This window comes from Serinus canaria, chromosome 4A (genome assembly GCF_022539315.1).
Source record: "Serinus canaria isolate serCan28SL12 chromosome 4A, serCan2020, whole genome shotgun sequence".
Classification (NCBI taxonomy): domain Eukaryota; kingdom Metazoa; phylum Chordata; class Aves; order Passeriformes; family Fringillidae; genus Serinus; species Serinus canaria.
In genome coordinates this window covers 17,105,571-17,171,394 of record NC_066318.1, presented here as the reverse complement: position 1 = coordinate 17,171,394, position 65,824 = coordinate 17,105,571, and the positions used below count along the sequence as shown (strand labels likewise).

General features: G+C 45.9%; 2 protein-coding genes across 5 annotated transcripts; one reads left to right on the top strand and one right to left on the bottom strand.

Moving 5' to 3' along the window:
* Positions 1 to 5,946: 5,946 nt before the first annotated feature.
* UPRT (uracil phosphoribosyltransferase homolog) lies at positions 5,947 to 20,302 on the top strand. Its single transcript, XM_050974385.1, has 7 exons — positions 5,947 to 6,251; positions 11,906 to 11,948; positions 15,584 to 15,653; positions 16,695 to 16,757; positions 17,693 to 17,854; positions 19,087 to 19,185; positions 19,909 to 20,302. Exons 1-7 carry the CDS (start codon positions 5,962 to 5,964, stop codon positions 20,013 to 20,015), a joined length of 834 nt encoding a protein of 277 aa, XP_050830342.1. The 5' UTR covers positions 5,947 to 5,961; the 3' UTR covers positions 20,016 to 20,302.
* Positions 20,303 to 21,154: 852 nt separating this feature from the next.
* Positions 21,155 to 41,492, bottom strand: ZDHHC15 (zinc finger DHHC-type palmitoyltransferase 15). 4 transcript variants are annotated; one of them, XM_030228764.2, is made up of 12 exons: positions 41,351 to 41,492; positions 38,467 to 38,493; positions 36,274 to 36,368; positions 35,499 to 35,619; positions 34,411 to 34,480; positions 34,007 to 34,039; positions 32,812 to 32,932; positions 31,539 to 31,671; positions 30,248 to 30,374; positions 29,575 to 29,684; positions 28,346 to 28,428; positions 21,155 to 27,341 (listed from the first exon to the last, which is right to left on the bottom strand). In XM_030228764.2, exons 1-11 carry the CDS (start codon positions 41,490 to 41,492, stop codon positions 28,385 to 28,387), a joined length of 1,023 nt encoding a protein of 340 aa, XP_030084624.2. In that variant the 3' UTR covers positions 21,155 to 27,341; positions 28,346 to 28,384. The 4 variants fall into 4 exon arrangements, 3 of the variants coding, with proteins under 3 accessions (XP_030084624.2, XP_050830340.1, XP_050830341.1); XM_050974383.1 differs by having other exon boundaries at positions 28,346 to 28,437; positions 35,499 to 35,712; positions 41,351 to 41,487; XM_050974384.1 differs by having other exon boundaries at positions 35,499 to 35,712; positions 41,351 to 41,487.
* Positions 41,493 to 65,824: the final 24,332 nt, after the last annotated feature.

Below are 65,824 nucleotides of genomic sequence, written 5' to 3'. Positions count from 1 at the left end.
AGAGAAAGGGTCTGCTCTCAGTCTTGCCATGGCCCCCTGATGGGGACAGGAACACCCCCTGCCCAGCTGGGAATTAACCAGGCCCTTCTAAGCCGGAATGAATGAAGGGCTTTCATGCCCTTCTCAGAAGCCTTTCTGTTCTGATTGTGCAGATAAAAGCCTTCTCTTTGAGGCACTGTACTGTTGGAATATGGGTGTCCTGAGCACAAACTGCACAGTTGCAAGCATGGCTTGTGTTGGTCAGCAGCTCTGTCAGTACTTCATGCAGAGTGCTCCTTCCAAGCCGCTGCTAGCACTCCCACACTTTGTCCTGATGCAGCTGGACACTGTCATCACTTCAGACAAAAAGAGGTGCTCGAGTTGGCACACAGTCTCTCTGGATTTTGGGTCCCCCACAGAGCAGCTGCCCAGGCAGTTTTCTTGCCCGGGGCACAGAAAAGCCCTGGCTCCAGCACCAGGAGGGAGCTCAGGCTGGAGGGGAAGGTGCGGATGGCACGTGGGATGATCCACCTCCATACAGACCTAATCCTGTATTGCACACCTTTCCCAGGGTTAAGTTCTGAGCTACCTCAGAGGCCTCCTCCAGCCCACACAGCTCAGCTATAGTTCCTTTGAGCCAGAATAATGCAGCAATAGTACAGTTCCTAATTAAACACCCACTTAGGAAGATAGAGCTCTGCCATGGATTACATTTCCAGTGGCCTATATACTCCCATGTGATCGGCATGCAGAGCTGTCAGAAGGCTGTAACACTGTGTGCCATTTCTAATCACACAAAGATTTCTTCAAAGCTACCAGAGCTTGACTGCTGATGCTCTTGCCTTAAGGGAAAGTTGTAAGCTCATTTGCAGGGGAGAAAGACAGACAGACAGACAGAAAGGAAGAGGACAATTGGCTTAAAGTCGATTTTTAATGAGGCAGGATTTCTCTAGTCTGCACTTTGATACGCAACTTTGCTCCTGACCAGGATCCACTTCAAACGACAGAGGCGACATTTCTCTGGCACTAATCTAATTCTTCATCATAATTGCATTTGGCAGAGCTGGGTCTGAACAGTGCCGCCCCGTGGCATCCTTCAGAGGGATAAACAGGAATTCTGGGCTCCTGGCTTCCATACATCTGCTTCCTCCCCTATGCTCTGCTCTACATGGAAGTTTGACCAGGAGAAATGGGATAATCACAGCTCTGTCTGGGATGGCCTGGACAGACAGGCTGCCCAGCATGGCAGCATCTTTGGAGTGATTTCAAATGTTTCTGGAATTTTCTCACATGAACTGTCTCAATGGTTTCATGCACAGTGTTTGTGTGCACATTGGGTGCTTTCTGAGCCAATCCAACATGCAGCACAGGCTCTCAGCCCTGTGAAATGTGTCTAGTGTTTTGACCACGTCCAGCTCTTTGGACACGTGCTACATGGGACATCCTGCGCAGGGATAACAGCAGCCTGCACTGTGGTGTCACAGGATCTCACAGCTCCAACGCCTCTAACAGAGACTTACAAATCCCTCAGCAAATGTTTCTTGTCAAACCACACAACCCCTGCATCATCTCAGCCTTGCCATTATTAAACAATGTACCATTTTATTTTTTCCAAATGTAATACATTTGATATGAATGTTCTCCCTGCAAATTTTACTTTAGTTGTTCTTTTTTCTTTAATAACTCCCCCACACTACTGGCTTTATTTCCTCCTGCTAATATTTCAGTCTCATTTCCAGTTCTGATCTTCTCTTTCTACTTTTGATACCACTTTATTTATGTGACCCCAGATTACTGATACCTGCACAAGGCACTGCTCAAAGCCGAAGAGACCCTCAGGGTGAAAAGAGCCCACATTCCTGTAGAAGTAACAACCTCGATCCCAGAGTGACTGAACTGGGAGAACAGAGCTCATGATAGAGACACAGAAAGCCAACAGAGGAGTTTTATGAACTTACACTGTTTAAAGTAGCTCACCACAAAATAAATATCTATTTCTCTGCAGATTTAGCTGTGGAAGCAGAGGATCTCTGGAGACAGACAAATCAATGCCTGCTCCAGAGCTGGCACTCTGGAAAGATGTCAGAAGCAGCTCAGTTGAAGAAATAGAAGCTCCAGTAATGGAAATAACTCACCACAAAGGAGATTTGTGAATAGAATCCTAAAAGATATTTAATCTGGCCTTTTTCCAGGAGCAGTATAGACAACAAACCAGGGCTGGAGACCAAGGTCAGTGTACTAAATGAGAACATGTTAGTTTTTTGGCTAGAAAAGTTTACAGAAGCAGCTCAGCAACACAAATACAACACCCATCTTGTAGAGGTGAAATAATATTTTATTTACAGTTTCTTGAAGTTCTTAGCTTCTTTCTCATGAATGGTGCTTAATATGATTCTAGCACTGTAATGAATTTAACTTCTAGCAATAAGTACTTACATCTTCTAGAAGTAAGATTTATAATTAATAACATTCCTGTAAAATGGAAAGAATCAACACTGAATTCCAGATAATCAGTATGCCAAAGGGAGGCTGAAACCTCTTTCTGTATGGTAACATTGACAGTTCCAGCTGTGACAGGGATCAGCCTAAAAGAAAGTCCCCCAGGGCTATGGGAATCCAAATCAACTCAGGAGTCAGGTTAGAGGAAAAGAAAAGCATCAATATTCAAACATCTTTTAGAATCAATGGTATTGGAAAGGTATGAACACAAAGAGGGGAATGCTTCAAGGAATTATATGAAGCAAGAGGAAAAATTAATGAGAACAAAGTAATGCAAAGAAAATAAAAATAGAAAAAGAGGACAAGATTAAGGGCAGATAGAAGCCCTTTTTCAGAGGTGTAAAATAATTTTGGCAAGTAGAATGCATGCTGAAAGGCACAGTGCTCTTTTGGAGACAGCAACTGTTGCACTTATTTCTAGAAAAATATGAACTATTAATCCTTAGACCCTGCATTTAAGAACTGAGCGGCTGCACACACATTGGAAATGCAGTGTGAATTATATCTCACAGCCAATTAAATAAGTAGCATAAAAGAGCTGTATTTTAAAATATGTTTGATTGTGTTACAAAAATGACATGCCCATTTGTTTTCACTGAAAATGTGGTTAGGCATTGGAAGGAGTCCCTCAGGACAGTGGTGAAGTTACCATCCCTTGAAGTGCTCAAGAAACAACTGAATGGGGCACATCAGCCCAGCACAGAGCAGAGGCATCCAGCCTTGCCCAGGCCATGAATTTACTGCCTGTGAGAAGATCAAACCTGCAGTGAATCCACAGCAGTTTGTGACTCTGTGATGTCCTGATCCCTCTGCCTCCTCCAGGTTTTGTTCCAACCTGTGCTCTGGCTCACTGCAAATACACCAGGCCATGCTTGAGACTTTTTGGCTGTTCCTGGTTGCTTTTCTTCTTCCCTTTTTCCCCTTTGTCCCCTGCTAATCCAGCCACCTCCCCTGAAGTGGCCGAGGTTGTTATTCCTGCCAAGGGAACGAAGGCACACAGAGCCTTCTGTCCACAGAGCGCTCGCCTTGGCCCAGGCACAAATGGGAGCTTTCCTTCCCTCCTGCTCAGAAGGCACCACCAAGGAGGTGTTTGGCCATGGAAACTGGTAAGAGAAATGCACCATTTCAAGGAAGATTTACAATCTAAAGTTGAGATGTTGAAAGGAAGGTGGGAGAAAGGAAGGAATAGGCAGGGACAGATTTGGGGGGCTCAGAGCCCGTGAGCAGCACAGCTTAATGGGGCCAGGGGAGCCTCAGAGGCTGTGACCCTGCTGGAACTGCCTGACTTGAATAAGGAGCTTTTTAGCCTTGTGAGGCAGGGTTGGGTGTCTTTGGGGTGTTTGGTGGAGCAAGGAGCCTGCCAAGGAATGGAGAAGGCTGGAAACTCCTCTGGGACCCTCCTCACCTTCGGTCCTTCCACAGCTCTGCCAGGCACGCTGGAAATTTGTGTTTCCCCTCAAGGTCAGCGACTGCCTTGAGCATCTGCTGGGTATGTCTGGACCATGGGGGCAAAGAGAAGGTGTGGAGTGAACATCAGCTCTGCTCCTGCAGCTGCTCTGAGACAGAGCTCTGGGGGGGGGGGATGCAAACAGCCAGGAATGCAGGGGGAGTCTGTCTGCAGCCGGGGGCTCAGCCTGCACTGCTGGATTGGGTGGGTTGGGACGGTTTTCTGACAAAGCTGTAAGGCTTGACAGGTGTGCCAGAGAGGAAAGGAGAAATTCAGTGTGTGCAGCTCATGATTCCAGCTCATTTCTTCTCCAGGAATGGCTTTGGGCTCAGTCAGAAGGACTCACTGTTTGCAGGCTCAGTGTTATTTCCCACAGCACACTGTTGCTTTTGAGTCGCACACCAGGATCTGGGAAGAAAAGAGGAGGAGAGAGGGTGAGTCCCTGCCTTCCTTTTCTCAATTAGTTTCTCTTTTTTAAAGGTACTTTTTGGAAAAGAAAGCCTTTTTTATATATATTACTGCTACACATCTATATGCCTCTCTCATTTTAGACATTCTGTGCAGAAAGCTGCATGGAATAATTGAGCTTGACACCTTTCAGAATTCCTGCCACTACGTTTCTTAAACTCCTCCTTTTATTTCTTAAAAAAAAGGGAAGATTTAAGAATTCAGAAACAACACAAACATTTCCCTACCTGAACCTTCCTGGTGATCAAAATTGTAGAGGATTTTCCAAAGCTGAGTTCTGACACAAACAGCCACTGGGTTTTTTGTACATCCCCGTGTTCCTTTCTGCAGTTGCCCTGTGCGTGGAGAATTCTAACGAGCTGTGGGGTTAACTGGGCTGGGTGTAACCAAACAGGCAGGGGTGAGGTGGCTCCTGAGGTTTGCAAAGGAATAAAGTAGCACAGAACTCCCAGCTCTGATTGCCTTGGCAGACAAGAGTCAGCCAGGAGGAACAGCTGCTGCCTCTGTGACCCATTTACCTGTGGTGCCAACCTTAAACCAATGCCAAAGATCTGAACTGTGCTTCTCCTGGGCCCTCAGGAAGGGTTGGAGGGAAAAGCAGAGCCATCAGCTCTGTTCCCTCTCGGCCACTAAGGGGAGCTGCTGTTGGCAAATTCGGTTGTGTGATCCAGGGGTTTCAAACCCCCCAAACTGGTTCGTGCTCTTTGTGTTTCAACCACTGTGTGCTGCACCAATGCTGATTTCAACTTTGCTTTTGTCCTCCAGGGTGAATAACTGCATTGGATTTTCTAACTACAAATTCTTTCTACTGTTCTTAGCCTATTCTTTGTTGTATTGCTTGTATATTGCTGCAACAGTCTTCAAGTATTTCATTAAGTATTGGACAGTAAGTCATGAAATCCGGTTCCTTTTTCATCTCCTGTCAGTCTCGTGGGCTTCAGTGACTCTCGGTGCTCTGTTGATCTCAGGCAGTGGAGGGGCTGCATTTTCCTGGGAGGTGTTTCCTGGGCCCTTTGGGAGTCCACCTCCTGTTAGAGGTCCAAAATGCACAGAGCAAGCAGCCTTCAGGAATTTCAGTCAGTAGATTAATTTCTGGCAGAAGGATCTATCCCTTCCCTGTCCCAGTGTTTGTATGGGTGTCCCTTGGAAAGTTTGGCATTGATGTGTAAGGTCCTGGCAATGGTTTGTACATATTTGCTGAAAAGAAAAAAAGGGGTCCAAAAACCTTGTTCATTTTCTAACCCCCACTGGCCTCCTTTCTCAATTTAAAAACAGTGACCCAAAGGAGGCTTTTATTCAGTTCCCGGGGACCCTCCGAGAGCGCGCAGTGTGGGCAGGGCCGGGGCAGGGCCGGGGCAGGGCCGGGGCAGGGCCGGGGCAGGGCCGGGGCAGGGCCGGGGCAGGGCCGGGGCAGGGCCGGCGTAGGACGTGCCCCCCCGGTGCCGGTCCCGCCCCCGCGCTGCGCTCCCGCCGCGGGCCTGAGCGGCGGCGCCGGCCGCCAATGGAGCGCGGGCGGCGGGCGTGCCTCCCCCGCCCCGGCGGCGCGCACGGGGGCGCGGCCCCGGCGCATGGAGGCGATGCCCTGCCAGAACCAGCGCCTCGGCTCGCGGCCGCAGGATGAGCCGCCGGCGGCCGCCACGGCCACGGCGAGCGGCGGCTCCCGGCTGATCCGCTTCGCCGAACCCAGCGAGGACAGCGGCTGCCCCAGCCCGGACAGCAGCAGCAGCAGCAGCAATGGGGTGGTGGCGGCGGCGCCGGTCCCCGCCGGGGAGGGCGGCGTGCCGGCCATCGGGCCGCAGCTGAAGCTGCTGCCCATGAACGACCAGCTGCGGGAGCTGCAGACCATCATCAGGGACAAGTGAGCTCGCCGGGCCGGGGTGGGCCGGGGAGGGGCTGCGGCGGGCCGGGGAGACGGAGGGGGATCGTCGCTTGTCGCTCACTTCATCCTTTCCTCTCCAGGGAGCCGTAGCCCCGCCGAGCCGCTCTCAGCCGGGCCCTGGTGCCGGCTGCCCGGCTCGGCGCTGCCGCCGGAGGGCAGCGTGGCGGGCGCTGCCTGCGGGGTCTCGCCGGGCCCGAGGGCCGAGCCCAAGGCCGGCGGGACGCGCTGCCGTGCCGCGTGTGCCGGCTGGAACGCCTGGGCCGGTGGCGCGGCCATGTCTGGTGAGGCGGGCCCGAGGGCAGGGCAGGGCAGGGCCCGCCCCGCGCCCAGGGCCGGCAGCGCTCCCGGGGCTCCCTGCGCTCCCCGCCGCGGGACTGCCAGGGACTGAGCGGCTGGGCGGGTCTTTAAACCCCTCACGCACTTGGACGGTCCCTGATGGGGGTGTTTGTTCACCTCCGCCCTGCGAGCGGCACAGAGCCTGCGTGCCACATCATCAGCCCAAGGAGCTTGCACTACAGTGTGTGTGAAGCCCTGGAGAAAGGAGGCTGTACCTTAGGGTCCCGCGGTCGGGCCCGGCAGCAGCTGGGGCTCATTACAACTCTCTGGAGATCGCATCCTGCAGGCAAGATGGGGCGGGGAGCCGTTCCCAGGCTCTAACTGGAGACATCTGTGAGCACCGTGTTCCACAACGCAGCTCAGGTGTTGAACACGTCCTTCCCAGTGATCACGTTTGTAGCTGTGCTTGTTCAGCACTGGGAAGGTGATAGTGGAAGGTGTTAAATATAGCATACAAAATTAAACAAACTTCAGTACCATCCGTCTATTTATTAAAAACTACTGGTTTGCAAGAACCATCAGCAAAGAGGTGTGAAATCAGGCCTATTAATAGTGATCATGTTCTGATTAAAACTCTTCTTGTGACACAGTGGCTTCCTGACATCTGCAATAAGTCAGTGCAGAGACACTGTTCCTTGCTGTGTTTCACATCTGTCCAAGTTCATAGTCCATGTTTTGCTGTTTTCTGGCTCTTGAGGCTCAGCTTTGTAGCTAACAGTAATTCATTTTTTAATGCAAAACTGATCACCATTTCTCAAAAACAGTATTTCTGTTATTTTTATTAACTTAGCTGAGCCTCCTTACCTTAAACTAGTTTGTAGAGGCTTTTCCTTAATTTTCAAAGTATTGTGGGAAAAACAAAACCTGGCAGCAGGAACACTGGAGGCAGGGCAGTCTTGATGTAAGGAGGGCACTTGTGGCAAGACCACCCAGAAGATCTCTGCAGGTGAGAACACCCAGCTGGCAGCTTCTCTCTGGAGCAGAAAAGGAATCTGGAGTGGCCTAAGCAGAGAGAGACAGAGAGGGAATCCAAACCAGGCTTGGTGATAGCCTCTGAAATGTTTTGAGGTTAGTGAAAACTATATAATTTTGATGTCTAGACAAATATTAGCAGTGTAATTACTTTACTCAGGGGTTTTGTTATTATTTTGTTGTACATGGGTTTTGACTTCTTTCAAATACATTTAAGAGGTTTCTGGCTACAGTGAGCTTATCCAGAAAGCAGCAGCTGCAATTTTAGCTTGAAGGACATTTCTTGGAGTTACATCTGCTTTATTGCACAAGACTTTGGTAAGAGGAAGTCTAGAATAGGACTTGTAAACAGTGAATTACTGAGAGCAGCTGCAGCAATCACAGGCTGTACTTTATTCTGAGTGTGATGTTGCCCTGGAAGTAGGGATGGGACTGTCACTTCCAAGCTCCCTTCCCAACCAGTGAGGAAAATGGGATAGCAGCCTGCTCAGAAAGGTTGGGTTTGTAGGTAAGGACAGTAGGGAAATATTATTTTTGTGTTCTGTTCCAGGAATTCTGTTGCATCTCATTAAGAGACCTCGGACTGACCTATTTTCATACCTGTCATTCAGGAAGATGCTGAAAGGAGAAGAGGATTTTTTAGGCACTGTTCATAAGACAACTCTGTTGCTACTGTAGCATTCAAACCAGGTGCTAAAAGAAACTCCTCCTCCTCAGAACTGTGTTTGTGAACTGGCAGCAATGTGCCTCAGAGCAGCTACTGGTCAAAAAATCCAATTTAAGCTGAAGAGAGGTTGTTGACATACAGTGCTTGGAAGAAGGAGAAGCTGTCATCTACAGGCAGTTAGAGCCCTGTCACTTAGACTTTCTGGGTTAAAAAAGAGCAGATAACACCTTAACTCAAGGAGAATATTTAGAACCCTCAATGCTGCAGAGGATGGACGTTCTAAATACAGCAATATCTGAAAATGGCAGACATTAAAAGGCAAGCTCCTGGGGAGTGAGAAATGCAACAAAAGTAGGAAAAAAACCCAGTTAATTTGAACAATTCCTGTAAGTGGGGAAGGGGTAAATACTCAGACAGATAATCCCAGTGAGCTGGGATGGAGCTAAGGTCTGGTCAGCCAGGTGCAGAAGGCTTTGAGGACTCTTTTGTCCATAGCATGAGCTGCTCAGAGAAGTGGAAAGCCTTTTCCTTGTTCCTGAGAGGATTCAGAGAAAGAAATCATGGCCTTTCAATTGGTATTACTGTAAAGAAAAACCCACCTCCATGTTGCTGGTGATGGTGTCCCATGGGATTCAGAGGTGGCTGGCTGGGACAGGGATGTTCTCCTGGCAGACTGAAATGGCACTTTTGCTTCCTTAAAATTAACAAGAACTTGGTCTGTGTGTCAGAGTCGGGGAGATGGTTAGATCACCTCAGCTTCACTGTGCCTGGGTTTTCTCATTTTCCCTCAGCCTTGTCAGTCTTGTGCTCAGCAAGTGCTTAATGGGTGCCTTTTATACTGAGTGGGATATGGACCTCGAGTGCTCTGATGGGATGTGAGCTGATGCACTGAAGTACTGAACATTCTAGAGCAGTTACAGTCTCTTTACAAGGAGAGAATGATCTCAGGGTGATTTCTAGTCTCAGATGTGAACCAGGGATCTGGAAACTGAAATGAATAGTGCAGTGATGTGTTTGTATAGAAGAAAATTCATTAGCTCAGGCTGGCAGTGTCATTTTAACTCATGATTTAACAGGATCTACAATTTAAATCCAGATATTTTGAGGTTCTTGTGTCTGTTGGGTGAGATCATTCTGTGGTATTCTGCTAAAGCTTCTTATTCCCTAAGGAACAGAATCATAACATAGAAATGCAGGTGGCAGAGTGGCTGGATGTGCAGTCCTGGCTGCTGCACAGAGCAGGGGGTTCAGGAGTGTGTAACTCACCTGTGCTGGCTAAGGACAACTGCTGCAGGCAGGGAAGGTGGGATCCCTCTGCATCCCAGCCCCTGCATGGAAATAATTAAACACTGCAGTCCAGTGTTTAAAGTGCTGAAGTGCTGCAGGTAGAACAGGGACCTGTTCCCAGCTACATCATCTCCCTGAGTGCCAACAGCTCATCCAGTGCTTTCAGTTTTCTTAAAAACCTTTTATGAATCATCTGTAGGGAAGTGGCTTTTTTCCAGCCTGGCCCTCACCCTGGGTGTCTCTCAACAAGTTCTGTGAGGTAATGAGAGAAACAGGAATTACTGAAGCCCCAATACCTGCAGACCTGACAGTGTTTGTCACTAGTACCAAGTGCTAAAGCGGGAAGAAACCCTGCAGCTACTTTATATTACAACACAGTCCCAAAAAACCCATTTCTTCTCACCTCCCAAGACAGACTCTGTGATATCAGCCACACTCCCCTGCCTTCAGAAACAAAGTGAAAATCACTTATATTGTGTAACACAATGTTCCTGCTACAAGTTAGGTTTTAATGCCTCATATTTTTAGATGTTGTCTGTTACTTGATGAAACAGCTGAAACAGTTTCTAGTCTGACATGAATTGTTGCTTTATGTATTTCTTGCTGGTATTTAGGAAGAACAGGTTACAGTGTTTTCACATAAAACCATTTTTTTCCCTGCCCCCCTGGCAATTCTGATAGGATGTGGGGTTTGAGCTGTGGTTGCAGCTTTCCAGCTGCTCCTGTACACATGGTCTGACATTTTCTGTATTACTGTTATTTGTATGCACTGTCATTTTCTGTTGCTCTCCCCTTCTCAAAAACCAGGTATGACCAATGAAGGGTGTTCAGTGAACTGTGCAGAGGAACATCTGTGTCTCTGCAAGGACAGAGGAGTTGGGTCTAAGCTTCATAATCTGCATTAATATCTCAGAGTATTCACTCAGAACACGTTATCACTTTGCAGGCAAAACTGTGATCTGGACATTGTTGGGTCTGTCTTACACATATTTATGAAATTCAGCTAAATTTTCTGAAATTTCTAGGTTCTGGAAGAACCTAGATAGGCCACTTGGCTACTTCCCTCTTTTAAAAATAATATCTACACTGCAGAGAGAAGTATGAAACTTTCCAAAAGCCTTAATAAAATCAGGTCATATAATTGTACAGATTTGGGGTTGGGTTTTTCTTTTTTTTTGTTTGTTTTGTTTTGTTTTTGTTTTTGTTTTTTTCCCAGTTTTGGGGTCTTTTCGAGCATTGCCTGTCTAGTTAATGTCAAAGGAGCAGAAAGTTAGGAATATCCTGTCAGTACCAGAAAAAAGGGGGGGAGAAAAAAGAGCAAACAGTATTTTAACAGTGTGTTATTAATGCAAGGAATGAAACTAGATTAAGCTATTGCTCTTTGAAAACCTCTTTTTTAAAGTGGGAATAAGAGACTGGTTCCTAGGCAATGAGCAGGGAAACCTCTTGACTTTCATTCATGTAAGCATGAGGTGTCTCAGAATCTTGGGGATTAAATACAAAATGGTATTTAAGGAGACATGCAGAGTATTAGGGTTTGAAAACATGAGAGGGTTTAATAGAACATTTAATTTAAAAGTACCTCTTACCATGTTGGTGCTGTGTCTGAGGGTTTTCAAAGCCACTGTCCTGTGAGTGTTGGCTCCTTGATCAGAAATGTGTCCTGTTCTGGTGTAGTGAGAGTTGCTCTTGGCATGGAAAGCAAGGTGTTAAAGCTGCTTTTAGAATTCAGGCTTTTAACCTTTCATTTTGCCTTCTGAAAGGGCCAAAAGCCACACAGGAACACCAACAAAAGGTTGTACCCAAACTAGTAAGAGGCAGAGAGGTGTTTTCATGGGAATGCTCATTAATCCCTGCTCAGTTTAACCTCACATTCACTGATCTAATCACACTCAGTGAGCTCCAGATAAGACACGGTGTATCTCCTGTTTATCAGGTGTGTTGTCAGCCCTGGATTAAGGATCTGCATGATCATTGCCCCACAGTTTCTGTCTGACTGGAGGACAGGCAAGCAAAGCTCACTTGCTCAGAGCTGCAGGGAATGCAGGAATATCTGAGCTCAGGAGGTGTTTTGGAACTGAGCTGGAGCAGCAGTACCATGGGAAACCCAGAGAACATCATCCTCTTGTGTTTAATTGCTACTGGTACAGAGCAGCAGCACTGCCAGCAGCAAGAGCCCAACCCCAGTGCTGGGTCACTGCATCTCTGCCACCAACCAGGAAACTCAGGATGCAGAACCTCTGGGATAAATTCAGTGTATGATAGGAGACCTTTCTCTGATCTGCCTTGGAATATAGTATTTAATGTTGTATTTAAGCAGTGTTCTTAAAGTTATTACCCAGTTTAAAATGTAAATTATTACCTTTTTCAGGAAATCCAGTAGAGGAGACTTCGTATTTTCTGCTGATCGTCTGGTAGGTGAAGAATTTCTTCTTCTTGATATTGTACTTTGCAACTCTTCCATGAAATGGGTCTTTCAGGACAGAGGAATGGTAGTGTGGCAGCAACTTTTCTACCCAAAGGAAATTGCTGTGTGACTGCAACTTTCTGTACGGGGACTTGTGTTCACTGTTTCATCTCAACAGGTTCCAGAAACCATGGTGTTACCAGACACAGATACTTGAGGACAGAGACCTGCAGTAATAAGAAAATTCTGTTCAAAAAACAGATGCAGAGGGGTTGCAGATAATTGAGTTTTAGTTTGAAGCAGCACTTTTGATCTTGTGAACAAAGCAGTACAATTTCTTACAGCCTAGATCTTACCAGTTGCTTGCATGCAGAAGTGCCTCCTGGCACTTGGTGTATATTAGATTATTAGCTCTGGGTGCATCCACATGGAGAATTTGTCTTCAGCCATGTGGTGGTTACTGGCAGGGACAGAGCAGTTTGAAGTTTTCAACTTACATGTTGTAGTAAGTCAGAGCAAAGACTGCTGGGAGTGTAGCCTTTATCTCGTTTAAATTACAAGCTTAAAGAAAATCCCAGCACTTGCTACTACACACACTAGCTTGTGTCCACAAGGATGTTTGCTTTTTGCAATCCACTCTCATTAACAGAGGGAAGTGGTTTTCCCCTTCCAGCATAGTCCAGAGACCATTCACAGTTACAGCCACAGCAGGCAGCTCTCCTGTGATGAGCCCAAGCTTAATCCAGGCTTGCTCAGGCTTAGATATGACCACAAGCTAAGATTGTGACTGCAGTGCTGTTTATCTTCATGGCTTTCCACTTTCCCCCCTACTTTCCCCTTCTTGAGGATGTTTCCTGCATTCCAGTACCTTACTGTCAGTAATTAGTGTGAAGGACCTTTTTCCAAGTACCTTCTCACCTTTCTGGGGTGTCCTGCCCTGTTCTGAGGCAAACACTGATTGTTTTTCCCCTCTCATTGCTGGAAGCTGCAGATCCAGGCAGTGAGTTCAGGTCCTTGCAGCAGTGTCCTCTATGCCAGCACAGCCAGAGAGCCTGTGTGTGCTGCAGCTCCTTGCCACAGCACCTGCTGCTCTGGTTTCCATCTTGTGGGAGGAATTTTGCACAAAAGAATATGTAGGACTCTCATTTTCTGATTTTTTTTCTTAGGTGTGACAAAGAACAGTAATAATTTCATGTGGAATGTGGTCTCTACTGAGCTTGGCAAGGTGCAAACAGTTATGACTTGCCATGTTTTTCACCCAGAGAGCAAACAGAGTTTAATGCAAGAGGCAATGCATGAAGAAAAGTGTGGGATTATGGGGGAAGAAAATGCACCTTGTTGCAGGGAGGAAATGAGAATGAAGTTGAGCTTGGGAAGGAGAATGAAGAGAATGAAGTTAAGCAACCCTGGCAGCTGTTAGGGGCAGTGTCTCCTGAGGTCACCAGAGGGAGAGGTCTTAAGGAGGGATTCTAAAGGTGATGGATTTCTGGTGGTGCAGTTTTTTCTTCTGGCAGTTCGTTTCACACATAAGGGGATGACACAAAGGAAATGTTTGAAGGTACTTGTGAGAAAAAGGGGTTAGTGGGTGGTGGAGGTTGGCAGGCAATGTCTGAAAGTCACTGCCAGGGATCCTGAAGGGAAAGAAGTGAGGTTAAAGCCATGAGGAGGAAGGACAAGACAAACCTGTGTGGTGTTTGTGAAGGAGGAGAAGCAGCTCCTGGCATGGGAGATAATCAGTCCTTGTGGCTGCTGGTGGTGGAATTGGGCACAGCTGGAACTCAGGGCAGGTGGTGGGAAGGGCACAGAGCTCCTCTAGGGCAGGAGGCTCCCCTGCTCCCAGCACCCACACTGGAGGCACTGAACTGGTGTCACAGTGCTGCTGCTCTGCAGCAGAGAGCACATTTTGGGGGGTGACTGGAGGCCTGAGCTGGAGCCATGAATTCATTTCTCAGCCCTACCAGCAGCTCCCTGTGTAACACTGACCAGGTCACTTCACCTTTCTGCCCTCCTGCCTCTTTCAGGGGGTGAGCATTCAAAGTGGTTTGAAATGCTGAGCTGCAGAGAGCTGTACAGATGCAGAGGATGTTCTTCCTCCTCTTGAGCTTCCAAGAAAAGCCACACATAATGGGCTAGGGGATTTTCTACCTTGGGACCAAAGCTTTACTTCCTGTTTCATGAGAGGCTGTAATAACACTGGTTTTATCTTCTAAGCAATGGCAGCCACCTCTCTGGGAGAGGAGCAGCTGGTTCTTGGGGCACGAGAGAAAAGAGGAGGAAATTGATCCCTGAGGGTGGAGGTGGCAGGAAGCACAGTGCAAAAATAAATGTTTTATCAACACTGACAAATTTACAAAGAATCCTTCCAGCCTCTGAGTAAAACACTGATAAGTGTAGGGAGATCACAGAGATTATTTGACCATAAAACCTTTACTGGATTACTCCAAACTTTTGGCAGATTATGTGGAGCAATGTCAGCACTACAGAAAAATAAAAAAGGCTTTTCTTCCAAACCTGGCAAATAGATTGTTTTTTTTGTTGTTGTTGTTGAAGTAAGTTCAAAAACATAAAATAAAATTGGGTATAAATGTCCCAGAAACTGACCACAACCTCTGAGTATGGCTGCCACAAACAGAGCTCTAGGAAGAAAAAGTTGTACTAAAATGACTAAAAATACCTTGAAAGAGAGATTATAAATATAAAGGACCATTTCTAGCAGAGGCTGCTTGTGTGCCAGGAACTGGGGCAGAATGGAAGGGCAGGAAAACCTTCCAGGCTGCCCTCAGGAATAAGAACTGCCTTGAAGTGAGCAGTACACCTGCTCCATCTCAGGAGCGTTGCCTCACTCTCCATCCCACAGTGAATTTTGAATAATCAGTGATTTTTTAGTTAAAGCTCTTGCTTGGCAGTAGCTTTCCTTGAGCAGTTCTGGGCTGTGAATCTTTGGCTCATGAACAGAGAGAATTCTCACATCTTTAATCCCCAGAGCATCCTCCAGGACAGTCATTCTGGCTGCAGGTGTGTTTGGTACTTTGCAGGGGGAGGGCTGGGGGCTCATGAGCTGCCCCTCCACCTGGACCATCCAAAAGCGCAGGGATTGCAGCAGCACCTGGAAACCAGAGCTGGGAGGTGAAGGTGATAAAGAGATTCCTAGACCTGCTGACTTGTCTTTGGGCACTGGTGGTGTGAGTGCATTGCTGCAGCTTCTGGGGCTGTTCTGGCAGCCCAGCTGCAGTTTAGTCCTAGAAACAGGGATGTGAAAATAGAGCCTGGCTGAGGGGGAGCTTCACCTTTCCCTCACCAGGATTTCCTGTCAGCAAATGGAGTGACATTGGTGCCTCACTCATCTGTTGAGAATCATTTGTCTGTGAAGCCTCTGCCTACCAGATGTAAATAAAGTCAGTTTTATGGTTGCTTATGAACCCCTCTCTTCTCCCAGTTTTGTTCTTCAATGCCTTTGTTTGATTTGTGGCCAAAACATAGGCCTCACCCCCAAAAGGTCTCTAAATTCAGTCCCTAATTGCTGTAAGAGGCCCTTTTAGACCCTTGGGCCTCACCCAGCCCTTGTAACCACTACTGCCATGGAGTGCCTTATCTCCAGAGATAACAATCCCTTAAAGCTGACTCATCTCCTTGGTTCCACAGATCAGACTCGTGGTTGAAGAGGGACTGAACCAACTGCCCTACACAGAATGTACTGTGACCACTCCGACAGGTATGTGGGAAACCACCCTGGCCTGGGTAGGACTGGAGGTGGAACTGATATCAAAATAGAAAGAATTATTCCAAGAGTTAGAGAATATGCTGAGCTGGAAGGGACTCAGAGGATCATTGAGTCCAACCCCCTGCTCCTCAGAGAACTGCCTGAAACTGAACCCTACAACATCCAGATGGTCTTTGGACTCTGACAGACTTGGTGCCACGAGCACTTCCCTGGGGATCTCTGAGGAGGGCAGAGTGACTGTCCCTGCTGGTTTAGAAACCTACAAGGCACATATCACAACTGAGCAAAACAGTCAACACTGTCATTTCACTGAGGATAACAGTGATCTTGCAAAACCATGACGAAAATGTACCAGTGTATGTGCAAGATCAGTTCACCTGCCCACACCACAGCCTTGAACTAAAACTGGTGACATTTCACATGCCCATCAAGGAAGAAGTGCTTGGCACAAGCAGCTTTGCCTTGCCAGCCTAAATCTGGCCCTGCAGCTGGGGCCAGCTGGGAGTGAGGATGAGCAGGAAATGCAAAGTGGCATTAGAGAAAACCATTGCAGGAGTTGTGGTTCCTCCTGTCAGCTGTCAAGATCTGTAAGGTTACAGATCCTCAGGTGTGCAGTACTCAGGCAGCTGCTGAGTGCATCAGCAGGTTGGGGGAAGTGCTCAGCTCCATGGTGTGACCCACAGCACCCCTGTGAGATGTCCACCAGCTGAGTCCTGTTCCCCCTGAGAACTGCACTTGCATCCCTGCAGGGTGACACTCCCTCTCTGCAGTAAAGCATTGGTGTGGCTTTATTTCCACTTAGAGAAATGATGAACTGCAAACCCTCAACTGAGGAAGCAGACAGAGTTCCGACACCCACCCAGGAGGCACCATCCCTTACCTGTGCTCCTTTTTACATCAAACAGCAGCGACTTCACCTCTTGAGCATTGGTGTCACATGTGTTGCCATCAGTCAGTGACAGACCCAGACCCATCTCTGCTCAGAGAGGGCAGAAGGGAGCAGCCACTGAGCCCTGGTTTCTTTCCTCACAGGACACAAGTACGAAGGAGTCCGATTCGAAAAGGGAAACTGCGGGGTCAGCATCATGAGAAGTGGTAGGTGCTGCTGGCTGCTGAAGGACACACATTAAGTGCTTTGGAAACCTGGAAGCAACTTCCTTTCAAAGATGTGCAACAAGAGGTTTACCCAAATTCTTTCTTAAGTATCATTGATAAGAGAATGTCCAGGAATATCTCCCATTAACCTTTAAGGAGACAAAGGGCTGGAACAGCTCTCCTGTGGCCCCTTCCCTGGCAGCTGTTCTCTGGGAGGGGCCAAGTGCCCTCCCCTGTTTCCCTCTTGTGCCCAGAGCCAGGGCCCCACCCCAGCCACGCTCCGTGGGGGCAGAGTCCCTGTCAGTGCCCAGTGCTGGGCAAACCTTTGGATCTGTGCTGGCAAAGCCAGCTCTGGCCCCACACTCTGCCCCACCCTCTGTCACCAGGATGTCCCCAAGCCCCACCTGCCCCTCCTGACCTTTCCAGCTCTGTCCTGTGAGAGTTCAGCACAGCTGGGAGCACCAAACCCAGGGCTCAGGAACACCGAGGAGACTCGGTTTGCTGTAAACAGGGGAAAAAGGGGAAGAGCTTCAGGTGTTTTAATGCTTAGAACTGTCCACCAGCAGAGGGGTGGGACTGTCCCTTTGGGACTGTTCATCTGGGAACTGTCCCTTTGGGGAGTGTTCCTTTGGGACCATCCCTTTGGGGGCTGTCTGTTTGGGACTCTCCTTTCAGGGACTGTGCACTTGGGACTGTCCCACTGGAAACTGTCCATTTGGGGGCTGTCTGTTTGGGACTATTCCTTTGGGATGGTCCTTTTGGGGACTGTCCATTTGTGGGCTGTCCATTTGGGACTGTCCATTTGGAGACTGTCCATTTGGAGACTGTCCATTTGGAGACTGTCCTTTGGGGACTGTCCCTTTGGGACTGTCCCTGTCCCTGCAGCCCCTTTCCCAGTGTCACCGTGTGCTGTTGTGTCTGTGCTGCCCCTGCAGGGGAGGCGATGGAGCAGGGCCTGCGGGACTGCTGCCGCTCCATCCGCATCGGGAAAATCCTGATCCAGAGCGACGAGGAGACGCAGCGAGCCAAGGTGTACTACGCCAAGTTCCCCCCCGACATCTACAGGAGGAAAGTGCTGCTCATGTACCCGATCCTGAGTGAGTGCTGCTGCCAGCACGGACAGCCGGGCTCCTCTGAGCGCGGCACTGCCTGAAAATGGCCTCACCTGGGGCTCTGCTGGGGTTTTCTGCTGGGCTTAGGGGACAGAGCAGGGAATTGATCAGGCTGTGCCAGGACACAGGGGACAGAGCAGGGAATTGGTCAGGCTGTGCCAGGACACAGGGGACAGAGCAGGGAATTGATCAGACTGTGCCAGGACACAGGGGACAGAGCAGGGAATTGATCAGGATGTGCCAGGACACAGGGGACAGAGCAGGGAATTGATCAGGCTGTGCCAGGACACAGGGGACAGAGCAGGGAATTGATCAGGCGGTGCCAGGACACAGGGGACAGGAGGGAATTGATCAGGCTGTGCCAGGACACAGGGGACAGGAGGGAATTGATCAGGCTGTGCCAGGACACAGGGGACAGAGCAGGGAATTGATCAGGCTGTGCCAGGACACAGGGGACAGGAGGGAATTGATCAGGCTGTGCCAGGACACAGGGGACAGAGCAGGGAATTGGTCAGGCTGTGCCAGGACACAGGGGACAGGAGGGAATTGATCAGGCAGTGCCAGGACACAGGGGACAGAGCAGGGAATTGATCAGGCTGTGCCAGGACACAGGGGACAGAGCAGGGAATTGATCAGGCTGTGCCAGGACACAGGGGACAGAGCAGGGAATTGATCAGGCTGTGCCAGGACACAGGGGACAGGAGGGAATTGATCAGGCAGTGCCAGGACAGAGGGGACAGAGCAGGGAATTGATCAGGCTGTGCCAGGACACAGGGGACAGGAGGGAATTGATCAGGCTGTGCCAGGACACAGGGGACAGAGCAGGGAATTGATCAGGATGTGCCAGGACACACGTTTCTCAGCTGCAGCAGTGTGAATGCAGAGCAAATCGTTTGGGCATGGCTGCTTTTGGGAGAAAGGCTGAGATTAAGATTGGATATAAATTTAATATGAAATTTACCTTGGGAAAAGACTCAACAGTGTTTTTCTTATTCTGAGACATTTCTAGATTAATAATATAAGGAGTTTGTTGGGATGAGGTTACTTGTCAACTCCGAGTTCTGCCATGAGGAGAACAAGGAGTATGTGCAGAGGTGATGCCTTTCTAGTGGGAAAGGACAGAGTCAACATTCAGTCACACCAGCTGTACCACAGGTATTGTCAGACAGCTTAACCAGGGCAAAACCCCTAAACCCTCTCCCCTCTTTGCCTCTCAGGTACTGGGAACACGGTCATCGAGGCTGTCAAAGTGCTCGTGGAACACGGGGTCCAGCCCAGCGTCATCATCCTGCTCAGCCTCTTCTCCACACCTCACGGTGAGCACAGCTGTGTCTGCTGGGGACAGTGCCATAAGTCACACAGGGAACAGGCAGGGCACAGCTGTGCCTCTGCCATGGCAGCATCACTTTGCTCAGAGCAGGTTTGGGGTTTTTTGACTGAATTGTAAGACTGAGCAAAGACAGTGCTGTGTTTGGTGTGGGTAGTGAGGAGGGGACTGAGTGGCAAAACTGCAAATGGGAGAGTGTTCCTGAAAGCAGCAGTTTGCAGCACTGCCAGTCCATGGCTCACAGAGCAGTGCCAGGCCAGCTGCTGTTCTGGACCATGGAATGTGGGCACCAGAGCAACACCAGGAGTGGGAGCTGAATAGAGCTACAGAACTGACCTGGCTGCAGGTTAGAGGTAAAAGGGGATCTAGATGAGGAACATTTGCTTCTCTGGGAGGAAAGAGGATCTTGTGTGTTGTCTTAGAAATTGGCCCTGGCAGAAATCGCGATCAAAAAGCTCAGCTGAAGTGCAGAGCAGCCTGTAACCACTTTAACTGGGAGCATGGGTGTATGGGATAGGCAGTTCCAAAGAAGAAAACCCCAAAAAGCAATGCCCTGAAGTCAGGCAGTGTTCCTCATAGATGATTAGCTAAGGCAGGAACAGGAAGAGGAGACAGAAGCACAGAGCCTGACTGACTTTTGGAATGGTGCTGATCATGATTTGACATGGGCTGAAGCACTGTAGTCATTATTGCCTTTGCTGTCTCTTCCAAGGTGCCAAATCCATCATCCAGGAATTCCCAGAAATCACCATTTTAACTACAGAAGTGCATCCTGTTGCACCAACACACTTTGGACAGAAGTATTTTGGGACAGACTGACAGTCTTGGAACAACTGGATATGACTCTATGGCATTACAAGATGTTTTTTTTACATTTTATTACTATTGAGTTGGTCCAGGGCATGTTTGAAAAGCTTTGGCCAACTAGCTTAGGTTAGTGCTGGCCTGAACAGGGATCAGGCACAGTGACAAAGCACTCTGGTTACATGGTCAAGCATCTCCATGTTGGGGCTCTGTCATTGCCACACTCTGCTTTAACCTATTTATTCTTCTCCAGCCTGTCAGTGGCCGCCTGCAAGAGCAAAATAAACCCAACTAAACCCCCAGGGAGTGTCCTTCATTTCTAGGGTCACTGGGCAGCACTCCAGCCACAGCCACTCCTGGTGCTTCCAAATCTCAGGGTCCTCCTGTGCAGCCACATGGATTTTTGGTCTTTGGCTGGTATAAAAGATACAACTCTTGGAATTTTGCTCTGCAAACATTATTCTCAAATAGTGAAACACCCTTGGTTGTCTTGCTCAGGGCTCCTGAATCAAGAAGATTCCTGTTGCAGCAAAGGTTGGGAACTGGGGGTGGGAGCAGCATTGGCTAGGAAATTCTACCCATACAGAACTTGGGCATTCTATGAGACAAAACTTGTGGCTGGATCAGTCTCACCAACCCTTTAACTGACAGAAAACTGCAGCAAAAAGCTGGAACTCAATTTCTAGTCCTGTTCACAGAGCACCAGAGCCAGAAGACAAGCGTGGCCCTCAGGGCTTAGCAGCCTTTCCAAAGCCTCAGGGCACTCGTTTGGGTCACATTAAACATCAGTCTGCAGCCAGATCCCTTCTTTCTTTAAATGCCCTGGCATCAAACATACCATACCCAGCTGGCCAGCACCTCCCCTTCCTGTAACTTTGGGGAAATTAATGAATACAATAGAAACCATTATTATTTTAAAATATCTCCATGTGCTACAATTGCAGGATTAGGGAATGTTGTCTCAAGTAGTGTCCTTACCTCTCATCAGGTGAGTGGAGTGCTGAGGTCTGGGCTGCTCACACCATGAATCTTTTTGTCACAGATAAAGAACCTTCCCTGTTCCAAGCAGTAATTCCAATGAATTAAAGTTGTGTAACACTTCCAGAGAGGGAATGTTCAGCCTGAGCATAGGAAATAACCATTCACAAGTCTAATGAATTAGCCAAAAATGGTTTTAATGCAGTCCTTGCCTGCAGTGCAGTATAAACCATAATAAAAAACAACAAAGCAGAACATACAGGATATTCAGCTGTAGAAACTGTACAAACACTTGGAAAATGCCAGTGAAACTCCACAGAGCATCAGCATAGTCAGAGCATTGGTCTGACAGTAAAAATGAGTATCCAAGGCTTTTGTAAAAACCCATTTGATATCAAAAGTCTCAATGCCAGCAGCAGCAGCATTAAAGTCCTGAACACAACACCCCAAAGGTGGGCAGCAATCCTGGTGTGACATTCCTTGCAAAAGAATTACTTCCCATTGAATTAGGGGGAGGGATGTGTATTAAGCCCCCAGTTCTGACTGAACACCTGCCAGCCGCTGGCCATGCTGGGCTCCTAAGCAGCAGCTGGATGCAGTTCCCACTCAGGGGGTGGCTGCTGTGTCCCAGTTCTGTCAGCTCCATGGGAATGGAGGTGCTGATCCTGCCCCAGAGGGAGCTCCCAAAGGGCTCCCCTGACCCCCAGCAGCCCCTGCAGTGGGATTCTGCTCCAGCCTCATTTTCCAGTGTGTGAAACCCCCTGGCTTTTCTGGAGGAAGCTAAACCTTCCTGATCCATTGACAACACCACGGCTCTGCCATTCTCTGAGCCTGACATTTAGCTCACTTCTATCTTTGAGGGGCCCATTTGCACCACAAACAGCATTTGCAGATGAGGAGCAGCCATCTGAGCAGGCAGATTATAAATTTATAAAATAACAAGACCTTTCCTACTTCTGTGTTCCTAACCCAAAGTTCCCTGCTCCAGCAGGGGATTTGGATTCACTCTGGAGTAGCTCCATGAGTACAGCAGGAAGCCATTCCATAGTGTAGTTAATTCCAAAGAAGGATGGAGTTCTATCAGAACAGTTCCACCTCCTCAGCCCAGCTCTCAGGCACAGCCCTGTCCCTCCCAGGGAAGGTCACCTGCACCAGCCCAGCAGTTCATGACAGCAGCAGAGTTCCAGATGCCAAGAGAGTTCTGGGACACATCCTGGAGGCTCCCAGATTCTCCAGAAAAAGGTGGGGGAATAATACACCAACACTTTCACTTTGGGCTTCTGTTTCACTTACAGAGGAAAGTGCTGAGAAGGGAGCACACACCTTCCCCAGGTTAGAAAGGAGAGGGGGAGGTTGATTTTGTTGGGTTTTAGGCTTCCCATGGGGTTTAGTCCAAGGTTTAACTCAAGGAAGTGCTGAAACATCAGGGAAGCTGTCAGGTGAGCTACCTGCATGTCCCAGGGCTGTCTGACAGCACTGCATGCAAGCAGGCATTTCTTTTCAAGCACAGCTGGAATAAGAAGCAGAGATGATCCCTTTGACCTTTTTGTTGGATTTTTTTGGGGTTGTGGTTTTTTCCCCCCTCAGCATAATTCCTTATTTTTTTTAACAATGGCTGTTACCCACTAAAGTTTTACAAATGCTGCTGTAAATCTTAAAACCTCATACAGAAAAAAATAGTATTGTAAGGAGCATGCAGGCATGAGCAACTTACAGGCTTGTATTTGAAATGTAAACTTACATTTTATTTCACAAGGTTTACATCCCAAATGGAAGCTGGAGAATGAAGAAATGAGGCTTTTAGGAAAGAAAATGCAGGAACTGGGATCCTGCTCTAAGCAAAGCCAGCTGGGCCTGATGATGGGAACCACAAACCAATACCTGACAAACAGAGATTAATTACAAATAAAATACATGGCACAAAACTGCATAAAATGACACCTACTCACCTTCACAGTATCCAAAAAACCAGCACAAAGCAGCTCAAAGCTGAAAATATTTAACTGTATGTTCAGGAGGAAGAGGGAAGACTCAAAGTGGGATGGAAAAAGAACAAGAGACTAAAACCCTGCAGCAGTGGGTGTGAGCTCAGTGTTTGTGACCAGGGCAGGGAATGCAGCACGGGGCAGGAAGAGCCCATGCAGGATCTGCCAGACCAGAGCCCCTCTGCCATGCAAACACCTTCAGTTATCTGAGTGATCTGATCTGTTCAGGATGAGTTTAGGTTTGCAAGTGTTCTGTAATAAAGCAGAAGCTGATAGAATTGGAAAAAAAAAAATCAATAGAATTGAGGTATTTTCAAGTACTATGGATCCATTTCAGAAATCTGTACCACAGGAGTCACTGAAATGAAAACATGACCCTTTTGAGTTAATTAGTTCTGGCTTAATAAACAAGGTCAGCAGTGGCTCCTTCCCCTGCTAATTAAACCCTTCCACGAGTGCCTCAGATCTGCACAGAGTAACTGCTCAGTACATCATTCTTCATAGCTAAATTCAGGGGAAAATAGTAATTTCTCCCCCCCTTTACATTTTACATTCATGTCACATGACAGACTTTATGCATCAAGTTGTGCTTTCAGTCCAGACCAGCATCTAGAACTACAGAGCTGCAGCTGGTGTGGATTTTGCTGAATCCATTCCTGTCTGTCCCAGGAAGCAAACATTCATTGCATAGTGTGATTTGGAAGCTTCCTGATTCTCACCAGGGACTGCACCCCACACACAATGGGTACAGCCTCCTCAAACATACAGAAGTGCTCCTTGCTTGAAGGAAAACAAAATCATTCTACTCCAAACCTTCCAATCAGCAAGAGAAACCTGGCAGTGCAGTGAGGGTTGCACAAGTCCAGGTTCCTTGGGCAGGACTTGCTGGCCCAGGGCTGGACTTAGGACAATTGCACACAGAGAAACATCAGTATGATGCTCTGTCTGGGCTTTTGTACCTGAATGGAAATGGGAGAGAAGGGGGGAGGTGAGGAGGTGGCTGTTAGTGGTCAGTTATTTTAGAGGATGAACCCAGGAGCAGAGGGATAACAATGGAGGCATCACAGTAAAGCCCAACAAGAGTTCCCTCTTTTCCCGTGGTGACATCACTTGGAAGAGCTGCTCATAGCTGAGAGGGCTGTAGTGCAGGTCCAGTGCTAAGCAGAGGAAGCAGCCCCTGGAGGGGGTTGGGGCAGTTCCCTTGCTACCTCCACACTGCTCCAGGCTGGAGTGGAACACCTTCAGCAGCCCCTACAGCCACACTGACAGCAGCACCAGATCTGAGACTCAAACCTTAATTCTCCAGGTTCCCTGAATGGAGCTGCACCTACAGCACACACCCAGAGGGTGACAGTGACACTGGTGGCAATCCCAGTGGGGACACTTTGGCACATGGAGGGCTCAGGGTGTACCTGGAATGCTGGGCCACCAGCACAGGCTGTGTGAGATACACACAGGATGAGCTGGAGTCACTGGCCAGCTCCCAGAGCTGCAGTGTCCTTGGTGTTGATGGGACTGGGGGGATCAATCCCACTCCTGGGATGCTGGGATGGAGGGTGCAGGCAGGGCAGGTAGGAGACAGCTTTGATGATACAGCCCTTACAGTCAGTGATGATGGTGGAGAGCCTCTGGATGAGGATCAGGGCATGGAAAACAAAGGAGGTGCTGCAGTGGGTAACCCCTGAAGAGCCATTTGCAGGTTAAAAAAACCTATCACACACTGAGCTGAATATTCTCTCTTTTGTCACCTGCAGAGTGACCACAGCAGCCTGAGGAACTTTTGTTTTCCAGTGCATTTACTCAGCATAAAAAGGACAAAGGCCAGGGGTAAAATAAGGATATCACCTTAAGTGAGCAGAAGGGAATAAAATGGAGCTGCTCACTCAGACATGTGGGTTTTTCCCATTTTGTTCTGCCTCATTTTACACAACTTTTGGGTTTGTTTCACATTTCATTAAGCTTTCAGCATCTGATGTGTGGATATTGAGAAGTGGCTCTGAAGTGATAAACTTTGTGTTGTTCTAACAAGAGTTTGTTCCAACCACAGGAGGCTGAGCTGCTTTGAAGGAAAGGGAAGAGGTGATCATAATTAATTACAAGAAAAGTGACTGAATAAAAGTTACTTGGAAACATTTAAAACCCTTTCTCAATCTGAGCTTGGTGCCTGTGCCATCATAAAGATATCTGCCTTAGTATGAGAAGACAAACCCTGATTTTGTGTACTCTCTAATGAGCAGTGCAGCAGCAGGAGGAGGCAGGGGAGCTCCTGCACAGCTCTGCTGCTGCTGCCTGGTACAGAAACAACTCAAATAATGGCAGGGCTGTGACCAGGAAGGGCACAAGAACCTGCTCAGAAAACTCCTCTAAATCCACACAATCTCTGCAAAAATACACTTCAGCTGGCAGGATGAAACAAAGTCACCAAATCACCTTCCTGGTTTTCTATACAAGGACTTTAAAGTTTTTAAAGGCACAAGTAATACCTCTGTAGGTGCTAAATTCTGGCTGTGTTTAGCTGCCATCAACCTCTCAAGCTCCCCCTCAGAGCACATTTTGCCAGGAATGAGGGGATTAATTCAGCTGCCACCTTGCCTCACACACAGCACAAGGTCCAACACCAGATTTACATGAGAAATGCAGCTTTAGATTGACAGGAAAAACCCTTCCAGCACTCAGCAGCCATTTGGTGACAGAGCCCCTCAACAGATGGGGCTCAGGTGGCTGAAGCAGGAACATTTTCAGTGTTCAGGGCCACCCTGAGGAGAGACACAAACCCACAGGAGCCTGGGCCAGCCCACCTTGGCCCCTCACAACCAAATTCAGCAGTGAGAGACCCCAGGGAGGTCAGCACTGCTTGCTCCACACAAACTGCAGAGGCTGAGGGACAAAGTCCTGCCCACAGGGCACGGATCAGCCAGGAGTGAAACACCTCCTCCTAGGGCAGGAACCTCTGCAAGGCTCTCCTGGCTCACACACACACTCCCTGTGGCGGCAGAAGCAGAGGAACAGAGGAAGAAGGGGTTTAGTCTGTAGGCAAAGCCTCCATCACCAAACTCACTCAGCAGCTCCTTTCTCCTGTCATGCACAGCTGCTCCTGTAGTCACTGCCAACACCAGTGGGCTGATCAACAAACACAAAAATGGGATACAAAATGGTACTAAATGATCTTAGAGATCAACACTTTAGCATGCACCTAATTCAAACAAGAATGATGGACTGGGCTGAATCATGCAGTTTAAAAAAAGGACTCAGGTCTAGAAAAAATCCATAATCCAGCCAGCCAAGTCTCAGTTCCATTCCCCAGAACAACATCAGGGATACACCTCTTTGACTGTAAATGCAGCAAAATGCAGAAACAAATCTGATCACCTCTTAGTGCAGAAACCCCTGAAGCCAGTCAGTGCACTGAGCTGGGAAGAAGTCTGAAAAAATTCAATATACCAATTGTGTCTTCAGCATTTTGGGGTTCAAGCCACCCCTGTGGAGTGTAACTCCAAACATGACTCTTGGAGCCAAACTTTTAGTGCACATTTCAAATTCACATCTTCCTTTCTGCCTCCATGAACACACAAATCTCCATCAAACACTGATCCAGGAATGAGATGATATTGTAACCCTAGGAATTAATGCAAACTGGACTGTCTGAAGTTCCCTTTTGCATTTTAGAAGCCTCTAAGTAGGATGCAAAAGCACTATAACCCAAACTCAAGGAAAATAACACCACCCCCTAAAAATGTTTTTTAAAAAATCTATGGCCACAATATTCTTGAATCTTGATACTGGCAATGTGAATATTTTATTTTCACTCACAGCTGCACATGTACATGAGCATGTTCAGCACTTTTGCTTTTAACACTTCCATTCAGCTACCAATTTAGTGCCAGATTTAACTGGGTCTGTCTTGCATTGAGCTGAACTCACTCAGAATTTAAATACATGAGAAAATGCCACTTGTCAGAGAAGGTTGGAGAATCAGCCTCAAAATAAATAACCATCCCCAAGAATATTATGGCTTGGAAGAATTTCAAGAGCTCGAATCCCTGATGTTTGCAAAATGAAAAGGCCTTCAGAAACGCACTCGCATCAACATTTGTACCTATTTGGAATAAAAAATATATAGTATTTATAAAATAAAGAGAGCAGGCCAAAGAAGATTGGCCACAATCACTCTGTAAAATTGTTCTGTTAACTCTGTAACTTGAATTTATAAAGCCTTGGGACATCTGGACAGCAGGATTCCTGGAGAAGCGCTCTGGAATGCAGATTCCCATCAGACAATACTTCAGGATGTTTTCTCATCTTGAAGATCCACCTGTTTTCTGCCCCTCAAAACTGAAGTCCTTGCCAAGAGAAGGGATGTTGGCTCCTGAGAGGGAAGCTGAAATTTAAAGAAATACAAATGTGCAACCATAGCACTGCTGTTATGAGGGATTGAGGGCTGACCTGGGCTTTGGGAGCCATTTTAAAGCCATGAAGAACAACAGGAAAATGCTGATTTTGTCTGCCCTGGTGGGATGGCAGGATGCAGCCCTCACTGCTGACAGAAAAACACTCTGGGGTTTTTCTAAGTGGAACAAGGTAGACTCCTACACTGTGCCAGCAGCCCACTGACAGCAGTGTGGAGGGGCCCAGTCTGCCAGGGCAGCCAGGCAGGGATTGCAGTGTCTGCCTCACCCCAGCTGCTGCCTGCCTTGGAACTGAGAGTGGCAAAGCCCACCTGGCAATTCCACCTCCTGCCAGTGGGACAGCAGAGGATGCTGCTGGAATCTGGTCAGTTCCATTCCTCTGGGACAGCAGGACACTGTGCCCTCCTCACTGCCTGCAGCTCCTGGAGCAGGATGTGTATGGGGCATCTCCCCTGTTCTCCAAGGCAGAGCAGGGAATGTTCTGGAAGCAGCACCTGCCTCAGCTGGTGTCAGCTCTTGTGGGACCCACATTTCCCAGGGGGAGAGAAAGCCTGGAGAAGAGTGACAGCTGATATGACATTACAGGGCACTTCCTTGTGTCCCCAGCTGCAACTTGGCTGTGCTCAGCTTCAGTTTAACACCTCACCTGCACCTTCCCACACCTCCCACAGATCCCAGAATTTCCATCTTGCCACTGTCCAAGTCAGTGCAGGGGTTGTTCCTGCCATGTTTTCCAGAGGAGCTGCAGGGTTGGTGTCCCCCCCACCTCACAGAGTGCTGGTGGCTCTGGTGTCACCTATGCCACACCCAGCCCAGGGTCTCTGAGAGCCTCTGCTTCCCTTCAGGGCCCCTGAATAAGGGATTTCTGGGCAAGCTGGAGAAACATTTTTCTGCTAAAGCCCAAACCTTTTCAACATCACCTCCCCACTCCCCGCAGAGCAGTGGTTTTGAGGGAAATAAAGAAAGAAACACTGACCTTTCTGATCCAGCTTTACACCTCTGTGTTTTCACACTGCTATGTCTCCCTTTCTATGGCAAGGGATGAGGCTTCACCAGAACCTGTAAGAACTAAAGCAGTTAGAGGCAAATAAATCTGATTTTCTCACTGAGAATACATTTTTCACTAAGCATGGGATTGTGTTTTTAAGGATAATTACAAACAAAAATAGACAACCACTTGTCAGAGAGAACTGAGCAGCTGTTTTTAACTGAGATTACTCTATTATTGGCTTTATTTATTTCATAACCAAGTCACAAGCTTTAAACCCACAAAGACAAATAAAGGTCTTGGAGTTTTAATGGAACATTTCAGGTCTTTCTGGTTAGACATTTTTACTGGTTTACCTCTGTTGTGTAAGAGAGAATTTGAATATTTCAGTTGAAAGGACCCACAGTTCATCCAGTTCATCTGCCTGGAAATGTCAGTTATTTTATAAGCACCATAAACTGGGAGACCTCATATAAGCTCCAGGCCATAGTCTGGGGTCTGATCTAGCCAGAAACCACCTCACTGCCACTGTTTTCATTTGGAAGAACCAATTATTTATACAGAGAATTTAAAGGTTGTAAAAATTGGAAGAAGCTCTGACTCATTCCTAAAGGAGTTATTTTAAGCATCACATTGAAAAATCATTTAAAAATTCACAGAAATGCCATAGTTTGCTATTTTAAAGCCAATTTTGTTGGATTTAAAACTCATTTGTGTTATCTTGTGTAAGTATAGAACCCAACAGGGAGAGGAGGTAAATTTACTCTGGAAATAAAGCTGGACAAAGTATAAAGCAGCTTCCTAAATGCATCCCTGAACTCAGGTGTTTGCATGCCTGATTTCACACACTGTCACAGGATAAATACACTTTAAAAATCTAAATATTCTCCTCCTTGCAGGCACCACTTTACATCCCTAATAACTGGGCTGCATGCAGCAACATTTACATATAAATGCTCTCAGTTTGTTTCACTCTGTCTACCTCTTGAAACATCTTTTAAGTTCATTCACCTGAAGTAGAAAGTTATTAAGAAAAGAAAGAATATTTAAAAAAGAAAGAGTTGTTTCCAAAGCAGAGCTTATTTTTAGTCTGTGCTCATTAATCAAGTCCCAGCTGCTCAGGGACTTAACCAACACAGTTGTTTTATTTGATTAGCTCTTATAGTTCATTTATTGGCCACTGTAGGTCAGGACAACTAATTTCACTAATTCCTTACCCTGAGGCTCTTCATCTATTCCATCCTCTTCCCACTGCTCCTCATTTGTCAGGAGAGGGTTCCGAGCTTCACTCAAGGTTCTCATTGGGAAGAAATGTCCATCCCCCTGGCTGCATGGAAAAGGGACAGAGGGACACTGCAAAAGCAGCAAGTGACTCTAAAAGATGACAATTTCTCTATACTTTTTCTGCAAAGTTTTCTGTTGCCAGTATTTCCCATGTTTACTGAAAATCATCCTAAAGCTTTGAAAGGCACCGTGTTTATTTTGCATTTTGGTTCTTAATTTCTTCAAGGTCTCTGGAGTACAAAAGCTGAAACTTGTGGCCTGGAATCAAGTAATTTTTAGCAGAAGGTAAATGTGCTAATTGGATCAAGTAATTTGAATACAGAACAAAAGCCCTGGAAAAATTAACTTGTGGGCAGTTAGAAGTGACAGGGGAACTAAGGAAAACAGTTATAAAAACTAAGCAAATGGGTATAAATGTTACCAATTTATCCCAGAGATTCTTCAGGGCAGAAATCTCACTTGTGTTTGCCTGACACCCAACAGAAAATGGCCTCACTCTTGCTGAAAGACACATAAAACCTCCACTTTCCTAAGCCTGTACACAAAATGTGAAAAACTGTAATTACATCAGCTTTTAGCACTTTAGCTTTTAGCAGGGTTACTTACCTAGAGGCAATAGGCAGCAACCAGAGCTTTTTTTCTTCCCCAAACACTTGCTGGAGATTCTTCACAAAGCCAAGATTGAATCCATTTTTATCTGGGCCATTTTGAAACACTGGAGCTGAGAAAGCCTCTGCAAACAGAGGCAATTTCAGTGGAAAAAAATGAAAATCAATGGAAACACTCTGAAAGAGGGTTGTGCATCTTGTAACCATCTAAAGACAACATGATTTAACAGATTATTGAGATACAGCACTACAGAGTTTCAAAATAATGCTTTTCCCATTTTGCAAAGCCTGTAAAGACTTTCCAGCTGAAGGCAGGAATTTGGATGTGCAACTGAACCTAGAGAACAGCCAAACCAACCCACAACGGGTTTCAACCAGAGAATGGAGTTAAAAGACCTTCCTGGGGGACTTGGTGAAATTCAGAGGGTAAAAGTTTCTAGGTAAAAAACTCTGCAGGATGAAGTAGGTTGGTGTTCAGTGCATATTCCAGAAATGGCACTGCAGATTTAAATCACCTCATCTGTTAATGTTAGAATGAACAAGGGACAAACAAATGCAAATAAACTCTGGGTTCTGGTGGGGCATAAAATTAAGAAAAGAAAGGAGAGAAGAACTTTGAGTGCCTTAGGAACAGTTTGATCTCTCTTCTCAGCTGCTGCACAGGTCTGATGTTTTGGGATAGATGAGCTTCAGTGCCCCATGAAATGACTTTTGAAGTAAATAACTTGATAAAATCAGAATATTTGCTCTCTCTTGATAGTGTCTGTTTTGTTACAAAACTTTATCCCAAAAGCTTTGAAAGTTGAACATTTATCTGAGGAAAGGCAAAGAAACTTTGGCAAAATTATACTATTTTAGATGGTAATTTCTTTGATTTTACAGTCACAACTTCTTTGCCTTTATCAGTAAAGATGGACACTGTGTTTCCCAAGCTCACCGAGCTGATTGGGGTGCACCCCAGCACAGGAGCATAACAAACCATTATTCCTGAAAAGCTGCACTCATTTCACAGCAAATGCAGTTTTACATATGCATAACACTTTTATAATTGAACTTCAACACTTTAAGGCTCTGGTTTCCCTAACAAAGCTTTTGTCACACCAGCTAATAAATGCAGCTCATTTGCAGTGACAGATTTCTGCAGCTTGTACCAAGATCTTAAATCTTCCTCCCCTCATAAACCAGCAGGAATGTACAGAAATAGAACAAATGCCTTTTTTCTTCTCTCTTTTCCTTCTTACAGCACCTTTGGTGTGTCTTACTAGAAGGAAGAGACAGAAGAGCCTTACCCAGAGTGGATCTGTTCCTGCTGACCAGCCAGCAGTGGTAGCCAAACAGAAACATGAGGCTCACAAAGAACATGATTGCCACAAAGAGAAGGAAAAGGATGTGAAATTTGGAGCGTCCATTGGTCAGCTCACCCTGGAAAGGAAAGCAACACAGAACAAGTGATGGGAACAAATTAAAGATGGAAATTATTTGTAATTAGAAATAGAATTCTAAAACTCTATTGGGAGTTCTCAGACTTTTACAGACAAAAGTGAATATTACTAGATAAAGCAGAAAGAGATAAAGAAATGAATGTGGTTCATTTCCCCTCCTGTACCACAGCACAAAGAGTGGGGGGTGTCATTAACCCTTGCTATGGCTCTGAGCCAGCCCACCACAGCTGCCCAGGTGAGACACCTGGGCATGAGGAGCACCCTGTGCCTGTGGGAAATGAGCAGGCAGAAGCTCTTGAAGCCCTGTTTAAGTTCTGCTGACTATCCTGTGCATACATTAAAATTCTGCACCTTGCTCAAGGTAAGCCCAGAGAAACCTGCCCTCCATATCTGCAGCTACTGGGGAATGTTAGAACTGAGCACAGACGGATGGGGAAGGGTTAAAAGCCAAGTGGGACATTCCAAGCAGAAGAAAGGCTCCTTTCCTTCTACAGCAGAAGAGCCAGGTGCCAGAGGTGCCCAGCAGGGACACAGGCAGGCTCTGGGGACCTCCCAGGCTCAGGGCTGTGCCTTGCTGAGTGTGGGGAACAATTAGTGCACAGCAAAGGTACTTAAACACAAACATACACAATTACTGAGCAGAGGGGACAGAAATAGAGACCAAGGGCCAGGGTCTTACTGGAGCTGTCAGCTGGCCTTGCTTGCATAGAAGCAATCAGCAGTTACTGAATAAAAGCCTCCTTTGGGTCACTGGGCCTATGGGGGTTAGAAAATGAACAAGGTTTTTGGACCCCTTTTTTTCTTTTCAGCAAATATGTACAAACCATTGCCAGGACCTTACACATCAATGCCAAACTTTCCAAGGGACACCCATACAAACACTGGGACAGGGAAGGGATAGATCCTTCTGCCAGAAATTAATCTACTGACTGAAATTCCTGAAGGCTGCTTGCTCTGTGCATTTTGGACCTCTAACAGGAGGTGGACTCCCAAAGGGCCCAGGAAACACCTCCCAGGAAAATGCAGCCCCTCCACTGCCTGAGATCAACAGAGCACCGAGAGTCACTGAAGCCCACGAGACTGACAGGAGATGAAAAAGGAACCGGATTTCATGACTTACTGTCCAATACTTAATGAAATACTTGAAGACTGTTGCAGCAATATACAAGCAATACAACAAAGAATAGGCTAAGAACAGTAGAAAGAATTTGTAGTTAGAAAATCCAATGCAGTTATTCACCCTGGAGGACAAAAGCAAAGTTGAAATCAGCATTGGTGCAGCACACAGTGGTTGAAACACAAAGAGCACGAACCAGTTTTGGGGGGTTTGAAACCCCTGGATCACACAACCGAATTTGCCAACAGCAGCTCCCCTTAGTGGCCGAGAGGGAACAGAGCTGATGGCTCTGCTTTTCCCTCCAACCCTTCCTGAGGGCCCAGGAGAAGCACAGTTCAGATCTTTGGCATTGGTTTAAGGTTGGCACCACAGGTAAATGGGTCACAGAGGCAGCAGCTCGTTCCTCCTGGCTGGCTCTTGTCTGCCAAGGCAATCAGAGCTGGGAGTTCTGTGCTACTTTATTCCTTTGCAAACCTCAGGAGCCACCTCACCCCTGCCTGTTTGGTTACACCCAGCCCAGTTAACCCCACAGCTCGTTAGAATTCTCCACGCACAGGGCAACTCCAGAAAGGAACACGGGGATGTACAAAAAACCCAGTGGCTGTTTGTGTCAGAACTCAGCTTTGGAAAATCCTCTACAATTTTGATCACCAGGAAGGTCCAGGTAGGGAAATGTTTGTGTTGTTTCTGAATTCTTAAATCTTCCTTTTTTTTAAGAAACAAAAGGAGGAGTTTAAGAAATGTAGTGGCAGGAATTCTGAAAGGTGTCAAGCTCAATTATTCCATGCAGCTTTCTGCACAGACTGTCTCTGACCATCATCAGTCCAGAAACAATCCATGTGCAAATGTTGTTATTAGAATCACCCCAAGTGCAGCTGAAACACTGAGAGAGCCCAAAGGAAAGGCTAAGCTGGAGTTCCTTTCAAATTTGAATAATAGTTAATGAGTGAATTAGCAGTTGGGGTTTAAATTTTATCAATATTATAGCATTTTTACACATGGGTTATGGAGCGAACATGAATGATTTGTTAAAATTTAATTTCAGGCAATTTCAAAGTGCAATTATTTTATAAGTTTCTCAAACTAAAGAGATGGATGGCCTAAAATGTGAGAGGCATACAGACATGAGAGGCATACAGAAATATATCTAAGTAGCCTTTCCTTTCAGAAAACCACAAACCAGTTATCTAGGACATACCATGGACAGTGATGATCCATTTTTAGCACACACCTGCAAAAGAATAAAAAAGAAAAATGGAAGACTTTTAATTGGTACTTCATTACCAACTGTAGATCAACAGCAAAACTTTGATTTTTGTGAGCTTTCTACACAATAGATGCTCAAAATGATGCTGTCTCTAAGTTTTTTAAGGTAGATATAATTTTATGATGGAACATTTCTTAGTGTTTGAAGATCAACCAATGTCCTTGGTCCTTGTGTAGATAGAGACACGAGAATGATTTCTGCCCTAGAGCACTGCTGGCTGCAGCTGGAACAGAGACCCTGGGGAACCTTTTTGTGTAAAAATACACATGAAGGAGCAGCCCACTCCCAAAACCTTGTGGTGACTGTACTTGGGTGAAGGACAACCCATGACTTACATGGCACAAACAGAGCAGTGGTGACAACGGTCAGGTTTGATCAGCTGGCATCTGTCACAGAACCGAATCCCTGCAATCAGAGACAAATTGACACAAACCAATGGAAAAGCGCTTTTTTTTCACGTGTTAGTTGACACTGTGCTAATTCCCTAACTAATCTTTTTATTTCCTCTATCACTTCAGCAGGTGACCTGGTGTTTGCTGTAGGTCACAATCAGGTAAGCAACACTCATAATGCTGATGGAGACTTGCAGATGGGGCAACAATGAGTGAAAGCATAAAATCATAGAGCCATGGAATGCTTCGGCTGGCAGGAACTCTAAGGCTCATCTCATTCCATCCCCTGCCATGGCAGGGACACCTCCCACTGTCCCAGGTTGCTCCAAGCCCTTTCCAGCCTGGCCTTGGACACTAAGAGGGATCCAGGGGCAGCCACAACTCCTCTGTGAACCTGAGCCAGGGCCTCACCACCCTCACAGGAAGGAATTCCTTCCTAACATCTATCTCAAACCTGCTCTAACTCATACACCCAGCTCAAAAGTGACAAACCAAAGCTGCACACTTGCATCCACATTTACTCAGACTACCTACACTTTGTTTTGACAATTCCCTATTTATTCCATTTCTCTGCTTCAAAATTCTTTGGCTTGCCTGACAGAAACGAGTAGGTCAGAGCCTCCAATATGAACACAGATTTCTTAAAGCTGTGAGGGGAGTGCAGCAGGCATTTAATCACTGAACACAGTCCAGAAAACTGGTCACAGAAGTATGTGCTGCATCCCTAAGCCAGACTCCATTTTAAGTAAAAATTCTGACAGGTTTGATTATTCTATTGCCATTTCTAAATACAGACAGCACATGTGGGGTTTTGGACTGTAAATCCAAAGGGTAACATCTTGTTTCTCAAAGGCAGCACCTGGAACTGCACTGAATTAGAGGGCTCAAGGCTTTTTTTGTTTTTCTTATGAGCAAGGGAGACCAGGAGTCAGTGGGTGCCTGGGAATGCTGCTGGACAGCAGGATGCTCTGGCTGCCAGCCTGTGCTGCTAGGGTGTGAGTGGGTGGGTCTGGGCTCTGTGCTGGGCTGACCTCCATTCCCTGTCCTCGTGTACACCGGCAGCTTCCTGGCGATCTCGGCGAGGATCTGCCGCTGCACCTCGGGCCTCTCCTCGTTCTCGTAGCGCTCCTGGTCAGCGTAGGACATGTGGAACTGCAAGCAGAGGGCACCAGAGGAGCACTCAGCACGGGCAGCACGGAGCCTTTCAAACACAGCTGAACTTGGAAACGTTTTTACCTCCTGCTCCTAAGATTAATGCCATGGGCAAATACGGTTGTTAAGAAGACAAAGGGAGGTAGTGAGTGCTGGAGAGCCAGAATACTGAGAGACGCAGCAATAAGAAATGAAAAAGTGAAATTAGGCTCATAAAACAACTTGCTAGAATTGCTCCTATTGCTGCCCTAGATTAGCACCATTACTCACCTTTCTAACACATTCAGCACCTCTCTAGTGAGCAAGAACCTTTAGATTTTTAAATTTTTAAAACTGGGATTAGTTGCTATTTATGAATTTACATTCCAGAGCAAGGCTGAGTATATTTGGAGTGCCACACAAATATTGACCTAATTCTGTTGCCTCAATCTGAGTGTTTATAAGTATTTCCTAAAGAGGTAAAACAAAATGTGAAAAAAAGTTGTAAATCTAGTTATCCAAGCAACATGACAAAGTAAATATTTGGTTGAAAATAATTAAGACACATTTGCCTCTGACTCTCCTCCTCCTATCAACTAGACTGAAGGATGTTTGAGTTCTCTTTAACATCTGTGCTTTTGTTTTGCAAGGAATGAAAGGTGTTGGCTCTCTTACCTTTTTGCCTGGTTGTATTGGGAGAGTGAAAACAGACTTCCAATATGTCCACACAAAGAGCACAAAGAGAATATGGAATACTACAAGATAGGCCACTAAAAATAAAACAAGAAAAGAAAAAAACAGAAACAGAGTAATGACTTCTTAAGCAAAGGTTTCATCCACAATGGGCATGATTCAAATTTTTCACGACAATGTCAAAAAAAAAAAAAGAAGAAAGGAAATGACAGATGTCCATCCAGTGCTACCCATTATTGCAGTCGTTAAATGCTATGGCTGAGGGTCAGCAGCACCCCAGAGCTCAGGAGTGACCAATCTCAGACCTGATCCCATTCCGTGAGAGAGGAAGATGGAGCTGTCAGAGAATTGTCCCACAGGGCAAGTGACAACCCCATATCCCTGGGAATGACAGGATTCCTGTCTCTTCCCCACACCCCAGGCACAAGCCCAGAAGAACTGGCTGGTGCTGAGCAGTGTAAAGGTGAATTTTGCACCTCCCAGTATTGGGGTTCAGTTGCTACTACAAGCAGGGGGAAGCAGAGTGTGCACTGCCCACCCTGCACCATGCTCTTCTTGTGAGAGCACAGAGAAATAATATAAGCTTAACATCACCAGAAAAAGCCAAATTTCTTATTAAACATCTTTTACATTTGCCACAATTGATACAATAAATCAGGAAAACTTCCCTCAAATTGAGCAAAATAGGGCTTGTGATTACTGAGGGAGAATTGCAAACCAGCCCAAGTCAGAGCAGCCAGTTCAACATGCAAACCTGATTCCAGAGCCTTTGGCATTAGCAGGCATTCCATGGACAGGGAGCCAAAGGAGCAGTCCTTCAGCTGCACAGACTATTTGCCATTTCTTTAACACTCAACTCATTAAGACATTATCAAAGTTACAAGATAGTTTTATTTAAACACATCATTTCATTGCAATAACAATCTCTTTTCCCCATTTCATTTAAGCTTCAAATTCTAGAAAATAGGATTAAAATAACTAATTGGAAAGAGAAATCTAAAATTCAAACACCTTAACTATGTCAAAACACTTCTTTTCCTGTGTGAAAATTGGTAAAAGAGGCCAAATGCATCAGTGAGACTTTCTAATGAGACAGCAAATGATGGGACACATCTCACAAGGATGTGATGGACTGTGGGAAGGAGCTGTGATTCACAGCTAAGTCATTCTCATGCTCCAAGCTGGTTTGAGATGTTATCCTCACACTACAGGTGGAGCTGAGCCATTTTTAATTAATATGGAGGGAGATAAATCTTTCAACAGGTTTAATTTTGTTGATCAACCTAGCAGCACATTAGAGGAAGCTGACCTGGAGATGCACTAACAGATTAGGCAACAATTAACTTTCTTCTGCAGAGTAGTCATTAACATCCTGCTTTCTGCAGTTTCTCTGTAGAAATTTCAAACATCAGAACTGCTCTATAGAGGAAAGAGAATTTATTGGATGCAGCAATCTGGAGGATCTTTAAATGTCAGCTGGCACTGCTTTTCATGGAACAGCTTACACTACACCTACCTACTCCTGTCCTTCATAAGCCCTGAAGAAGAAAGTCACCAAGAGAACACCTGGATAAGCCAAAAGCATCCAAAGCACCTCCAGAAAGAAGGAGAAAAATATTAAAGTAGCCACTGACTCCTTACTCTTAGAAGATGGCCATTACCACCACCAATACACCAGTCTCAAGAGTGTCCTTGAGCAATCCTACTGTGCCGTGACTCAGGATCTGTTAGTGGGCACCAGAACTGAGAGAGAAAACTTATCAAAAATAGCTTTCACTGAAAGATCAAACAGAACAGCAAAAAAAGCCAGGTGGGCTGCAGATAGGAACTAGTATTTTCTGTCTGGCTTGTAAAATCAGCTCTGGAAATGTGAAAGGGAAAGGGAGAAAAGGGGTGTGGGTGTGCACAGACACACAGAGCTCTTCCTGAAAGAGTCAGAGGGATCAGAGCCTTTCCATGCTCTGCCCAGACTGTGACTAGACAGAGCATTTCCCAGTGCACCCAGGAGGTGCAGCATGCTGAGCACCTCAGGAGGGTGCAGCTACAGGAAGGAAACACTGAAAGAGGATGTACCTTTAAAAAAATGACAGCAAATATTTCTGATATTTCAGCCAGAACATTTGTGAATCCTTCTACACGAGGGTTGCATGGCAAATAATAAATTATCACACATACCTTTCTCCACAGGGTTGGTCACAGTCACTGGAAAAAAATAAACAAAACATGTGTCCACAGAGGAAATGTGAATCCAGAGAAGTTTGTGACAATTAACATTTCTGTGTGAAATACAGCCATTTTAAGAAAAATGTTCAAATTCAAGAGGCAAAGAGAGAGCCCACAGCTCAGCATCAAACCAAAAGCATCCATAACATCTCTTCACTCACGCACACACCCACAGCAAGATGTTCACTCACTTTTACTTGTGCTGTCTTTTCCCTGCTTATAAAATATATTCTGTATATTTTGCATTAGAAATATGATAAAAGCAATCCTCTGGTGACAGTGAGAAGATCATCAGGGCTCCTCTAGCACCTCTATCTCTGCATTTACCACATACTTGCAGCTACTGTCTCCTGGTCTCCAAATGGTCTTGACCCTCCACTGGAAGCACTGTCCCAAAGCGTTTCTGCATCAGCAGGATTAAAAAGTTATAAATTTCTCAGCTTTGGCCAAGTCAGCAACTGCAGTGACTTCATTGTTTTTACACCTATCAGCAGAAATTTTACAAGCCCTTCTTACTCCACCATAATGAGAGAAAAGCCCCTACTAACAGAAGCCCTCTGAGCAAGCAGCAAAAGGTGCATTGCACAATGCCTTCTTGTAGTGACTACTGGAAAATCCATCCAGCACACAAGTTTAACAGAAGACACAAGGACAGCTTTCTTGAACTGAAAACAGGGAGTTCTGTGCCATTTTGATTAGAGCATTGCTTGGAAAACAAAGCTCTGTGCCACACCGCAATGTAGATGAAAAAAGAAACTGAATCTTTGCTGTGTCTTTGCCCACTCAATTTCAGGTAAACAAGGCTACTTGAAAAACTTTAGCTTTTCCTTTGGTTTGCTGCCAATCAAGCTATGATGAGCTTTTCACAAGCACTGCCTGGCTCCCTCCTGACCACACCTGCAGCAGGGCCTGGCTAAGGATTTACCTGAGACAAGAGCACAAACACAATGATACAAAAGGTTCTGTGGAGGATCATTGCGGTCACCGTGGCAGCAGCCACCAGCCAAACAAGAACTGAGGCCTCCTCCTGTGACTCACTGGCCACCCCAGCACTGAGAGCTCAAAGCCAGCATCAGGAGATGCCTCCCAGACATCAACCCCACAGCACTTCCAGTGCTCCAGCTGAAAATGCAAACCAAGATTCCAGACAAAGCATTCGCTATTTACAGCTCCCAGCAGCTGAGAAGAGGCAGCCAGCTCAGCAAGCCTTGCTGGGTTAGAAACGTGGAGAGAGACAACATCCTGCTTGGCAAGTAACAGGCCAACAGTTCATGCTCAAATCCTGAAATAATTCAATCATTTCAACTTCTGCATAGATAAACTCCTCCACACACAAATAAAAGAGATGAGAGAGAAACAGGGTAAAAAACCCAGGTGGGTGTGGGCAAATGAATGAATTTAAGCTGTGATTCTCCACAGCAAGCTGAGCTTCTGCCAGCTGAACCAGCACTTGCAGAGCAGCACAGCCCCAACCCAAACCTCACTCAAACCACCTGAGTCTCCTCCAGCAGCTGCACTGAGACTTGGGATCAGCCCCTGTTCAGTATCTCTGAGTTTGCAGAGCACATCTCAGAAGACTGACAGCGTTTCAGGAAAACATTTTTTGTCACATGTTTTAATGACAGTTCCAGGCACCTCAGGGATATCATCCTATGTGAATTCTTGAAAGAAACAGCCCACAGTCTCAGAGATGGGATAAATGTGATGAAGTGTTTGGGGGCTTTGCCAAGCTGCTGATTAAAACAGACCAAAGAAGCTGCATTTCATTCTAGCTCCCATGGAGAAAAAACCAGCAGGTCTCACTACACTGCCAACCCTAACAAACACCTGATTTAAGTTTGCTGTGCAGCACCAGAAGGCAGCTCCTGCCCCAGGAACATCTCAAACTATCCTTTCTGGGACCTCTGGTTTCGTTTGTCTGCCTTACTCTGTCCTGAGGAGTCACAGCTCCTTCTCACAATTTCACAAATTCAAACTTCCAGCTCTCCTCTCCACCAGAGCTGACAACTCCTTTTTCTAATAGCACACCAAACCAGAGATAACAAAACCAAGAAAGTTTGCAATTTACCATACAGTTAAATTGTTACATTAAATATACAATTACTAGCCAGCATAAAACTTCCTCTTCAATAATGAAGTGCTTTCCATGCTACTGTAACAACTCCACGCCTGAGCGTGATCCCATGTAACTTATTTCTTTCCTTTTCAGAATATAAACAAAAAACGATTGTAAGGCAGGGCACGGACTGATGTTTGTTACTGTTTAGCTCATAAATCACATCTGGACGTTATCAAATCACAACAACGCCGCCTTTCACGGCGGGATCGCTGTCCCAGCCCTCTCAAACGCCACCCAGAACACACAGAACAAGGGCCCACGACTGACAGACAGCACCCAGAGCCCGCACCCAGCCCGGCCGGGCACAAACCCGGTGGAAAGCAGGGCAGCACGCCCTAAACCCCCCATTGATCCCGAGCAGGACTCGAGTTGTACTGAAGTGTTTGTCCCTGTGCACCGATCGCTGCCGGATCGGAGCCTCGGGACACCGGGGCGGGCGCGGGGCCCCGCTCACACCGCGGACGCGGGAGGAAGAGGAGGAGGAGGAGGAAGAGAGGATGAGGAGAAAGGGGAGAAGGCGAGGAAGAGGAGGAGGAGGGAAAGAGGAAGAGGAGAAGGAGGAGAAGGAGAAGGGAAAAAGGAAGAGGAGAAGGAGAAGGGGAACGGCCGAAGCCCCCCCGGCCCGCCGCGCCCCCCGCCCGCCGCTCCGCGGGGGGCGCGGCGGCGCCGAGGCGCGGCCCGGAGCGGGGGGTCCCGCTGGGCGCGGGCGGCGCTCACCGAGGCAGAGCTCGCAGACGTACGCGTAGTAGGACCAGAGCAGGAGCAGCGCGATGAGCAGCACGGGCAGCCAGGCGAAGGCGCGGCGGCAGCAGCGCAGCCCCCGCCACAGCGCCATCCCGCCGCCCTCAGCGCCGCGCATCGGCGCGCGGCTGCGCGGGCTGGCCCGGGGCCGGCGCGCTCGGCGCTCGGCTGAGCGGCCTGCGAGCAGCAGCGCCCCCTGGCGGGGGCGGGCGGGCAGTGACGCTCGGGCTGAGGGAGCGGCGCTCCGGCCGCGCTGTCCCCACACAGCCCGCCCGTGCCGAGCCCGGCTGAAAGAGCTTTGCTTCGGCGCGCTGTCCCCACACAGCCCGCCCGTGCCGAGCCCGGCTGAAAGAGCTTTGCTTCGGCGCGCTGTCCCCACACAGCCCGCCCGTGCCGAGCCCGGCTGAGGGAGCTTTGCTTCGGCCGCCCTGTCCCCTCACAGCCCGCCCGTGCCGAGCCCGGCTGAGGGAGCTTTGCTTCGGCCGCCCTGTCCCCTCACAGCCCGCCCGTGCCGAGCCCGGCTGAGGGAGCTTTGCTCCGGCCGCCCTGTCCCCTCACAGCCCGCCCGTGCCGAGCCCGGCTGAGGGAGCTTTGCTTCGGCCGCCCTGTCCCCTCACAGCCCGCCCGTGCCGAGCCCGGCTGAGGGAGCTTTGCTTCGGCCGCCCTGTCCCCTCACAGCCCGCCCGTGCCGAGCCCGGCTGAGGGTGCTTTGCTCCGGCCGCGCTGTCCCCTCACAGCCCGCCCGTGCCGAGCCCGGCTGAGGGAGCTTTGCTTCGGCCGCCCTGTCCCCTCACAGCCCGCCCGTGCCGAGCCCGGCTGAGGGTGCTTTGCTCCGGCCGCGCTGTCCCCTCACAGCCCGCCCGTGCCGGCTCTGTGTGCTGGGGACAGCGGGGACGTGGTGCTGCCCCTCTGCTCAGCCCTGTGGGCACACCTGGGGCGCTGTGGGCCGCTCCGGGCTCCGCAGAGCAGCACCCCCGGGGCTGCCGAGGTGATGGCTCCAGAGGGAAAGGCTGAGGGAACTGGGGCTCAGCAGCCAGGGAGGAGACGGCTCATCCATAAATATCTAAAAGGAGGTGTCAGAGCATGCGCCAGGCTCTACTCCGGGGACCCAGCAATGGCATCGGCGGAGCTAATGCTCGGGAAGTTTCAGCTGGACATGAGGAAGAACATCCCTGGGCAGTGCCCAGCCCTGGGGAGGGAGTAGAGAGGCTGTGGGGTCTCCTCCCTGGGGATATTCCAGAGCTGTCTGGACACGATCCTGTGCCCTGTGCTCTGGGACGGCTCTGCTGGAGCAGGGAGGTGGCACCAGATGGACCCACGGCGGTGCCTCCCCTCCTGACCCATCCTGGGACCTTGTAGCACTGTCCTGTCCTGTGCACACACAATAGCTTGGTATTGCCTTCAATTCCCTCAGCACACACCTAGGAGTATGTAAATATATATACATATACATATATACAAACACACACATACAAGTGAATATATATGTAATATTCACCTACTACTATGGAATATCCATGGGAGGATCAGATTCCAGACAACTCGTGGAACAAAAGGAGTGCCCTCTTCAACATGGCATTTAATGTACAAAAAGGAAAACAAACAAAAAAAAAACCCTGCCCCAGACTGCTCCACAATCCCTTCTGAATTCTGGTAGGTGCCTCCTCATTCTCACTCAGTGATTTGAGTTGCAGCTCCAGATAATTAACTCCACTCTATCATGTCTGGTAAGGAAATTAGTTTTCTCATCAAGAGAATGACTTATCTGACAGAATGTTCTTCTGACAAACCTCTGGTGTAATTTGTGACATTTTCTGGTCACCTCTTTGTTCAGCAAGGGTTTTTTTTTCCCTTCAGAATTTGTTCTAAAACTTCCCTTATAGGGATCACACTTGGAGCTGTGCTGCCTCTACCAACCCTTTTCTCTTTTTGGGTACAGGCACCACATTTGCCATTCTCCTGCCCAGATCAATGAATTAAGACATTACCCACAAATCCTCAGACCACACCTGTAATTCCATGTTTAGTTCTCCCACTATTTTAAGATGGATATGATCTACAACCTCTGTTTTTTTCAAAAAAATCTGTTCACTACTGAGGTGACAGCTGTCTTAGCCTCTTTTCTACCCTGCTTAGGCTTTACAATCAGTATTATCCTTTTCTCCAGCTACTCAATTCTTCCTTTAATATAAAACCTGAACATTTGGCACCTGTTTTAATTTTCTGTGTGTGGTTGAACTTAACCAAGATTTTGGGTATCTCCTGTTGTACAAAAGTGCCTTGCAGACAGGATAACATAGGTTGGCCTGAGCTTAACTAGAAATTTATATTTATTTATATATATATATACACACTCATATGAAAAACCTCCTCCCAGGAGATTCAGGAAGGGGATTCGAACATAAACACCCCAAGGTTTGAGGATTTAGGAGAAGAAGATGTGAGTGGCCCCTTGTTTCCCTCCTTCTCCCACTGCCTAAGTGCAGAGAAGGAATATTTTTGCCAGCAATACATTTTATAATCAGTAAGATTTAAAAATCATTCTTGTGAGTTAGATCACTCCCTGAAGCAGCTCACAGAATCTCCTCTCCTGAGACAGATGGGATGAACAGCACATCCATGGGACATTTTCCCTGCATGTTCCTGTGAAGCAGGAAGGCATCTTCCCAACAGACAGCAAAAGAGCAGGCAGAAGTGAGCAGACTGTGTCAGGTAAAGCCTCTGCAAATAAAGTTCAGACTTTTTCTTTCATTCAACAGCCAATTTTCCTATGTGCTCTAAGATGGATCATCCTCAAATTTCTTTTTCCTGGGCTTCCAGGGACACAGTTATATAACCATGAGCTCATCTGAGGTGAGATTCCCAAATACAGCTCTTTGAAACAAAACAATCAGGTGACCTTAAATCTTGTGACTCTTAGGGTGTGTTTCTGCACTTGTGGTTCTGCTGTAGCTCCCCATTTGATAAAGCTGGAGTGAGATATAAGTGGGATAAGGCTCCTCCTGCCCCTTCCAGAAATCAACACTACACATGTTATTCAAAGTAAATATAAAAGCTAAATTGATCTTCAGCCAATTGTAAAAGGAGAGCAGAACCTCTCTGGGTTTGCAGCCTGATTGGGCTCCACAGAAAATACAACAGTGGGATTATCCTAAATAACATCCCTATCCTTAAATTTAACCCTGACCACGAGCAGTTTCCTGCTAAGACACATTTCACACAGCTTTAAACAGGGAGAGGAACTTCTGCAGAGTTCAGCAAGCTGTGGTTGCACCCACAGGGTAACTACACTGTTCAAAACAACTGCCACAGACTGCAGACAAAGCCCCAAGTCCCAGCAGCTTCAGGGTAATTTAAATAAGGCTCATCATCACTTGTTCTTCTGGAGAAACAAATTGTTGGGTGCTTAAAGAAAGGAAGATGGTGGTGACTCACCAGGGGCACTCTGAGCATCTGGGAACACATCATCCCCAAGAGCTGAAGGCCAAGGCTGACAGCAGCTAAGACGGCTCTGGCACAGGTCCAAACCAGCTAAAATAAATCAGGAAACATTAGAAATCAGAAAAGAAATGCCAGTTTTTACAACAATTGCAGAAAACCCCACAGGTACTGATTTCACTGAGATGCTCTTTCCTGTGAGAAAATCACTCATTGTAGAAAATGTTCAATTGTCCTGTAAAAAAAACCACAACTGGAAAATGCAGTTTGTCTTTGCAGTGCTGAATGTGAAACAGTGCCTGGGTTACTGTCTGAATTTCAAAATTATAGTCTGATTCAAAAATCAAAGTTGCACAAGTTACTTCCCCACTATTCATTTCCAAATCTTGCTTGAGCTGGTAACACGTGAGCCTTGGAGCTGTGGGGAAAGTCAGCTACAACCCCTGCAAGCTGCAGGTAGCCAGACCTTGGCCAGAGCCAACTTTTCCAACTACTCTGAAGCCAGGGCATGTAAAATAAAGGAGTGACCCAATTGTCAGACATATTTTTATCTGGGTAAGTTACACGTGGTTTTGCTTATCAGTGAGAGAGATCCAAGAAGATTTGATAATCCATGAGCTAAAATGGGAACTAAACCCAACCCTGGCTGGCTCCTGAGCTCCTGCTGAGCTAAAAAAGCTTGTGAGCCCCAAGGCTGGCCCATTTGTGTCCTTTATTGTAGGAAAACACAGCAACCTTCCCTATCTCAGGCCCATCTTGGTCTTTCCCACATTGTACTTGTAGGTAAGGAGATAAATCTAATCTAAAATGCTCAATGTTATCATATCAAATCTGGGCTTTCTCTCAGAATTGCTGCACCCAGCTCATGCAGAGGAGCCAGGCAAAGCTTTCCTAGAGCATCCGCTGAGGATTGGTACTGAGCTATGAGCAAGTTGTATTTTTGTTACAAGCATTAAGAACTCTCCACTACGTGGGATAAGCTGCCACATTTACACATTAACACCTCCCCAGAAACCCCAGGAAAAGCTAGTTTTTGTTATTTCAGCAGGATTTTGCAGCCCTGTACTGGGACTCCTGCATTTCACAGGGGTTTGTGCACACACACAGTGGTCCTACCATTCACATAACCCATGGATGCTACCTTGCAGTGGAGGAAGTAAATTAGGAAACTGCTAGAACATACTCACGTCAATCAGCAGGGCTCTAATGAAGCAGGTGGAGCTCTGTTTGAACATTCAGTTTTAAGACTTCTCTTCAGCTCTCAGACAAAAGTTAGATTTGACAATTATCTTCCCATTAATATTAAACCAAAGTGGATTGACTTTTTCCCTTCAGGTTTCTCAGATTTTTTTGTCCTACCAAGCTGCACACGGGGTGTTGTTTTCTCCTAGTCATCATCTGCATCTGCTCACTCTGATTCCTCATTTGTCCCATCCCCCACTGGAACATTTTATCCTAATTTAACGTGGAAATACAGGCAGGATATATGGAGTGTGCAACTGGGTCTGACAGCACAGATTGCAATTAAAGCTGTTTAAAATAGCACAAAACTGTTAATTGCCACCGAGTGAAAAATTGGCCATTTGCAGCAGAATTGTTCTCATTATTACACAGTTTGAAAGGATTTGTAAGGATTTAGGGACGCACAGGGAGCGACTGCTGGCACCATTAGAGGGTGCTGGAGTCCACATAATACCAATCCACATCAGGCTCCATCCATCTCCAGAGCTGCTCGGTCTCCTCAGGGACAGCAGAGTCTCAGAAAGACAAATCTGGGGATGAAAAGCCATAATCTTGTTTTGTCACGTCTTGCCCAAATATCGACTGAAATATTTCCCCACAGCTATTGTCTTCACAGACTCCACAAAGATTCATGTCTGATCAAATGCACTTATACAGTAGATTTAGGTAAAAATTGCCAAGAAACACCATAAACCTGGCATTTCCTTTTTTCTAAAGTCTTCATTTTGCACCCTAGATAACATCCTTTAATAAGACAGCAGATATATATCTTTTCATACCTTTTAAAAACAAAACATTAACACAAATATCATTCTACAGACCTGCAGCCAACCTGTCTTACTCATCCCTCCTCTTCTCCTGGGATGACCAAGTGAATCCTGAATTTTTCTCACAGCCATTTGCTATTTGACATTGGATTAAGCACAGTAGCTGGCACTGACTGACTCCACTGACCTGATAGAGGGGTCTTTTTCCCTCGACTCTGTGAAGAAAAAAGGCCTTCCTCACACAGTGCCCTTAGAGAAGGAGAGATATGGAGAGAAACTACATCCAGGGAGGTTCCTCTGTGATGTCTTAAATCTCTGTCTTTTCAGCATGTGTCCTTGTCCTACTTGACTCCCTCAAGGGAAGGGATGAGATGAATGCTGGGAGAAATCCTGAGTTGCTGCAGTGGGTAAAACAGTCTTGGAATCACAGATTTTAGGTTGGGAAAGACCTTTAAAGTTGTTGAGTCCCACCAGTCCCAGGTGAGTGTGTGCTGCTGCTTCTCTGGGGCTACACCACCCCCGTCCCTGAAATGTTTGTGCAGAGAAAACCCCATGAGGGGAACACAAACAAGAGAATGCTTTCCAGTGGTTTCAATCAGTGCAGCTCTCCAAAAAAAGCAGGAGCATATCCCAATTCCCAGGGCCCCACCAGCTCAGGCCCCTGCTAAACCTGCAGGGCTGCAAACCCTGACTTTGGTCCCACAGAAGTGGGAGCAGTGTCTGATGGAATAAAGGTGACAGAAATCTGGTCTTTGACTCAGCTCCTCCATGGATCCCATCCTTCCATGTCTGTGAGCACTACAGCAGGATACCCAGGGTCTGGTTTTTGAAATAGCTGCCTTCTATAATTAGTTATTTTAAATCTGTGTCTTTTTCAAACACTCTCTGATATCCTTTTTCCCTCACATTACTGACTTTTGAAAGCAGATAAACACACTCCCAGCCAATTCGTTATTTCCTTATCTTTTAAAACAACACACTGTGGAGCTTGTAGTCCTCTGAGTGTGGTGAAGCTTCAGCAAAACTTTTTTTTAATTTAAGTCTAGGCCATCTTTCAAGAATGAGATGTACACAGTAATGTGATTTCTTAGAGTTGTGTTTTAAACCATAAAAATAAATATGCAGTCTCAGAGATGCAGAGAAGAAAAAGACATTTTTGTAACCTCACCATGTTTTGTAAATTGATTTTTTTTTTGCAAATCTTGGTTTTCTGTGTACCTGGTGGCCACAATTTTGGAGTTGAATAGAAGTGCTGAGTGCAGCCAGGCAGCATATGCCACGTGTAATTTTTTAATTTCCTGGTAGCAGCAATTCTTACAGGCACAATAGCAGGTTTGTTTATTTTTTGTTCTTCATCAACCCTTTTATTAACATTGTTAGATCTCCTGACTGCACCTGGCTGGGCAGTGACTGAGCATAATGGCATCTTTGCCCTGGGCTCTTGGAGACAGTGCGTATGGATGGGGAAGGCAGCAGATAATATGGATGCAAATTTCAAATTACTGGTTTTATCCCCCAGGCACTGAAGGAGGAAAAATCTCAAGGAAATCGGGAGAACAACGTGGCTTTGAGTTTCTACTCAAGGTAAACACTTGAAAACCCCACTTGTGGTCCTTGCAGGACTGTCCTTTGCAAAATAATGAAAGCTGAATGAATTTCAATGAGGAGAACCTGTACTCTGTGACTGGAAGCTCAAGCCCTTGGCAGAGCAGCAGAGAACTGGGTTTGCCAGGCAGAGCCTGAGGAAGAGCCTGCACAGGATCAAGACACCAGAAATCCAACCCCATGGTCCTGCTGATCAGCCCCTGGCACAGAGCTCCCAAGGAAGAGCCATCCTTAATGAACCAAGGGAGGCATTTGCAGCATTTGACTCAAGTTCTCTTGCCTACAGAACCACTCATATGGAAAAAGCAACTGTCTTTTTCTATTGATGCAATTTTGCCTTAACTTACTGGAGTTTTCTTTTTGCTTTGAAGGTTTCACACTGATAACACCCTCAATGCCCCACGGGACAGAGCTGGTGTGACTCCAGCAGTTCACTGCTCTTCAGCCTCTGAAAGTAAAACAGAAACTGAACCTTCTGAGCTGATTTCTCAGGTTTTGTGTTTCCCAAGGCACAGTCTCCCCTGGAGGAGCAGTGTCCATTCCTTTAGTGCAGTGATAAGTGCTGCAGAAATCTCCCAAACATCCTGCTACTCCTCCACTAGCAGGAAAGAGAAATAAGCTTTGGCTTCAGGCACCTTTTTAAAATCAATGCCATCACTACTAGCAGTGGATTTTCTTACTCCTTTTTTCACAGATCCATCTCCTGGAGGATGTTCCACTCTCATTCACATCTGAGGTTTCTTCCAAGCTACAGAACTTGTGTCAGTCTGGTGATCAGTTGGAAGAGAGAATTAATTAAATTGGATTGCTAGAATGAATTCCACAATACCCTGGGAAGTCTGATATTTGTAATCAACTCTGGAACTGTTGCTAGGATACTGGAATTGTTGATTTTTTGGAAAAAAGATCTATTCAAATATTTGCCTGTCTAAAGCTATGAATCCAAGATATACAAAAGTTTAGCTGGTCCTGTGAACAATTTTTTAGTGCTTTCATTTATAATATATTAACTCCTGACTCAGAAAACATATGGAAAAGACCACAAGAATCTACTACTACATGTGTAATATATATTCCTAAAGAGAAACAAATTATAGCTGATGAATTGTTAATCCCATGACCTTTTTCCTCTGCTGCCCTATCCGAGCAGCAAGGACACACAGAAGACAATTAATATCTATTAAGAATGTTAGATTTAGTTTGCACATCTGACAGTAACACATCATCCCCCACAGCATAAAAAGATTTATAACAGTGAAACAAATAGGACTTGGTGATGGAGCTTGTGCCACCTTAACCAGAACAACTGCCCCAAAGTTCAGTGTTTACTCTCAGTTTTACCAAGTTCTTTTTCTCAGTTTCCACCTGCGGCTTCATGAAAAACCCTGAGCAGTCCTACTTGCTCTCCAGAGCTCAAGTTCAATTACTTTCAGAAAATTTTCTCATCCTTAGTTGTCATTTATCCAAGTTATTACTGTTTAATCCTTTAATCTCTTGTCAATCATGACAATCTCCCCCTCTGTTTTTCTTTTCACTGATGTCCAACTGCCCCAGCAGTGACAGACCCCAGCATGGTTGTGGTGCCCACAGGGAAACATTTTCTGGTGGGAATCATATCAGAATCTGTCTTCTCAACTGTACTTAGCAGACTCTACATTGCTCTGTCCATAATATTCCAATGGAAGAATTTTACTACATTTTAGAGATAACATCCATTTTCTTCATTATTATTTTGTCTTCAGTTCCAGTACATTTCCTATGCTTTCATTGTCTGATAGAGACTTTGGGGTAGAGAAATCCACAATTGATGAGGTGCAACTTAAGCAGTCAGAAGAAAAGACCACGTTATCCACATAGCTTTATTTCTAAACTTACTTTTAGCTGTCAGAAAGTTAGTTGCACAGAAAGTGATTCCCAAACTATTATTCAATTCTTCAACTCTCTTTCTCCATCACTTTTTTTCCCCAGTTCTTATTCCTTTAACGAGATACTAAAGAAGATTTGGTGAGTATTGTGTAATTTAAATTGTTCTCTATTCCTAGCACATGATTTCTCTCTTCTGAGCTGCCATGGGGTCTGTCTTAGCTTCAGCAAATTCTATTCACTGTGATACAACTGGGTCCATCAGCAATGAATGTTTTGTTCTTATTGTAATGTATCTCCAATAAATCCATTTCACACGAAACTAGGACACTTTCAAATACCTGACATTGTCACTTTTAGCCTTCAATGTACAAAAAGATAGAATAATAGTGCAGCAGCTGCTGCTGGTCAAACCCAGCTTTGACAGCCCACATCCCTTTTCTCTTGCCTTACATGAGCTCCAGCTCCTCTAAACTGTGACTGCAAGGGATGTGATGGGTGTTGGGAAGGATGGCTGATGACCCTGAGAAAAATGCAATTTATTGTCAATTGTCCATTCTAATCTCTGGGAAAAACAAAATAATTTTCTTGAAATGCTGTGTGAAAAAAACAAGTTTTGGCCCCAAATATTCAGAACATAATCTAAGCACTCGCTTCGCTCTTCCCTCGCAGCGCCGATGAGCCCCCAGAGTGCTCATAAATATTGGCAGAGCAGAGGAGGCAGGGCTCTGCCAGCTTTTTTCCTGCTGAATTGGAGTTAGTGTTTTTAACACAGCGATACATAACAACGCCCTTAATGCTGTTCCTTGGAACTTGGGCCTGAAATTCTGCTTCAACTCACTGAGGTCCTAGGACGTGGAGATCAGCTGGAGATATTGCTGCCAAAAAATAGTTAATGCATGTGCTGGTAGACCCCAGGAAGGGAGGCCTCTCCATTTCAAACAGCTGCTCTTCAACTGGAGCAGGAGGAGAGGGGAAAAAAGAGGTTTTGCACTTTCCAGTTTTATTCACTTTTGTTCCCCGTACATCAGCGAGATTTGCATTTAAATGTAGAGTTCAAGGTCCCAGAATTCTAAAATTCCTATAAAATCAGTTTTTGTGTCTGTACCCAGCTCTGTTAAGACTGAGATGCACATGGAGGAATGTAGCTGACACACACATCCTCCTAAGGCATCACAGAAGGCTTTGCTTTCAGTAATTAATTCGTGGCCAGTTCATTATTGCATTGAAATCGAAAATGTCATTTCAGCTCAACTGATTTCTACCTCCTTGTCTGGACCCTTTCCAGATTAACACTAGGGTTGTTCAAAGAGAAGCCCTGTGAGTGAAGAAATGAGATGGAAGTGGAGATACAGAACTTATTTTATCCCCATAGTTATATCAGTCCCAGCTTCTGATCTTCTCAACCCCTGATCTCCTTCCCAGCCATCAGTTTTACTTGTCAAGTCTGTTCCTGACATTTGTGGCAGGGCACAGTTTGCTTCTTTACACTTTCTGCTAGGACCCCACATATTTTGGGATACCTGGGGAGACCAGAGGCCATGGCTGCACTGCACCACAGATCACAGCTGGATCCTGAGCACGCTGAGTGGAAGTTTGTGAGATGCTGACTGCTATAGAAACAGCACAAATCCAGCTCAGACCTGGATCCTCAGAACATCAAATCACAACTTGTATGTTTAAAGCACTGGACTTCTCAGGCTTGCTGTGTTGTTCAGGACCACAGCCCACACACGGAATATTATCCTCTTTTTTACCCTTCTAGTCTGGTTGAAGTTCTTTCTCCTAACAAAACTTTTTCATCCCATATTGAAACCACGGCTAGTGCAGCCTTCTGAACCTCTAATGAGATGTGGCTGTGGGAATCCTCAAGACCAGTGAGTTTGAATCTTAAAACATATTTGTGTTTATGTAGAGGAAATATGAGAAATCATATTTTGACTAATGGTATCACCCTAGAGAGAAACACACTTGTTATAAATATGTTCCATTGCAGTTGCTGGAAATCTACAAAATTGCCATAAACAGGACTTACATCAATGTTTCTGCTTGACCTTTCTGGGAGAATAAAAGTACCTTCTGGGAATGCAAAACAAATGAATTTTTTGGAAACAAAATGAGTAACACAGCCCTTCCTCTTTATAAAATGGAGCCCTGATATAGCTGCTGCTTAGTAACAGCTCCTCCAAACGATCCATAAAACACCAGATGTAAAGGTGCGCACGTGTGCGGCTCCACTCCAGGCTCTGCTGCAAAACTCAGAAACACTCACGCTGAGGGCAGAAGAATTGGAGATTTGAGATGAATAGCAGTTTCCAAATGAGAACCATACCCTTCCAGCCATGGATAAGCTGTGCAATCACCTCCCCTGCCGTGGTTTCTGCTGGGTGATGTGGTGGAGCTGTGATAGCTGTTGCATCCCATCTCCCAGTTAGCTCTCTTCTGCATTTTCCCCTTAGGGGAAAGATGTCCTGTCTGGCACTGAAAACCTGCTAGAAATAGTGTGATAAAAACCCACACGTTTAGAGAATGTGGTTAACCTACAAAAACAACTATCAGCACCAGAAAAAATGAATATATTTAATAGGACCAGACGGGTACCGAGATACTTAATGCAAATAACAGTCAGTGTTTCTGCCCATAATTAAATATCACAGATAAATGTAAATGCAGAACTGAACTAGCACTAAGAAAATTGCACTTTTCCCCTTCAGGCATTATTCCAAATAACCTGTTAAATTGAATTAATTATCATGATCCATAGCATCCTGAATTGGAAGGGACCCACAAGGATCATTGAGTCCAGCCCCAGGGATCCAAATTAAAGTACTTTATAATATCTTATACAAATAGCTAAAAAGACTCTTTAGCACTGCTACCAAATCCCCTTTTTTATACCCATTCCTGGCAGCAGATGGAAAATGTTCACACAAGGAATGCCATTAGCCTACAAGTGTAACAAAGCTCACTGTAGCCAGTGGCCACTGAAGCAGTTTGGTCCCTTCCTCAGCTCCTCTTGTTGATGAAATAAGAAACTTGAATCCTTCTTTACAAAATAAAGTCCCTCATACAGTTTCCTCTAAAGAAAGGAAATAATTTAAACCCAGTGATGCATCTGTTACCCAACAATCACAAAAAAAATTATATTGAGATCACCACATTTGCCTTGCAGAGCCTGACAAAGCAGAGTGAGCAACTCCCAGCCCCATTCCCAAAGCATCCTGAGCAGATCCTGCTTTGGCAGGGCAGGTTCAGGGCATCCTGAGCAGATCCTGCTTTGGCAGGGCAGGTTCAGGGTATCCTGAGCAGATCCTGCTTTGGCAGGGCAGGTTCAGGGTATCCTGAGCAGATCCTGCTTTGGCAGGGCAGGTTCAGGGCATCCTGAGCAGATCCTGCTGAGGCAGGGCAGGTTCAGGGCATCCTGAGCAGATCCTGCTCTGGCAGGGCAGGTTCAGAGCATCCTGAGCAGATCCTGCTCTGGCAGGGAAGGTTTGCAGCCAGCCCAGAGCCTGCCAGCCACAGCACAGCTCCAGTGCAGCTCTACCTTGGCTCTTCCTTGGTGCCTGCTCCAACTGCAGCAGGCAGAGCCAAAGGCTGACTCTCACCCCCTCCAGAACAAAATCCCATCCTTCACACAAGTCATGCCCTGGTGAGGGGGGGTTTACAGCAGTGCTTGTGCAACCCCTACCCAACCCACGCTGTTCAGATTTTCCAAAGCCATCAGAAGATAGAGTCATTCCTGCTCACCCCATCCTACAGCTCCCCTCTCCTTCCTCTCTCTCTCTGCACATCCACATGTTAAAATTAAGTGGGACTTAACAGGTCCACAAGTGGGATATACCCAAGTGTTTCCAATTTACCCTCAGTGAACTTGAATGGAAAACATTTGAAAATGAAATTCTGGGTGAAATCACACGGCATTGCTGCAGCATATGGAGTCAATTTCAAATAGCACTTTGATAATGTCATGATCTGTTAGAAAGTGTTCACCTTATACCAAAGCCATTACAAACTCAGTTGCCTCACTCAGAGTATCTTCATCTTATGATCCATAAGAAAGCTATTTAGTGGATTGTGAAATATGAACTTCGGCCAGAGCTAATTTAAGAGAGATCGTTACACCAGTGATGGTGCAGCTTGTTTCTTCTGTGAGTTTTATATTATTCAACTGTTCACAGCTAGTAAATTCACATCTAATAAACTGCAAAAGTTATCAGATGAAGCACAGCCCATCGTAATCCCCACATGAAGCAAATAACTGATAAAAAAATTAGTTCCAGCGTGTGTTACAAATATTTTTGCAAACAGCATCTGATAAAGGAATTGGCTTTATTAGCAGCTAACTCCTTCACACAATGGAGAAAATGCAGAAATGTGTTCTATCTCTACAGGCCACAGCATTTCTCAAGCACTGATGAGGAAAGAAAGTAGACTTAACTGGAAACAAAAGCACAAATAGCCCACATCTCCTGGCAGGCACAGACCTTGGCACTGGGAATGCTGCGGTGGGAGCGTGCTGAAATAGAAGGGATTTGCAGGATGCAAGGCACAGGCAAAAAGGCATTTGTGTAATGACAGCCTTGTCAAAGAAAATAAATTTACACCCCATTTTTTGAGACAAGGTAAGAGCCAGTGACCCCCACCATGAGTCCTAATGATTCCTGGTTCTGTCCAAGGGCTGGCCCAGCAAGCACGGCAGATGTAAACACAGATCTGTGCTGGGGCTGGGCTTGGGGAGGGTGGTGTGGAGCTGGGACTTGTCTGTGCTCCTCAGGAGATCCTCTTCAGAGACCCCACAGGAGCAAACAGCAACAACAAGGGGTTTACCCAGAGGTCCTGGTATCATGCACCAGGAAGGATGCTCAAGGATGGATTTGAGAAAGACTAAACCATTCAGAAGAGCTGAGTGTCCAGCAGCTGTCTGGAGCTAAAGGTGTCTTAGAAACATCCACCACATGCAGGGATTGCTCCAAGCACTGAGCAGATTCAGGGAAAGGCACCAGGTATGTGTAGAACCAGGTAAATGTGCTGAGAATGAGCACTGAACTATCAGTGTTGAGTCCTGGGAACTTCACTCAGTTTTTCTCTTGCTTTCGCAAAATTTCACTGTTGTTAGAGGCTGCTGGAATAAGAAAGAAGAAAGGTATTTCTAGTTTTAACCCTCCAAAAATCAGTGTTAAGCCTCATGCTAGGGACACCCTCATACACCAGAGATGGTAGGAACTGTGTTCAGATTTTATTCCCCTTCTCTTTGTCAGCCCTCAGCCTGCAGCAAGGCCAGAGGTTTCTCAGGTATCAGCAGGAGCAGCCCCTTTCCTCTGCCTCATTGCTCCTTGACTCCAGCAGCAATTCCTCTGCCTCTGAAGTCTGTCAGCTTTTCTTGCCAAAGAGAAAGGAATGACAAAAGCATTCAAAGAAAAAGAAAAACAGAGAGATCCCAAGCGTCATGTGTGACATAAAGCAAACAATTCACATGATCTTTATTTTTGTAACCCTCGTCCTCCTCTCACCCTCATGCCTGTTGTTATCACTCAGCATGTTATTGTTATTACTTCAAATTTGTTTTTAAAAGTGCCTATCCAGTGCTGGAGGTGCCTGAATACACACTGAAAATATACAAAACATATGTCCAACTTGGACCCTGCATTCCCCAAGGAAGGGCTGGTATCCCTGCAGTGCTCTCAGCACACTTATGGCATGAACAAATTATGAACAATAATAATAAAGAATAACTTGTGCCTATTTATCTGTTTGGTCTATGAAACTGATCTGTCAATGACCCTGAAAAATCTCAGTGACACACACAGTGGTGGAGTTACAATCAAGTTGCTCTTTCCATTAATTTTTTTCCAAAAGCTTGAGTCAAAATCCCAGGGTAGGTGACACAGGGCGACCCTCCTGCTTTTGATGTGAACGGGAAAAGATTTGTCTTTTTATATCAAAGCTAGCTGGGAAGAGGAGGTGGGTGGCCATGAAAGGGAAAAGCCATGAAATTATCTCCATTGGTTTATAAGAAACAGCCATTCGATGGGATTTTGGGAGGGGGAAACCTTGTGAAAAATGTGCTGCTGTGATTCCTCTGGAGGCCGGCACATCTGAGCCAAGGCTGGGATGGAGCAGGGGGGGCAGGAGAAGTTCTTCCCTTAATTGAGAACACACTTGTTTGCAGAGTTCAATGTCAGGAACTCCAACATTGTTTTGAAAAGACAGAGCACTGTGTAGGTGTCGGAATTCAGAGGAGGCAGAACAAAACCGGGTGGAAAAAGGCAGCTGTGATGATTTAAGTCTCCAAACACCTTCAGCCCGTTCCCTTCCCGTGCCCCACCAACCAGCCCTGGCTCTTGGCTTGGCTGGGAGGGGCAACCCCGGCTCCTCCTGACCTCCTCCAGCACCTTCCTCCTCCTGCAGCCGCCTCCTGCCCGGTCCCCTGGGCTCCCACAGCCCCTTCCTGGGTAGAGCAGAGCACAAACCCGGGGCAGACTGCCCTAAAAACCAAAAAGCCCCTTACAAATCCAGGTAATTGTCATTACTAGGGCAGCGTTTTGGACATTAGTGGGACAACGTTGGTGGGAGTCCTGTCAAAAGACAGAATCCACGGGGAGAGGCTGAAGGTAATTATCATCTTCACATGTTTCAGAGCTCAGCTGCTGCTGCTCTGGTGTAATGGCCAGAGAGCCACAGGTGAAGACAAGGTAGTTTTGCACAACTCAGATCAGATTACATTTACCTAAATATCACCCTTATCTACCAGATGTCTTTTAAAATGAATTGCAACATGTGAACAGAGTAAAACAGTGCAAGAAATGAGACTTCTACTCAAAGGTTAGAATATTCCTAGTCCTAATCAATAAACTAATTGACCTAAGTCAAGGTATTGAACTAGGATTAGTTGTAAACACATGATTGTTATTGAGAGCCAATTATACTGCCCAGGTATGGCCAGTTCCAATGAGCAGGGTATGGCTGAACCAGCTGAACTGGTGCCACATGTCATTCTGATTAAAATATTCTATAATAATTCTATAATTATAATTCTATAATTTCTCCTGCAAAAAGATGTCATTTTGCCTGTTCGGCTGTTATTTTGTCCTTACAGAAAGCAAACTCCCTTTTGTCATAGCTGACCTGGCAGCAGATCAATGATACAGAACTTCTGACAAGCAGGTACCATTGTGATAGAGGATAAAAGGCACAAGGCAGGCAGCCAGGATCAGGCTGATGTGATGTGTTCTTGTTCCTGAGTCTCTTTATCTCATCTTTTATGTCTTGGCTACCCTTAGTAAGAAATGTGGTTCCTCCTTCCCATCATTGAACAGTTTCATTTCTATTTTATCAGAGGAATTCAGCCAGAAGAGAGAAAATGGGAAGGAGAACATTCTGCCTGTGAAGATAATTAGCAGAGTTTTACATAACAAATTAAATGCTCCACGAAAGCTCCTAAAAGTCTCAGCTGGGGTAAGGCAGCAGAATAGCAAAGGCTCAGGGACAGACCATTTTCTGTACAACACTGAAGGACAAAATGCATCAATCTCTGTGCTTGAATCACACCTGGGGGATCCCAGCAGGTACCTGGAGCTGGGTCATGAACCTCTGGCACCAGCACATCCTCTGATCTCTTCTTGCCAACCCGAGACACCAAACACCACTTTCATCTAATTATTAGAACAACGCTAATGTGAATCTTAAAATTCACAGGAAGATTTTCTTTTTTGCTTTGTCTTAAATGTTGCTATGCAGGAAGGGAAAATTCTGTGGTACCCAAAGACATGTTACAACTAGTTCTCACTTAATGTCATCGAGATATTTAGAAATAAAAAGCAGTATCACAAATTTCTGACATAAATATTCATTTATCTAAATAGCTGAGAGAAAAGGCTGGGTTATTTTGTTAAATGCAGCTTCTGGTATTGGCTTGTGGGTTGGTTTGGCTTGGAATCAAATTTGTTTTTCAGATTTAAAAACCCTCTAACTTTCAGTCCAAAAGCTGACATGTTTGCCCATCTTTTACAACCACTAATTTATGTTTTAGTGGTTAAAGGGCCAGAGTGTAAACAAGTTCAATGATTTTTTTTTTTTAGTTTGAATTTAAAAGCAGAAAACATCTCACAATGTTTTTATAGGCAACTCAGTAATATTTAGCCTAACTGCTTGTTTCAAACAATGCATTCATGCAATGGAAAAAAATAGGAAGAAATCACATTTATGCCTAATCTGATTGCAAACCCTCTTGTTCTGCTCAGATACAACAACCAGATAGAGGTGTTGCCCCACTGACATTTCTGAGGAGGTTATCAGTGTAACCAGGCTGTGGAGAGAGGGGTTGAAGTCAAGAAACTTCATCCAAACTTGTGGTATTTCAGCTCTGAATTTCTCATCCCCTCAGGGGTGAGGCTGAAGGATATGGAATCTGGATCTAGTTCTCAATTTTGTGGCTTGGTCTCTTTTCCAGTTCCCGCAGAAACATGTTCATCAAGATCTCCTGACATTTCTCTGCATTTTTTTCTTTCTTTCAATGATAATTTGAAGCAAGCCCTGCCCTTTCCCCCATAACATTGTGCTTTTTACATCCCTGCAGCCTGTAAACACTAAAAAATGCAAGCATAGCAACTCAGCAAAAATACATAGAAACAAATGTTAGCAGAACAGCCTTTTTCCACGATTTTATAGGAGTTCCACAGAGCTGGGATTGCACACACACACCAGAGCAGAGCTCCACATAAGCCAGAGTTCCTGTCCTGGTGAACAAAACCTCTGTGGTTCTGTGCACTGACATTACTGGGTAGGAGATTTCAGTGCAGTCCCACTAATGAATCATTCTGCAATGGTGATTACAGAAGTCAGTGCCTTGAGAATGTGGGTAAAAGCTTCATGAAAATGGGTAGCTTGACTCCTAAAAATTACCAGTCCTTTAAAAATTGCTCCAATAAAAGGAAAATGTGGACAAAAAAATAGGCTCCCTTCCAAAAGATGGAATCAAAGGCCTGATACCTTTTATCATTGTTTCATCACAGCTAATAAAACTTCTGTAATTACCTGAGGACACTGGAGCCTTTTATCTGTGATGAGTGACACAGCAGTGTGTCTGCAGTCAGAAAGGTAAATACAATACATGCCTGTGACAGCATCTCAGGAAACAAAAATAAACAGGGATCCACTTACAGATGAACACTGGCATCATCCTGAAACTGTAATTTCCCCTTCCAAGCCGTGCACCTTCCCAACCACCAAAACCATCATTGAGCATTCCACTTTAACTCCCACCCAAGCCCTGCAGAAGGCACCCTCCAAAATACCTTTTTGTGTGTGTTTAATCACTAAAGCAGCCTCATCATTTAATCAAAAGCCTCTGCTTTAATCAGTGATCACCTTCCAGTGCAGGCTCACAAGAACAGAGAGCATTCCTCTGTAACAGCCTCCCTCCTGAAAAATGAGGGATTGTGTAGACACTGAAGGCTGAAATTCTCCCAATTTGCCCCAAGGGATGCCAAGTGCAGCTCAGACAAGTACAAAGGGAACCTGTTCTTGCTGCTTTTCAACTGTGGCCCTACTTAAATTGCCCCGGGGGTTTCACATTTCATTCTCCTAAGGTTACTGTCTCAGGCTTTTCTGTAGAAAACATTAAGGATGTAGGCCTTGCTTTCAACCAATTTCCCTGGGAATAAGACTGGGCTCATAATCTTACAGTAACAACTCACATATTTGGTATTGTCCCTTTTCCCCTGCATGAATCACACAGCCTGGTCTTTTAGAAAGAGCTCCTAATTTAATTTATTGAGATATATACACACACATAAACACACACATACCCATGGAATGGAAAGAAGGTAAAATCAAATCAAACCAGCACTTCATACTGCACAAAGACTTATAATCTTAAAGTTTCATGCTATTCTTAGACTTTTCATTAAAATTCTTGCCACAATCTTCGAAGGCACAAGCCAGTAACAGATCTTATGCAGGAGGATCATTTGATCCACTGTTGAAATGCTGCCACTTTGGAGTGGAACAGAGCATCTGGTTTACACATTAGAATAGCTGGGGACATGAAATGAAGGTTCCTGTAACCACCTGAAGCAGTAAAGGAAAATGTAGGTAAAAGTCATTTTAATTAGCCAAATCCCTCCAGCAAGAGCCCTGGGAACACGGGTGGATAAAGCTCTACTGCTGACGTTTTGGCTCTTCTGACAAGCCCCAAAATCATTTCATCTTGCCTCTAAAAGATGTTCTCACCAGTTCAGCTGAAGACCAAGTCTCCTGAGGCTGCATGACTGGGCAAGTGGCTGCAGTGCAGTGCTGGCCGTGGTGGCTGTCACTGGAGCTGAGCTGGACCCCGTGTGGCTCAGGGACACCGCAGCCTTCCTCACTCTGATTCTTTTTCAAAGAAGAATGAAGCATTTGAGAGACAGAAAAAGGGAGAAAACTGATTTTCAAGGGTGGGCAGGGTGCAAACTCTCATTTCCCTCCCTGCCCTCCTCTGCTCTGGCAAACCCAACCTCTCTCCCCCTGAACACAACGATCCCATAAGAGATCCCATAACCCCAACTGGAAAAGGCTGCTGTTCCCAGCATGGGAGAAGGTGAAGAAAAAATGACAGCCCAGCCTGCTCAGTCACCACACAGAGATGATAAATCCTGGCTGGGGTGATCCCACACACTTCTCCAGCAAATTCAGCTGGATCCCTGGGCCCTCACTGGCACTTGCAATGTGTCCCCAGCAAATAAAATGAATATTGCCAGCACGGCCTCTCACCCAGCAGATGTGCAGCTCTCACTGCTGCTGCAGATACAATATAATCCATGTGCAGGAGATGACTACAATTTAATTTACACCAGTTGTAACACAGAAATCTAAGCCACCACACAGAGCTGAAATCATGGGATGGTGCCATCTGTATGTAATTGTCAGGGTTACGTTTTCCATTACATTTTCTGCTGGAGGAAGGGGAGGATATACAACTGGGTAGCAATCATAACAGTCAGGGCTTGCAAAATATCAGTCAGAAATCACACTTTGGTTTGCTAAAGGGGTGATTTGCATTTCATTCTGACACGTCAGAATGGTCTATTTCTAAACAATGTCAGAGAAAATGAGATGAAATTCAACTTTTATTCCAAATATTGTAAAGCAATAGGCCAAACAGATGGACAGGTATGGCATTACTTCATCTGTGGCATGCTAAGCTTGGCCACGAGCCTGCAGAGCACAAATGTTTCAGCAGTCCTCAGGGGTTAACAGGCAGCACGTTCAGCGAGGCCCAGAAATTAAAAGATCTAGCAATTGTTGCTTTTTTAACCCTGCAAGAGGCTGCTAGGCTGGGAAAGCAGCTAGCTGGACTAATCTGCTTGGCATTTTTAAAGGAAAACTTCAGAAAATGTAATTGCAACAACTGAAAAACAACCCAAAATACGTTAAGCCTGAATTTATTTCTTCTGCTGCGTGTGTTTTCTTAGAAAGTGAACACTTAAAAAGACACTGAATACTCCATACAGATAAATGATTATTATATAAAGACTGCCAAGCATTTAATCTGTTTGCATGCCCTAAAGAATGCTCCAGAAGATTACAACTAGAACCTGAAGATGTTCCATGAGTATTTTCTGTAGCATCAAAGCCACCTAACAAAGATCCTGATGGACCCCACACCATCTTCCCCTTCACACCCTGCATGCCCTTGTCCTGCAGTTCACCTCTGAAGCACTCTGCTAAAACCCAGCCTTGAACTGAGTATTTTCCTTCCAGAATCCCTGATGGCATCAGCTCCTGCAAGGGAGTTCTGCACAGGGATCTGCGGAGAAAAATAATTTTCAAGTACGTTTCTGCTGTGTATATTTATCTAACAGTTGTGAGTTATGCTGATGAAGCCAATCATTTCCCAGCCCCCTTTAAAGTTTGCCCAGGTTTTGTGAGGACAATTTTTTTTCCTGTGAGCACTTTTCTGTAAAACCTCAGATTTGCATCTGCTCTTTGCATTCGTAGCCAGCAAAGGGGGAAAAGGAAAAACTACTCAAGTGCACAAACCATGTGCTACAAACTGTCTGTGCTGTTTGACATAAAGACTCTGGGACAGTCCAAAACAGGGATTAATTTCTTCGAAACTCTGACCTCTGACAATCCCCTCAGGTCTGGAAATACCAACACTCCAGGAGAGAAAACTTCTGCAAAGCATTCCCAGCCCAAAATCACAATATACCTGTCCTGCATGGCTGCTCTCAACGTCTGTCAAGATAAGCATCGTGGCCACTGTGCTCTTGGAGTTAGAAAAGTCTCCAATAAACACTTTAGCAAACATTTGCCCATCCATCACTCTTCAGAACAAAATCTCTGGCAAAACTGTTGGCAGCAAGACCTTGATGGATAGGGACAGGATGCCCTTCCAGTGAAATCCAAGAATTTCAGCTTAATTCTTTTAACTGTTGAAGTGGCTGTCTAAGCAAGTAATGCTCATGAGATACTACACAAAAATAACTTTTTTAATGTTTAATTTAAAAAATTATTAAACACCCTCCTAGACTCATACATAAAGGTAGAAAACCCTAAACAACTCAGGCCTCCAGCATGTAAGGGTTAAGCTCCTGTCCCCTTAATGTTTGGTTGTTAAATGCTTCCAGAGAGCCTGGAACTACAACTGGGCATTCCACACTCCAAGCTAACTGGCAGACAAGTGTTGCTTTAGGCTTAGAAATGCTGTTTTTTCACTCCTGGGACCTGGGTTTATTCCAGCTTAATCCAGCTACAAATTGTTGTCTTCCAAAGTCTGCAGCTTCTTCTAGGTGCCTCCCTCCTCCTCCTAGGCTTTAATTACCAGCAATTACCATTCTTGTTTACCAGGGGCCATCTCTGAGTGGTGTCAGTGCGTGTGTGTTTGTGGAAGAGATGGAGCCTTTATGAAAAGCTGCATGGGCTGACCCAATGCTCTTGGGAAGGATAAGACAAATTGGCGTGGAAAACTGAGAGATCTGAATCATCCAAAGGGGAGTTGAGTACTAAAACAAAGCACAAAAATAAAATATCTGGGTTTGCTTCATTTCTTTGGAAGACCTACCACAGAGTTATTTCCCCCACCTGATGTAAATAATTGCTTCTGCAATGCTCAGCCATTCAGAGGCTGTTGTGTTGGAGCAGTTGCTGGATGATAAAGTACTTTGGAGATAAGTTTATATAAAGAGAAATTAGACCTATCCTGCCAGAACAGTGACTCAGCCTAATGTGTGAGTTTATGGGCTGCCCTGGTCTCAAAAATCATCCTTCAAGTCTTGGCAGCCAGCACCAGGTGAACATTGTGTTCTTCACATGGAGCATCAAATTTCTGGGGCTTTGGCTGTCTGGAGCACGTGCTTGGAGAGGTGCTGCTGCACGGGCAATTAAACCCTGCTCTGCACCTCTGGTGCCTTCAGCAGCTGCAAAGGTCCTTCAGAAATAACCCCGGCTCTGAGGAGATGCTGCATTTCCCAGGAGAAGGCTGCTCTGGTCTGCAAGAGGAGCTGGGAGTGCTGCCAGGCGAGAGCAGGATGGAAGGAGGGAGTCTGACACACACCAAACAAGACCCACAGAGGTGAGCTGGCTGTGCTGGGAGGCCAGAGGAGCTGGCTGGCACCAGGAGCTTCTGGGGACAACTGGCCATCACCTCTTGCTGTGAAACCAGCAAAACATTGGTGCAGGAGGGGACCAGAGCAGATGCTGCAGAGCAGAGCAGTCCTGCCAATGCTTGTGACACACTCACAATCCTCCTTCCTCAGTGAAGGGCTGCCTCATTGATTTTCTGTTGTCAGACAGTAAAATGTGCCCTCTGCTCATGGCTCAGCATCTCCTGCAGGCCAACAGGGTGACTTCTGTGTCAAGAAGGAAAACAGGCAGTGACAGAAGAGAATTCTCAAATTAATGAGCAGAAGAAGGTGAAGTCACTTTTCTGCTTTGTGAATTTATATCTGTCCTAGATTTAAACTCCTGTTTGTCTTTCAAGTAACAAACCAGAGGCTGATAAAACCATTTTGGGAGTGTGGCAATAAATTATTTTCTGTGAGCCTCTGTACTGAGGGTTTTTTGTTTCTGTGAAATCTCAGTACTTGAGATCCCAGAACTCTGATGACTAAAAAGGAGGGAATAAATCCAGCCACACATGACTGGAGACAGTGCACAAGTCCATTAACTTAGTGCCCCAACAGCTCCCCACTGTGCCTCATGGCACCTCTGGGATGCTCAGACCCATCTGCAGCCATTGGCACCTTCCTAGCATTAGTCTATTCCTTTTTAAACATTTCCTTTTTCCTACAGGCCTAGGAGCTCCTTTTCAGTGCTCTTCTGCCCCTACTGCTTCTGGAAAAGAAAATAGTGATTAGGTTTTGGTGTACTACAGAAATACTTTACTTGCAAACTCAAAGAGAAGCTTTTAACTTCTCTAACATCCATTCCTGCTCTTGTTCCTATTTTCCTTCCTTTTCTGCTCACCTATGAGCTACATGTGCCTGATCTGCCAGTACCAGATCTTTAACCCCATCTGAGCAAGCTCCCCTGAGCTGCACAAAGGCAGAAATGCAGCAACTGCTCCCACTGGAAGATCACAAATCAAAGCAGCAGGTGCTGAACCCCCTCTGACAATGATTAATGCCCCCACTGAGAACAACTGAGCTCTTTTCCAAACTTAGTGCATCTTATCAATAATAAAATTTATTTTTAATTGACAGTAGTCCAGAAGAAACCCTTCACATCCCTTTAATGTGCACAACAAGACAAAACCATCCCAAATAAGAGAGAGAAAAGCAGCAATTTGGATCAGTAGCATTTCAGAGCCCTGTGCTCACATGACATGGGACTCATTTACAAGAATACTTGACATGGTGAAGCAGTCAGATTGTGAAGCTCTTTAAAAAGTTTGACTCTTTGCAAAATAAACAAATTTTTTTGGGTTCTGCTATGAATTTTGAATGAATCCATGCATTGTGCCCACACCAAAGGCTCACCATGGTTTACAAGTCCATGAGAATTCCTTTGTCCTTTATTGGTTCTACTTGTCTTGAAGTACAAGCAAAGGTCAGTTTGAGATGAACTGTTGATCTACAGCTTGGTTTGGGGTCTGAGCCATGTGGGTGTTTTCAGACATGGAGCTATAAAGAAAGCTCTGAAGGAAATACTTCATTCAAGTCAGGAGGGGAGATAATGTAATGGCTTTAAAAATGTTGCACTGCAATTTAAAGATGAGAAAAATGCAGCTGTGAGGCATTCACTAAAATAACAACAGGACCACTAATAATAACAAACAATAATAAGAAGAAGGACACAAATGGGAATGCCAGGGTGCATGTAGGAAAACATTACCAAGCCGTGAAGTAGCAACCCAAAAATTTGAAACAGAAGAAGAAAAAAAGCTCTAGATCTGTAGCAATATTTGGCAAGCAGAATTTGGCACTTTGGACCCAACATGCTTTTCTAGTTAAGAGTGCAAACTACACTATTTGTACCAGAGGGGGATGACTCCTTGGGATGCAGCTGGAGGGAGACTCAGACTCTCCTGAGCAGCCCTATGGGTTTTTGAGTCTGC

What these genes read in the sequence shown, in the direction of transcription:
- UPRT (XM_050974385.1), top strand. Translation starts at nt 5,962, where the DNA reads ATGGAGGCGATGCCCTGCCAGAACCAGCGCCTCGGCTCGCGGCCGCAG. An exon ending in TACTGTGACCACTCCGACAG is followed by an intron (nt 15,654 to 16,694) that starts GTATGTGGGAAA and finishes CTTTCCTCACAG; the next exon opens with GACACAAGTACGAAGGAGTC. An exon ending in GGTCAGCATCATGAGAAGTG is followed by an intron (nt 16,758 to 17,692) that starts GTAGGTGCTGCT and finishes CTGCCCCTGCAG; the next exon opens with GGGAGGCGATGGAGCAGGGC.
- ZDHHC15 (XM_050974383.1), bottom strand. Translation starts at nt 41,468, where the DNA reads ATGGCGCTGTGGCGGGGGCTGCGCTGCTGCCGCCGCGCCTTCGCCTGG. An exon ending in CGTCTGCGAGCTCTGCCTCG is followed by an intron (nt 38,494 to 41,350) that starts GTGAGCGCCGCC and finishes ATTTTTTTCCAG; the next exon opens with TGACTGTGACCAACCCTGTG. An exon ending in TTGCTGCCTATTGCCTCTAG is followed by an intron (nt 29,685 to 30,247) that starts GTAAGTAACCCT and finishes TTTTCCATGCAG; the next exon opens with CCAGGGGGATGGACATTTCT.